The 72,089-nt window shown below is 39.4% G+C and overlaps 1 non-coding gene and 1 pseudogene across 1 annotated transcript; one reads left to right on the top strand and one right to left on the bottom strand.

Moving 5' to 3' along the window:
* Positions 1-3,565: 3,565 nt before the first annotated feature.
* Positions 3,566-3,672, bottom strand: LOC121161213. Its single transcript, XR_005884663.1, has one exon. It is a non-coding gene; the product is annotated as a U6 spliceosomal RNA (small nuclear RNA).
* An 8,243-nt stretch (positions 3,673-11,915) lies between these two features.
* On the top strand, positions 11,916-52,722 carry LOC121161209 (annotated as a pseudogene).
* Positions 52,723-72,089: the final 19,367 nt, after the last annotated feature.

The raw sequence follows: 72,089 nt of genomic DNA, 5'->3' as shown, positions 1-72,089 counted from the left end.
CTGTTATTTAATTCAGTGGAACACTTCAAGCATCCACTGTGATGACAAACTACATACCACAGATTGTGCAGAACGTTGTCTCCTCACCTTGCAGGCTTTAGATCCTGAAGGGGCACTGGTTTCCTTCCTGGCTTGTCTACTCTTTTCTTCATGTAAAATGTTATGTTCATTGCACTTTTGGTTAACCCATTCCTGGATCCATGGGAAAAATCCCACTTGGTCAGGGTGGGTGATCTTTTGCATGTGCTATTGGATTAGAATTGTATTGAGGAGTTTTGCAATTTTATTGAGGTCATGGGTATTGGTCTTGTAAAGGGGTGCGGTTATTGATGGCTTGCACCCGCTTGTCAAGTTAATAGAGTGGACAGGGCATGGAAATGGAGTTTCTGCACTCCGCACTCCTACCTCTTTTCACACTTCGTTTCCACCTTTCAAGTTAATCGACAGGCACCCCATCCCTCCTGCCTTTCACTCCATTCAGAATAGATGACTGTGCAGAGATTGCTCCAGTGGCTTGCACTGGCAGGGTCTCTCCAGGTTCCTATTTTTCCAGGTTAGGTTAATTAAAGTCTGGGCTCTGATAACTCCCTTCCTGTCTAATACTTTGTTTGTACAGCATGACTCTCAATCTGATTGGGAGTTGAGAGCTTAAAAACCCCTGAAGTTTGCTGCTTGGCACAGTACCTCCTGGAGTGTAGTGGGAGCTGCTGTTGCCAAGTTTGGACAATAAAGAATTCTTCAACTCTACACTTGTGTCCTGCACTATCTCTCTCGCTCTGTACAACGGTCTGTGATTCTCTTTTTGTTGTATCTTCTCTGGCTCTCATAAGGATGTGTCTGGAAAGGATCCTCCCTTTCAATTGTTTTGAATAGTTGGAGAAACATTCATGCTTTCTTAAAAGCTTTGTAGATCTTAACAGTGTAGCCATCTGATCCTGGACTGTTCTTGAGAGGTTCTTTTTTTTCATTTTTTTTCACATTTTATTATTATTGCTATCCTTTTACGATACAGTTCCATATTCCCCTATCCCCTCCCCAATTCCCTCCCCCCCCAGTTCCTTTATATCATTATTATCGTATAGTTCTTCATACTCAGTCATATGTTCATCATTGCGGGCATGGACAATGGCAGAGAGTCCAGAATCCTATTGTCAAAATATGATATAAACAGTTTCACTGTAAGTCCATCTTTGTCTGGAAACAGAGATGCCGACCACACTGCATCCTCACATCTGATTGTTAGTCTCCATTACATAACTACTGTACATTCCCTTAAATGAAAAGTCATGATACAGAGTCAACAATAGAAAGAAAAACAGAAATTTACAATGCCATGAAGTCAAATGACATGTTACTAGATATGACAGTCTCCATTACACAACTACTTTACCTTCCCTTAAATGAAGAGCCACAAAACAAAATCAACTTCCGGAAGAAAAAAAAAAATTAACAACACCAAGAAGTTAAACAACATGCTATTAAATGTCCAACGTGTAGCTGAAGAAGTGAAAATCAAGAACCTTCTTGAAGAAAATGATGCCACTGCATGATTTATGAGTCATTGAATGATTTAATCAGAAGAAAGTGTTTTGAAGAGATGAAACCAACAGAAAACGGGAAGAACATCCCAGTAAAATGACAACAGAAGACTAAATCAATGGACAACCCATTCCTAAAATAACAGGACCAAAGTACCACCTATGTATATTTAACTCTGAATGTAAATTGCTTAAGCTCAATCAAACATCATAGATTACTAGACTGGATTAAAAAACAAAACCCATCTGTTTATTGTCGGGAGGAGACACACTCCAACAAAGATCAGCGGAAACTACATCACATGAGAGGTTCTTTATTACTGATACAACAGTATTGTGTTTATTGGCTTATTTAGGCTTCCTAAATGCCTCAATGTTAGTAAATGACATGTCTACAAGTATCCGTTTCCTGCTTAGATCCTCTTGGTTAGGATTCCTGTCTATGTGAAAGGTCACCTGCAGGTTCTGGAGCACCCTACTTGAGTGTGATCTAGATGATGTTGTGAGTGGGGAAGACAAGATTCAAGCAGCTGTGACCATGACTTTGGAAACTGTTCAAAACCTCTTGAAAACAGAAGAAAGAATATTACAGATTAAAAGTGATTGGGGTTTTCCTGTTTGCCAGCATTATCCTGTGTGGTGACATAATAAGTAACATGTCAAAGAGAACACATTCAGCACAGCAAATAAGACTTTTGGGTGGTTTGCAAACAAAACACAACAGTGGGAGGATGTATCTATTGTAGAACTAAACAGTGATTCTGTGCATACTAGCCAAAGACATGCAACAATTAAGAACACTTGAAGTAGTTCTTAATTTGGAGAAAAAATACCAATTTTTAATACTAGAAATGTACATATTCCATCTTCCTCAATGTCCTGTTCCTGCCTAAAGCAGTGAGGGAAGACATGGAGGATCGAGATATTCACTCTGTGAAACAATGCAACATCCTGGAATCTTGCCTCCACTAAGTGACTTTCCTGCCCTTCAGCTTGAGGTAAGGCCTCCCAGACACCAAGAATTCTCATGAGGAGGTGAGAATGGATTGTTTCCTCTGCAAACCCATAACATGATTATGCTGGAGTGCCTACACTTGAATTTAATGATACATCTATCAGGTTTTGCTCTGCCATGGCCAAATTGCGGTGGTTTTCCACATTTCCAGATAGCTGCCTACTGCTTTTGACATCTTACTCAGATTTTTCTTTTCTTTGCCCAGGTTTAATAAGGCTCCTACATTCTGGCACTTAGGTCCAAGTCACTGGATACTGACAGTATAGACCTTGCTGTAGCCTTTCAAGGCAGTCATGGATCTTTCCCAATGCCTTGTTTGTGACCATAGTGAGTGCATGATGCTGGCTTATTTGATTGTGAATTATAGGATTCCTACCTGTCTCCTTAAGTTTATTCTGGGATAGGAGAGGATGTGATGTGCACCTAACCACAATGAAGTTGGAGCTGTATCGAGTGACAGTTTAGGTTGTTGGCAAATCAGGCTGTGGCTGAGAAAAAGAAATCATTTATAAGGCAGAAAAAGCACCATGATCAAAACTTGAAAAGGTTTCTTAAGTCCGAAGTGTTGTGGGCTAAGGAGTTGACTATCACTCATTAAGCCAAGCACTACAGGGAGTGGGTTTGGCCCTAGAAGCACCTGTTCTCAGCTGTATCCAATATGTGCTAATGAGGGTGTGGGGTAAAGAGTAACAAGAAGTATGTGAGAGGTCAAGAGAGGAGGCAATAAAGGGAGCCCACACAGAGGCTTCAGAGAGACTTCCACCATCACTGGTCTCCTGTAGGTGCTTCATTCCTCAGACCCTTGTCGTGTCCATGTTACTGGCGCTGCTGGCCGGAACACTGAGGGTTTTTACAGTTATGGATTTGGAGTAACAGTTTAGAAAGTTTTAAAAGAAATGAAATTAAGATCCAGGTATTGACAGCTGGTGTTCATTGGGCTGATTCTGCAGCCATCAAGCACAAGCATCCCATATATGCACCTGATAGTGTTCCAGACGCTCCACTTCCAACCCAGCTCCCATGATTCCCCAATTCCCTGGGTGTCATTCTTGCATGGCAGCCATGCTAATCTTCTCTCTATTGTTTTAATTTTAGTGTATGTGCTGCTGAAGTGAGAACTGTCTATATCCTTGGGTCCCTGTACTCATGTGGATGACCCAGAGAAAACCCATGCACAGCTCAGCTAAGCTGTGACTATTTGAGGAGCAAACCCATGGATGGAAGACCTGTTTCTCCTTTTCTCTCCTTTTAAATAAAAGTAAGTAAATCTTTAAAAAAAATAAATGAAAAGAAAATCCAGGTATGTACCCACTACTTGAATGCTGGCAAAAGCTTATTGATCCTGAAGTATCCTGTTACTTATATTTTTCTTTAGTTTTTCCATCAGTGTACTTAATTCCTATACATGGAAACAACAGAACTGCCTGCAAATGTCTCTTCAGATGGCAGCAGCTATCTCCTTAAAGTGACCACATATGGGCAGAGCATGGTGGCCTAGCAGCTAAAGTCCTTGATTTGAACGTGCTAGAATGCCATATGGGTGCTGGATCTAATCCTGGCAGCCCCACTTCACATCCAGCTCCCTGCCTGTGGCCTGGGAAATCACTTGAGGACAACACAAAGCTGTGGGTTCCTGTACGTGCATGGGAGACATGGAGGAAGTTCTTAAATCCGGATTTGGATCGGCACAGCACTGGCCCTTGCAGTCACTTGGGGAGTGAATCTCCTCCCTGTATATTTGACTTGCAATAAAAATAAAATAAATCTTTAAAGGAGGGCCCAGGGAAATCAGCAGAGAGAAGAGAAAAAAAGCTCAAAAAAAAAAAAGCTTAGGATCCTGCACCCATGTGGGAGAACTGGAAGAAGCTCATGGCTCCTGGCCCAAGACAGGCTCAGCTTTGGACTTTGCAACCACAGGTGAGTGAACGAGTGGATGGAGGAGCTTCTCTCTCTATTTCTCTGCATGGAAGATGTCTGTGTTTCCACTACTTTTCTCTGCCATTCCAAGGAAACTACATAAATCTCAAAAATTTAGAAAAACTGCAATAATTGTTATGTAAATTATTTGATTTAGTTTATCAGCTATTATGGTGACATTTACCTCCATTTCACAGATGAATGAAGCTTAGAGAAATTAAGATATTTTTAAAAGAAGTAAAATCAAATACAAACAATCTGTTATTATTATTATTATTTTAAAACCTTGTTAATGATCTCACTAAGCATCTAGAACAGGATGCATGGAGGGAAACATAGAGTAGAGGTTATGGGGCAGATAAGGGAAAGGGCAATGTGCAGTCAGTTATACATGCATAAGGAGCTTCTGTTCGGAATAATGAGAAAGTCCTGGGAATGGATAGCAGTGACAGTTGCACAGGATTGTAAATGTACATGATGACACTAAAATGAATACTGAAAAACTTTAAATGATAAGATGTCTTCTGTATATAAATCTATATAAACATCTACTCTTCTTTTAATATCATACAAGGCTTCAGCATGGTTTTCCCCACTCTAGTTTAAGCATTCATTCTGTTATTCTTCTAATAAATACTTGCAGTTATTGTTCCATTAATCACACATTGATTCACAATCATATGCATGCCACCCAGGTCCAGATTTCTCCTGAAAATCTCTGCACTCATATTTTCTTTCCCTTTTAAAAAAAAGATTATTTAATTACATTAGAAAATGAGGTATACAGACAGAAGAGCAGAGAAGATTATACACCCAATGATTCACTCCCAAAATGAATGCAACTGCCAAAGCTGAGCTGATCTGAAGCCAGGAGTCAGGAAACTCTTCTAGGTGTCTCACATGGTTGCAGGGTCCTAAGGCTTTGGGCTTTCTTTCACTGCTTGCCTAGGCCACAAGCAGGGAGCTGGATGGGAATTAGGGATACCAGGATTAGATTTGGTGTCCATATAGGATCCTGGCAACTGCAAGGCGAGCACTTTACGTGCTAGGCTACCATGCTGGGCCCTGCACCAACATTCTCAATGAGAAACATGAGTCTATCCAGCACATCTCTCTAGAACTTTCTTCTTGTTGCAGGTTCACCTCTTGGCAGGTCTAGGAAATGTATGGAGGCTGCTTCCTGTACAGGGGACTTGGTGAGGGCTGCAGAAGTTGAAAGATTCCACGGGTCACCTCAGCAGGTTATAGTAATGAGTGTGGGCAAATAGTAATCCTTCCATGTATTTCTAAATTTCTTCTTTTGCCTACAATGCCAGTTTCCCATTTCCAAGCTCTTTAACCTAAAAATTCAAAAGCTTTTCCTAAAATGTTACTCTGATTATTTAAGCTATCATTATCAAGTTTTGTTTGTGGTCTTCATTTGTTGTAGTGTTTGCACAAATATAACAGCAAGTGTGCAGGTTTTTAAATTATTTCCTTCCAAGTGTACTTTACCTGTCCATGTGCACAGTACCTACATTATACTTGCACACACACACACATCCCTGCATGCCTGTTGAAACATGCACTTGTAATCACACATGTACACAGGCAGACACACACAGAGCATGCACACAGACATATGCACATGCATCCTGAGGCACACAGAGAAAAAAAAAACCTAGTACGTGCATCATTAGCTAAAAGCAATCAGGTGTTTCTTTGCTAAGGTCCTCCTACAAGCAGGCAGGTTCCTCCCAATCACTCTTCAGTGGATGTGGGTTCTATTTGTTCTTGTCAGATTTTATCTCCTATTCTTCACGGGTTTATTTTGTTTTCTTTCTTTTCCTCTTGCTTCATTTTATTTCATGTCTTCTTTCTGTGTTGTTACATAAAGCACCCTACATGAGGGGAACATAGGGAGAAGGCCTCTGGTATGATTTCATTGGTGTAATGGTCAACAGGCTTGTCTCACTTGTGACATGAAGCAGGTGTTTATCTTCAAGTGTGTGAAGAGACTCATCAGTTCCTCCTGGGCAGCTGTTCCATGTCAGCCCACACTTCCATCTGGGGGTTCCTTAGCTGAGAAATGATTTTTTTTGTCCTGCAACATTCCGAATTTGAAATGTTAGTGTTGCCTCAGCTTCCCCATTGTGACTTTCTATCTTTAAATTTTCTCCATTTTTTCACAAAGGTTACAATTCACCTGTCATCTTGCCCACAGTGTTGAGGAGAACATGAGGTCTAATTGTAAAATGCTTAATATCCAGTGTTGAGGTCATGTGTGGTATTTGGAAACACCAATGCTAAGGTGGCGATCAGTTCAGACTAGTTTAGATTTATGGCAGAGGCTGTAGCTTCATGCAGTAGTAAAATATTCTATGTACCATCCAAAATTATTCAGTGTGTAAAGAGAAAATTTGATATTAATTTGCCTGAGAGCATCCACAGACACCAATATTGAGGGGACTGAGATGACACAGATGATAGAGTTGTTGTAAAATTGCAGCTTCAGTAATTTGAGGCTAACACTCTTTTTTTCCCTCTAAGATTTATTTTGTTTTTATTGCAAAGTCAGATATACAGAGAGGAAGAGAGACAGAAAGGAAAATCTTTCATCTGATGATTCACTCCCCAAATAACCAAACAGCTGATGCTGTACTGATCCAAAGCCAGGAGCCAGGAACTTTCTCCAGGTCTCCCATGTGTGTGCAGCATACCAGGGCTTTGGGCCATCCTCAATTGATTTCCCAGGCCACAAACAGGGAACTGGATGGGAAGCAGGGATGCCAGGATTAGAACTGCTGTCCATATGAGATCCTGGCAGGTTCAAGGTGAGGCTTTAACTGCTAGGCCACCGCACTTGGCCCAGGACTAACACTCTTGTATTGAAAGAAGAGTCAGAAAGTTTTAAGAAATAGCCTAAGGCTTATAAAGAAGACTTGAAAAATGTATGGGACCCTGTGTGATGGCCTAATGGCTAAATCCTTGCTTTGCCTGTTCTGAGATCCCATAGGGGTGCCAACTCACTTCTTGGCTACTCAACGTCCCATACTGCTTCCTGCTTGTGGCTTGGGAAAGTCGTAGAAGAAGACACAATGCCTTGGAGCCCTGTATCAACATGGGAGACAGAAGAAGTTCCAGACTCCTGGCTTCAGATGAGCTCAGCATCAGTCCTTGCGGATCCTTAGGAAGTAAACCAGTGAATAGAAGATCTTTGTCTTTGCTCTCCTTCTCTCTGTAGATCTGCCTTTCCAATAACAAATGGATAACCTTAAAAAAAGGAAATTAAAAAATATATTAATGAAAATTTTGGAAAGAAAGATGTTAGATGGATGGTTTAACTAGCAGACATCAAATCAATCAGAAAAATAGTAAATTTGAATTAGAACACAAATATATAGCTGATTGAACAATGTAGAGAAAGTTTTATGGTCCTTTCCTCCTTCCTGCTTTCTTCCTACCTTCCCTCCTCTCTCTTTTTTCTTCCCTTTCCTTTTCTTCCCTTTCCTTATTTTAACTACTCCCCCTTCTTCTCTTTCAAGAAAGAGAACAAAATATCCACCACCTTCTCAGAATTATGTATCAAGAAATTACTAGCATAGTTGATTCCAAGGAGTGAGAAGGAAAACTGGGACACAGCCCACTGTTCTCAACTGAATAGCCAGTGATCAGGTCAGGTTGAGGTCTTCCTGCGCCAGGACCATTGCCAAGACCTCCCACATAGGCCATGCAGTCAGAGATCCAAGGGTGATCTCTCACAACAGACCTGTCTTCAATTGTAGTTTTGTGTTTAGTTCATTTAGTGGTGTTTTTTGAATTGACAAAAAACCGCAAAGTGGGTGTGCAGGTTCCCTCTATACAAACATGTTGTGGAATTTTAAAAACCTACTTCAACATTCATTATTTCACATGTTTTGTGTGGAGGAAGAATGACAAAAAGCAGTTCCCATTTTCTCATTTCCTTGCTAAGTTTCCTTTCCTACCTGTATGTAACTCAATGTTTCAAATACTCATATATAAATCTTCAGAAAAATAAACATGTTGTCTTGAGTGTGGAATTGTTCTTATCTGTGTCTTCTTGATTCTGTAATCATGAGAGACACACCATTAATTTATGGCAATCATCACACAGATACATAAAGGAGTATTTATTTAGTTAAAAGAGAAAAAGGCAAACAGACAAATCTCACATCTGCATTAGAAAGAGTTGATTGTACTTTATAAAATTGCCTTTTGGATTTGACTTCATTACTAAAGGTGTGTGTTCACCTTTTCACATGCACAAAGCAGAACCTTGAGAAGTCCATGGTCTTTTCAATGAGATTTCTGACATTGAGACTTTCCTTGTGCCTGCTTGCTGCACTCAGGTAAGGCAATACAGAGTACCACACACTGAGTAACCTTTGCAAGTCCTTGCTTGCCAGCAGTGAGGAAGGGCTCCTGCCCTTAAGACTCATCAACCCTGAAGTACCGAACACATGGGTTTATAAAGACAAACTCCACAAACCAGGAGGGGTTTAGGTACACTGAGCTAGTGCAGAAGTACCTGAGCTAGTGCAGGAGCACATTTTAAATGTTCACACACTATGTATTTAAGCTACTTTTAATATATCAGATGAAGCAATTTAAAGGGGTGGCCATGTTTTCATTTAAGGGAATTTATACTACTGTGTAATAGAAATTATAATATGTAGATGCGTGGATATAATGTAGAATGCATCTCTACTTTCGCATCAAACAATGAAATTGTTGGACATATCTAGTCAATAGGATGTTGCGTTTTCTGGCATTGCCCATGCCCACAATGTCAGGATACACTTAAATAGCAGAATGGTGAACTTATGACTGCTTTGGAAGAACTATAATATTGTAACAATACAGGGAAAATCAGTGTGGGGGCAGGACTTTGTGGTGAGGGGGTTAATGTAAAATTCAGTACCTTTGGAATTCTATCACAAAAAATATAAAAAACAATAGAAGAAGCAGAAATCATTTGTAACACAACTGTAAAACCTGTGGACATGCCTTTCCTCTCGCTCTTTGCATCTTTAGAATTTTACACTCATGATCGACACCATCAAAATGCAGTAGCAGAAACATTAACAAAGTAGGACATTGGGTGTTAGTTCTGCAGTCAAGTCAATCTGAGTGATGTCTCTGATACTTTTTTTTTCCAAAAATAAAAAATAAGTAGAAAATGAAAAGAAAATGAGAAGGTGACCACGTGTTATTCCCAGATATTTTCTCCAAGTTGTTTTCTGAGTCTTGGTGCTGAGTGGCATAGGTAGGATGAGATCACAGTCAAGTCCAAGGAACCTGGACCCTCTGAGATCTGCTCATCACCAAGTTGCCTTCTGCTCATTAGTGCAGCTTCAGTGTAATCAGGATCAAGACGTTTCTGGACCTGACAGTTAAGAGCACAGCAGGGAGAGGGCAGAGCTGTCCCTAGGGACCCAGAGCACCCTGAAGGAGCCAAACTCATCACATTGACATGTTGACATCAGTGACAGCATCCCTGAGTGCTGGGACTCAGGCAAGGATAAACAGGCCTGGCTGTGCTGCTCTGCCACAGCATCTGCCACAGCCCTGCAGACTGCTCAGGTGAGTGAGGCTGACTGTGTGTGTTCAGGGGGAGCTGCCTTTACTCTGGAAGGGAAGCTGTTCCAGGTAGGGCTGTTCAGTGTCAGGAAGGGAGTGGGTAGAGTCTCAGCTCCCCTGTTCCCTGTCTGCTGTTGAAGAGGAAGGTGTGAGTGCCCAGGGAGAGAGTGGCTATCACTTCCCAGTGCATGCAGCAACACCTGCCTGTGTGGCCTTTTGGGAAATTGTGTGCAGCAGAACCACTGACACCCTGAACCCAAGGTTGCTGCATTTCTCAGGTGTGAGGGAGGATGGAGGCATCAAGCAGAAGTGGGTTTGCAGTCTGGGTGGGGAGGTCCCTTTCTACAGGCTCCTGGCTTTATGCACCTTTCCCTACCTGTTTTGGGGGTTTTTATTTTCTCTCCAGTTTCTCTTAATTCTGATGTTGTTCAGTGCTTTTATGCTGGATTGTTATGGGCTTTTTTGAAAATTATGATTTTAAATTTTCTGAATTTTCCATTTGTTAGAACCACCATATGACACAGTACCTCATACAAGAGAATGGATCAAATGTGACATCTGATAGCAGAATACACAAAGACACAGACAGAAGTGCTTGGCAATCAGCATTTTCTTCTTGCTGGGGACTGACATGAGCGCTGTGTACATCTGCTCCATTCTCACAGTGAACCTGGATGATATAAATCGCAATCCTATTTACAAATGACAAAGTATGGTCTGAGGAAAGGCAGGTATGTTTCCAGCATCATACCTGCCAATATTCTCTGGGGAGACGCAGGCTAAGTACAATCACACAGGAAAACAAAGCAAATGAAACAGAAAGCCTTCCTTGTTTTCTGCAGAGGTAAAGGAGCATGAGCCTCAGCTGCCCCTCCCTCAGGCAAGGAGCTTTCCTTCCCTTGCCCTGCTCCAGACAATCAGCTTGGAAGGGGTGAGTTACAGCCTCAGCCTAATGCAATTCTCTGAGAAGCAGCCAATCATATTAAAAGCACGTATGGTTCCTAAGTGCAGTTTTTCTTTATAATTGAACATAGTAATTGTACAAATTGATAGATTTCAAAATGTCATTTTGGTACCTGAATATAATTTGTAAGGAATACAGCATGATATACCTCATGTATTATCATTTGCTTGTATTGGAAACATTCAATTGGCTCTCTATTGGCTATTCTGAGGTATGCATTATTTACTGTACATTGTGCAAATATTGCTGGAGTATTGAATGTTACCCCTCCTAGACATTTTTGCTCTTCTATTAATTTCCTCTTGCATTCCTGTGGAATTTGTTACATCCTGAGATAACAACTTGTGGGTTGTTCCCTTGTTTGTGATGGAGTTTCCATTCCCACAGATAAGTGAGGACAGGCACTGTTTGTCTTTCTGTGCCTGGATAAATTCGCAGAGCTCACTGGTACAGAGGATGTGCATGGGGCACCAGCACAGACCAGATGGCTAAGGTGCTGAGTGTCAGCAGTGAAAAGGAAGGGCCTCAATATCATGGCTGAGAACTGTTGACTGAGTGTTATCACTTGATGTTTTCTGGGAAAAGTTCTTCAAGTACCTTTGCACCTGATCAATACTTATATGATTCATGTGGAAAGGCACAACACAGATGTCATGTTTCAGTTGTCTCACTGTTACCATCCCTGTTTTAACAGAATCAACCCCAAAAAAGGAGATCAAGTAGGAGGTGACAGAGATTTTTAAAAATGACCAGTGAGGTATTAACGTGTATGTGCATCTCAACCTGTATGTGCATCATCACTGCTCTTGAATAAGCAGTGAGGATCCACACCTGAAATTTGCCATGCTACTTTCTTTGTTTCCTCAAACGGTTTCTCTAGTCCTGTTCCTGAAGTCAGAGGATGACCTGGAGTGTCTTCATCCAGAGAACAGTCGTCCTTTCTCTCTCTGGACCTGGAATGGTGGGAACTTCCTCATAGTTGTGAGACATGCACACATTTTGGTCATGAGTCCTGTGAAAAAATCCATAGACCTTATTCTCATCCATTTGGCTTTTTCAAATATTGTCATCATCTGTACCACAGGAATGAGAGACATAATTACAGTGATTTATATCAGTAACTTCCTGCTGGGTGAGATTATTTGTGAAAGTGTGATTTAACTGAACAGGGTGGCTCGAAGTGTCTCCGTCTGCATCACATGCCTCATCTGCGTAGTCCAGTGTTTCCAGATGAATCTTTGTATCATTTTTTCCAGTTCTATGAAGACTGTTTTGGGTAATTTTATTGAGATTGTGTTGAATGTATATGTTGCTTTTGGTAGCATGGACATTTTGATGATACTGATTTTATATATCCAGGAACATGGTATGCTTCTCCATCTTTTGAAGTCTTCTTCAATTTTTTTATGGTTTTTTGTAGTTTTCTTCAAAGAGGTCTTCTACACTTTTAGTTAAATTTATTCCTAGACACTTCATTTTCTTCTCTGTTACTTTGAACGGTACCTTGCTGGTTAGATCTTTTTCCATCTTGGGGCTGTTTGCATACACTATGGCTGTTGGTTTTTGTGCATTTATTTTGTACCCTGCCATTCTACCAAATTGTCATATGAGTTCTAGCAGTCTCTTGATTCTTCTATGTATAGAATCAGGTCATCTGTGAATAGTCAAAGCTTGACTTCTTCATTTCCCATTTGAGTTCCTTTGATTTCTTTTTCTTGTCTTATGTTTTTCTAAGCGCTACTAGTACTATGTTGAATAGCAGTGGAGATAGCGGACACCCTTGTCTTGTTCCAGATCTGTGGAAAGGGTTCCAATGTTTCTCCATTCAGTATGGTGCTGGTGTTGGGTTTTCATATGTTGCTTTGATTATGTTTTGGATTGTTCCTTCTATGCCTACCTTGGTTTGAGTTTTTAACATGAGATGGGTTTGAATTCTGTTGAAAGCTTTTTCTGCGTCTATTGACACTTTTAAAAGATTCTTGTTCTTCAATTTTAGGATGTGGTGTATTAGATTTATGGATTTGTTAATGTTGAACCATCCCTGCATTCCCAGGGATGAATCCTACTTGATCCAGATGAATGATCTTTCTGTTTTTGTTTTTTTGTTTTTGCTTTTTTTTTTTTTTTGATTCTGTTGACTAGGATTTTCTTGAGGATCAATGTTCATCAGGGATATTGTTCTGTAGTTTTCCTTCTCTGTTACTTCTCTATCTGGTTTTTGAATTAAGGTGATGTTGGTTTCATAGAATGAGTTTGGAAGGGTTGCTTGCTTTTCTGTTGTTTCAAAGAGTTTGTAGAGGATTGGGGTTAACTCTGCTAGGAATATTTTTGTAGAATTCTACAGCGAAACCATCTGGGGCTGGGCTTTTCTTTGTTGGAAGGCCTTTAATCCTCGAATCAATCTGTCACCCCGGTATAGGCTTGTTCAGGTCTCCTGTTGCCTCTGGGCTAAGTTTTGGTATGTGGAGGGAGTCCAAAACCTTTCCATTTTCTGGTGGTCTTCTGATTTGTTGCAGTACAGTTTTTTGTAGTAATTTCTAATTATTTTCTTAATGCTTGCAGTGTTTGTTGTTAGGCTGCCTTTTGCATCTTTGATGCTATTAATTATCATTTTCTCTTTTTTTTCCTAGTCACTCGAGAGAGTGGGGTGACTATTTTGTTTCTCTTCTCAAAAAAACATTTTGATATGTTTTGCGCATATTTTGTTTGTTTTGATTCCTATGTGATTTATCTTTCCCCTTGTTTTGATGATTTTCTGGTTCCTATTGCATTTCGGCCATTTTGCTGCTGTTTTTCCAATTTCTGTAAGTGTGTGTTTTTAATTCCTGTATTTTGTATCTTTCTTGGGACTTGACATAAAACTAATTGCTATGATCAGGAGGAAGATGGCCGACGTGGGAGGAAGGCTGTGAGTGAGCGTCTAGTGAGAGAGGGATAGAACGCTACAGAAGCAGCAAAGAGGAACAGCAGGGAACCGCAGGGAGAGGTCCGTGAAGCTCCCTGGGACAGTGTGGAGCCAAAAAGATCCACACAACTCGGAAGAACAACGAGAACGGAGCAGGGCAAAGGCAGAGAAACCGACATCCCACGCCAGACCTGCTGAGTCACTTTTGAAAACGGCCTGACGGGAGACGCGGCCAGCTCGGAGGCGGGGAGATCAGGGGGATCGTCCCCGGCGGGAGGCCCTCAACAGCGGCGGAGGCAGACTGCAGCGGCCGGACATTTGGTGAGCGGGGGGGGGGGGGGTGACGTGGCAGCCTTAGCATTCCTCGACCCCTGCTGAGGTTACAGCCTCTGAGATCGCGGGGCAGGCAGCCTGAAACTGTCGGGTCTTGGCCTTGGGAACTACGCTCAGTGGTGTTGGTGGCTGAAGGGGCCCTGGGAAGGCGCCTCGGTTGTTCTTGCGCTGAGGGGGCCAGTGCGGCTCGGTGCGCAGAGACAGCTGGCAAGGGTCTGGAGTCCCCCACACCCCGCCTGGTGGAGGACCGGGAGGACTCTGAACGCTGCACCCAGCGGACTGGGCGGCCCGCCTGCAGCAGCCGCCTCCGCAGCGCAGGTGTCAGGTGTCAGGAGACCTCTGAGATTTGGGAAGTGTAGCGCTGTGTGTCCCTGACACGCAGGTACCACTCCCATAGAGTGAACTGCTCACTCCTCGCCTACCATCCCGCAGTTCTGAGTGTGGGCGACCCACCAGGAGAGCTCTGAAAACTCCAGCACCATACTCACACGGTGCGAACCTGCCGTGAAGTCATTATAACAGGGCGCCTGGGCCACTCCTCCGCTAAGGGCCTGTGTGGGGGAGCCACACGGGAGCAGGGGCTCTGAACACCCACACACCACGAGTGGTGGATTCACTGCACAAGAGCCACGCCTGGAAAGTGCCTCACCCACAGTCCCGTGTGTGGAAGACGCACCAGGTGGGCTCTGAAAGACCCTGCAGTCCCTGACACGGAGAACGCAGGGAGAAAGCACATAAAACCTTCTAAGCCCTGTGGATTCCCGTGCAGGGCGCACACCCAGAGAGCGCCTCCATCCCTCCACGCCCTGGGGTGTCACACCTGTAGAAGAGGTGCCCAGAGTGTGCCTGGAATCCACTGGGCCCCCAAGGTGGTGCTCTACAGCCCCGGGCCCTGAGAACGCACCAACGGTGCCTTGAAAACTACCACGCCTGGCAACACCACGCCTGCAGGCTCCAATCTCTACAGGAAAGCACCTGACGGCCCCTCAACACACGGGTCCATTTGCCCCACCAGAATACACCAACGCAATGGGAAAAACCACCAGAATGAGTTGTGCTCCAGATGAAAGAGCCAGCACCCCACCAAACAAGGGCCAAAAGCCATTATCAATATCGACGATACGAGATGAAGACATGGACGTGTTACCAGCAAAGGAATTGATGAAAATAATGCTAAAATTTCTCAGAGACGTGGACACAAAGCTGGAAGACTTCCAGAACCGCATAATCACCGAAATACAACAAATCAAAACCAAACTGGATGCCCAAGATAATAAGATTGAAAGCCTCATCAACAGAATAAATGCGGCAGAGGAAAGGATCTCTGACACAGAAGACACACAAAATGAAGGTGCCCAGCGAATTAAACAGCTGGAGACAAACCTCAGCAAAACTAATAAAATGATGCAAGAGATGAAGGATTACCTTAGAAAATTGAATATTCGGATCATCGGCCTCCCCGAGGGAGTAGAAAGAGAATCTGGGATGCAAGCAGTGCTTGATGAAATTATACAGGAAAACTTCCAAAACACTTGGAACACGAATCCACCCCGCATACAGGATGGACAGAGAACTCCCAACAGACATGATCCAAAGAGATCTTCACCCAGACACACGGTGCTCAAGTTCTACTCCAATGAAGACAAAGAAGGAATCCTGAGACAAGTACGAAGTAGAGGAAAGATCACATACAGGGGAAAACCCATCAGAATCACTGCTGACTTCTCCGAAGAGACCCTACAAGCAAGGAGAGAATGGACAAAGATCTTCCAAGTCCTGAAACAAAACAACTGTCAACCAAAAATAATCTACCCAGCAAAGATCTCATTTGTATATGAGAACGAAATCAGATACTTCAATAGCAAAGAAAAACTAGAAGAATATGTCTACACAAAACCAGCTCTGCAAAGTCTCCTTAGAAATGCGCTAGTCCCGGACAAAAAGGAGGCAAATCACAAACAAAGTTGGCAAATAAGAAGGTCTCCAAACTAAAGGCCACACGAACAAGACAATTACATAGGCAACAACACACACAAAACACAATCACATGGCAGGACAAAATTGCAACCTCTCAATTTTAACTCTCAACACAAATGGTCTAAATTCACCAATCAAAAGACAGAGATTAATAGAATGGATCATCAAACAAGACCCAACCATCTGTTGCCTACAAGAAACGCATCTAACCAGAAAGGATGCAAAGAAACTGAAAGTGAAGGGATGGAAAAAGATATTTCACGCCAATAGACGAGAAAAAAAAGCTGGGGTAGCTATCCTAATTTCAGACGAGATAGATTTCATTCTAACTAACATCAAAAGAGACAGGGAAGGCCATTTTATACTGGTGAAAGGAAAGATCCATCAAGAAGCAATCACCATCATTAATGTTTATGCACCGAATCTTAATGCACCTACTTACGTAAAGCAATTACTTACAGACTTAAGGGAAGACATAGACACCCGCACAATTCTTGTAGGCGATCTCAACACACCTCTAACAACAATGGACCGGTCTACGAAACAAAAACTCAACAAAGAAACAACAGAGCTCACACAAACAATAGAACAACTGGACTTAGTAGACATATATAGAACTTGTTATCCTAAGGCCACAGACTATACCTTCTTCTCAGCGGTGCATGGCACCTTCTCCAGAATCGACCACATGATAGGACATAAAGCGAATCTAAACAACTTCCAAAACATTAGTATCATACCATGTACCCTCTCAGACCACCATGGGATGAAACTGGAAATCAACAACTCAAAACTCCCCAGGAAGTATAGGCACTCTTGGAAATTGAACAATATGCTATTAAACGAACAATGGGTCAGAGAAGAAATTAAAGATGAGATCAAAAAATTTATGGAAACCAATGAAAACTCTGATACAACATTCCAAAACTTGTGGGACACTGCCAAAGCAGTGCTACGAGGTAGATTCATCGCAATTGGAGCGCATGTCAAGGCCCAAGAAAGACGCCAAATACAGGAACTAACCTCACACCTCCAGGATCTGGAAAAACAGCAGCAGAAGAGTCCCACGCACAATAGGAAACAAGAAATCATCAAAACAAGGGAGGAGATAAACCAAATAGAAATCAAAAAAACTATACATAAAATCAACAAATCAAAAAGTTGGTTTTTTGAGAAAATAAACAAAATAGACACTCCACTGGCCCGATTGACCAAAAAAAAAAACAAGAGAAAGTGAGAATCAATAGCATTAAAGATGAAAAAGGCAACATAACAACAGACACTGCAATCATTAAGAAAATAATTAGAAATTACTACAAAGAACTGTACTCCCACAAATTTGAGGACCACCAAGAAATAGAAAAGTTCTTGGACTCCCACCACCTACCAAAACTCAGTCCGGAGGCAACTGCAGAATTAAATAAACCCATAACCGAGGTAGAGATTGAAACAGTCATCAAGGATCTCCCAACGAAAAAAAGCCCAGGCCCAGACGGCTTCACTACAGAATTCTACAAAACATTCCGAACAGAACTAACCCCAATCCTCTACAAGCTCTTCAAAACAATAGAGGAGGAAGCAACCCTCCCAAACTCATTCTATGAAGCCAACATCACCTTAATCCCAAAACCGGACAGAGAACCATCAGAGAAGGAAAACTACAGACCTATTTCTCTGATGAACATTGATGCTAAAATTCTCAACAAAATCCTAGCCAATAGAATTCAAAAAATCATCAGACAGATCATTCATCCAGATCAAGTAGGATTCATCCCTGGAATGCAGGGATGGTTCAATATTCGGAAATCCATAAATGTTATAAACCATATCCAAAAACTGCAAAACAAGAACCACATAATAGTTTCAATAGATGCAGAAAAAGCCTTCGACAAAATCCAACACCTCTTCATGCTAAAAACTCTAGCCAAAGTAGGCATAGACGGGAAAATCCACAACATAATCAAAGCAATTTATGAAAAACCCAACGCCAGTATCATACTGAATGGAGAAAAGCTAGAACCCTTCCCACTGCGATCTGGAACAAGACAAGGGTGCCCGCTATCACCACTGCTATTCAACATAGTCCTAGAGGTACTTGCAGAGGCCATAAGACAAGAAAAAGAAATCAAAGGCATACGTATAGGAAATGAAGAAGTCAAGCTTTCACTATATGCAGATGACATAATCCTATACATAGAAAAACCAGGAGACTCAATACAGAAACTGCTAGAACTTATACGAGAGTTTGGCAGAGTGGCGGGGTACAAAATTAACGAACGAAAATCAACAGCCATAGTGTACGCAAATAACACCAAGATGGAAGAAAATCTAACCAACAGGATACCATTCAAAATAGCTGAGAGAAGTATGAAGTATTTGGGAATAAATCTAACCAAAAGCGTAGGAGACCTATTCGAAGAAAACTACAAACTATTTAAAAAGGAAATTGAACAAAACCTCAAAAGATGGAACAACATCCCGTGCTCCTGGATAGGCAAAATCAATATCATTAAAATGTCTATACTGCCACAAGCAATATACATTTTCAATGCAATTCCAATCAAATTGCCCAAAACATTCTTCACGGAACTGGATACAATGATTCAAGAGTTCATCTGGAAACACAAAAAACCACGAATAGCTAGAACCATCCTGAAAAATAAGAAGTTAGCAGGGGGAATCACAATCCCGGACCTCTGGACATACTATAGAGCAGTGGTTATCAAAACAGCCTGGTACTGGCACAAAGACAGAAAGGAAGATCAATGGAATAGAATAGAAGCTCCAAAAGGGAACCCACACAAATACAACCAATTAATCTTTGACAAAAAGACCAATGACAACTCAAGCAAGTGGGAAGGCCTCTTTAGTAAATGTTGTTGGGACAACTGGCTGATAGCCTGTAGAAACAAAAAGATAGACCCACATCTATCACCATACACCAAGATCCAATCTACATGGATAAAAGACCTAAACCTACATCCAGAAACCTTCAAACTCTTGCAAGAAAATGTAGGAAATACCCTGCAAGACCTAGGAGTAGGTCCCAACTTTCTAAGAAGGACACCAAAAGCAATAGCAGTTGAGAACAGAATAAACAAATGGGACCTCATCAAACTAAGAAGCTTCTGTACAGCAAGGGAAACAATCAACAAAGTAAAAAAGCAACCCACAGAGTGGGAGAAGATCTTTGCACACGATATAGGCGATAGGGGGCTAATTTCCAGGATGTACAAAGAACTTCAAAACAACCAAAAAACCAAAACGAACAAGCCACTCAAGAAATGGGCACGGGAAATGGGCAAACATTTCACAAAGGAACAAATCCAAATGGCAAACAAACATATGAAAAAATGTTCCAACTCCCTAGCAATAAGGGAAATCCAAATTAAAACATCGATGAGGTACCACCTAACACCAGCAAGATTGGCCCACATAAACAAGAACACCAACGACGCCTGCTGGCGAGGATGCGGGGAAAAGGGAACCCTACTCCACTGCTGGTGGAGCTGCAAATTGGTACAGCCTCCATGGAAATCAGTCTGGAGAACACTCAAACAACTCAAAATCTGCATACCATATGACCCAGCAATAGCACTCCTAGGAATATATCCAAAACACCTGTTTTACGACAAACCAACATGCATCCCTATGTTCATTGCAGCACAATCAGTAATTGCAAAAACATGGAAGCAACCAAAATGCCCATCAGCAGAAGATTGGATAAGAAAGCTTTGGTTCATCTACTCCATGGAATACTACTCAGCTATTAAAAAAAAAACAAAATGCAGTTCTTTGTGGCTAAATGGGCACAACTGGAAACTATAATGCTAAGGGAAATGAGTGAATCCCAAAAGATTAGATACCACATGTTTGCCTTGATTTAACGTGTAATTTTTGTTTGGTTGTTTGTTATTTTTTGAACCTGTCATTGATACTGTCTCAACCCAGATGTCTCGAAGAATGGAACTTGCATTATTTTTAACATATTGTTTACCCAATACTATGTCAATTAATTCCATAATGTTGTATAATGATACTGAGGCCTTGTTGGGGCTTTTAACTGACCGGATCTTTACTCTGTTAGACCTATCTTCAGACCATAGAAGGTCTCCCCAAGAGGCCACTGAACTTATCTGGACAATAAGACGCTGAACTTTATGCTAGGCATGTGTTTGCAAGCAATGAATCTCAACTGAACTTGATCTATGGTTATGCAACAAGGTGGAGGAATCCACCATGGGGGGAGGGGTGTGGGAGGGGTGGGGGGGATCCCCAGCGCCTATAAAACTGTACTACATAATACAATGTAAGCAACAATAATAATAAAAAAAAAAAAGAAAAAAAAAAACTAATTGCTATGAACTTACTGTTTAGCACTGCTTTGGCAGTGTCCCACAGTTTTGCAATGTTGTATTTGAGTTTTCATAAAATTTTTTTTATCTTATTCTTAATTTCTTCTCTGGCCCATTGTTTATTAAATAACATATTGTTCAATCTGCAAGTGTTTGCATACTTCCTGAGACATTTTGATTTGTTGATTTCTAGTTTCACTCCTTGGAGGTCTAAGAAAGTGCATGATATAATTCCAATTGTTTTGAAGTTAGTGAGACTTGCTTTATGTCCTATCATGTGGTCGATTCTAGAGAAGGTGCCATGCAGTCCTGAAAAAAATGTATATTCTGTGTTCATAGGAAGGAAGGTTCTGTAAATGTCTACTCAGTCTATTTGTTCTATTGTTTGTGTGAGTTCTGTAAGTTCTCTGTGGCGTTTCTGTCTTGTTTATTTGTCTTTTGGTGTTAATGGTATGTTGAGGTAACCTGGAATGATTGTATTTGTCTCCCCTTAAGTCTGTCAGTAATTGCTTCATGTAGCTGGGTGCACTTGTGTTCTGTGTGTAGATGTTTGTAATGGTAATCACTTCCTGATAATGGCTCCCTTGAATAATATAAAATGTCCTTCTCTGTCACCTTTGATATTTGTCACGTTGAAGTCTATATTATCTGAAATTAGAACAGGTACACCAATGTATTTTTCTCGTACATTGGCGTGAAATATCTCTTTCCATCCCTTCACTTTCAGTTTGTTAGCATCTTTTTTGGTTAGACGTGTCTCTTGCAGCAACAGATAATTTTGTACTGCTTGCTAATCCATTCTGTTAGTCTTTTGATTGATGATTTTAGGCCATATGTGTTTGAGTTAAATTTCAGAAGTTGAAATTTTGACTTGCCGCGTGTGTGTGTGTGTGTGTGTGTGTGTTTGCGAGTGTTGGTATCTCTGTTTGTCTTTTCTTGTGTGGCCTTTAGTGGGGATGTCTTCCAATGTGCCATCTTTGATTATGGATTGTACTCTCTGTTTTCTTTCTTTCTTGCTTGCTTTCTTTCCTCCTTTCCTTTTTTCCCTTTTTTTCTTTCTGGGTTTATCACATTTCTAAGGAGGTTTTTTTTTTTTTTTAGAACTGATTTCATGCTGGCATATTCTTTTAGTTTCTCTCTGCTATGGAAATATTTTATTTCATTCTCAAATACAAACAAGTTCTTTGCTGGGCACATTATTCTTGCTTGGCAGGTCTTTTCAGGATTTGAATGATTTTACTCCATTCTCTCCTTGCTCAGAGGGTTTCTTCTGACAAGCCAGCATTGATTGTGGTTTTCCTCTAAATGTAATCTTGTCTTTTCTTTGTACTTGTTTCATAATTCTTTCCTTGTATTCGTTGGAGGGGAACTTCAGCACAGCATGTCTGGGCGAGATCTCTTTTTGTCAAATTTGTTTGTGGTTCTCTGTCCTTCCTGAATTCAGGCTGGATTCATGTTCGCAGTATTTTGGAAGTTCTCCTTTATAATTCCATTGAGCACCTATTCCACACCTGTCTCTCCACTCCTTCAAGAAGGCTTATCATTCTGATATTTGACTTTTTCATGCTGTCTTCCATTTCCTTTATGGTTTTCTTGGGTTGTTCAAGTTTATCTCCAGGTGTTTGATGTTCTGTGTTTTCATTCTGGCTGTCTTCCATTTCAGAGATTCTGTCTTCTGCTGTATTCATTCTATTAGTTAAGGTTTCAATTTTATGCTGCAAGTTAAGGAACTCATTTTGGAATAGTTTTGTTTCTGTGATGATGTGATTTTTGGATTCCTTGAGCTCCTTTCATCATTCTTCATTGTCTCTGAAGAGTTTTATTATTATTTTTCTGACTTCATTATCTGTTCATCAGTTTCTTCATCTGTCATCTCTGCAATTGACCAGGCCATTTGGTGACTTTTCAGGGTGGCACAGGTTTCTTCTTCTTACTCATTTCTTTTCCTGTGACCTTGCCCCTTGCCTTTGTGTTGTCTTGCTGCCTTGTGGTATTTGTCTCTGCTGTGTTGCTGGGGTACTTGAGAAAGGAAACAAACAAAAAAAAAAAAAATCAAAGTCAGCAATAACTCAGTGTACCCACAAGGTGGCAGCAGAGGCCTAGGATTGGAAGAAAGCTCTTCCAGAGTGCCACCTTGTGGGTGATTCGAGTTACTGTCGACCCTGAATTTTTTTTTTTTTTTTTTTTTCCTGGTGCCTGCTGTTTGCTGGCAGAGCTTGGTTCCCAAGGCCTTCTTCACTCCAGCAACTCTGTGACCCTGTGTTCATCTCAGTAGTGAGTGATATTAGAAGTAGGTGTTAGGTCTCCCTTTTGTGAAGTTTTCTTGGACTCCGGATTGGTGCAGGCCAGTGTGGCAGGATTCTAATTCCCATGTTCACCTGGTTGCTTTGATTCTTTCTGCAGGATGGCTTTCTCTCCTCCAGCCAGACTGCCTAACTCCACATCTGCCGCATAGCCCTCATTTCAGACTCCCTTTGCCTTGTTTTTTCCCCAGGGTTCATCCCCCCTCTTTGCCTGCTACTGGCAGCCACTTCCCTGTCTTAGCGACTCACTGAAATTCATTCCCTGAATTTCTCTCAGTGAATTTTGTTTGAGTCTCCGTAGCCCAAGGAGCCGTCCTTCACTCTCTCAGGTTGCAGCTCACACTGGTTCACGTCTGTTTCTCTGCTGGGTGCCGTCTTTCTCAGTCCTGGTGACCCTGGAGCATTTCCCCCGTGTTCCTCGGGATTCTCTTCCTCTTGCCCTCACTTCTGTCAACTCCCGTCCTCCACTTCCCTAACTCTTGATCACATCAGTCTACCATCGTCGGCCGTCTTAACGTCTCAGCACATTTTCCTAACTACAATTGTGGTTTATGAACTCAAAAGTAATAATCTCACAATTCACAATGGATTGTATGATTCCATATTTGAGTATGACATCTCAATGGCAGTCTTATAACTAATTGATGATGACATCAAAATATTCTTATGAAATTAATGGTTTATGTATTCAAAGCTGAACATGACAGCATAGTGGTTGGTTTCTGACATTCCATTGATAATGATTATACAAGGGAAGGTTAATGAAATCAGAAAAGGGTTTCTGTGATCATTGCAGAATGTTTATTACATAATAGTGGCTAATAATATAACATGACTATAACAGCACTATGGTTTTATGAAAATAAAATGAATTGTGGATCAGGAAAACTATTTTGTTGAAATTTCAGCTGATTTGTGACTTAACCAGGACAAATTTATAGCAGATTATGCTTTTTCTCATACTACAATTTATTATGACATGACAATGATAGTTCATGATATGGCAGTTCACAAAAAAATTTTGATTAAATATCAATTGCTGTTTCATATTATCTTGATTAGATCAACATTGGATTAAATTTATTATATCAGAATGTTAGTTTGTCTTGAAACATTGGCTACATTGCTATGATGCTTTTTGTGACAATAATGTTACATTCAGGATACCAGAACTGTGTATTGTCTCACAATTGACTGTGACTTTTCAATGTTTCTTTTTCTGAAAATAAATGACTATTTTAGACATCAAAATTGATTAGGCAGACACAATATTGTTTTTTGACATCACAGTTTGTTATTCTTGCAGAATGTTAGCTTTCTGAAGTCGTAATGATTGTACGACTTCACATTTTTTATGATAGAACAATGATAGCTTTGTGACAGAACGAATGATTATGACAATTTTGTTGTTATTTTATATCATAATGGTGGCTAATCACAAACCCATTTTATTATGACATCACAATGTTTTATGACAATAAAATGGCTGCTTCTGACAGCAAAAGTGTTATCGATCACATAGTGTTTGCTTCATTGGCTCACAATCGAGTTTGATGAGACTCTAGTAGCATTGCTGTGACATGACAGCAGTATTTATGATATCAGAGTGGTGGTTGATCACATGCCAACTGTTTATGACATCATGATGTTTTATGACAAAGCACTTGTAGCTTATTACATAAAAAACTGATTATACCAATCGATGGTTTGTTGGTAGTATCACAATTGATTAATACCTCTTTTTAAAAATTATTAATTCTCCTGTCAGCCAGAGTTAGACTGAGAGGGAAAAACAGAGATCTTCCATCTTTTGATTCACTTACCAAATGGATATATTGGCCAGAGCTGGACCAGACCAACCCCACGAGCCAGGAGCTTATTCAGCCGATGGCTTTACCTGCTACAACACAATACCAGTCCTGATAATTTGCTCTTAAAGGTAGGTTCATGGCATCACAGTAGTTGGTTATAACATCAAAATGGATCAATACAGAAAGTCTTGGTGTTTATTTTGATGGCTCAATTTTGTAACACCGTGGTTAATAATAGCATAGTTCATTTATATCACAATGTTGACTTATGACATCACAACTCAACATTATGTGGTGCTTGCCTAATATCAGAATTGTTTATGACAGCACAATGGGTGATTTATGATATCACAATTGAGTATTATCTCCTAATGGTAGTTTTATGTTATCCCAATTGTTGATTTATGACTTTATAATTGATTAAGATGGTACATTTGGTTTGTTGCTTCACCATAAACTATAATATCACAATGGGTGTTTTATGATGTCACAATGAATTTTTGTACTACCCAACTGATTTTCACTAAAATTTTAAAACATTAAAATTGTTATTTATTGCATAGAAATGATTATAATCGCACCGTGCTAATTTTATGCTATTTCATCAAATTCTGATATCATGAATGGACATTTTTGAAGAAACAAGGGATTCTATGCATATAAATTGTAACTTCATTATGTAAGTTTATGATATAGGAATGGTGGTTTAATAATTCAATTGTGTTCATGATATTACAGTCTACTTTGAATGATATTTTGTTTGTGATATTTCCATTAATTTTTATAATTCACAAGTGACTGTGACATCAGTGATTTGTCACAAACTGATGGATTATGAAATCAAAATTTTTCATAATAAAATAATTTATGACATCATATTGATGATGTGACAATGATAGGTGATGCTACAATTGATTTAGGAATTTGCAATTCATTGATATCAAAATAGTGCATTTTTATACCAATTGTCATTTATTACTTACCGATTGGGTATGACTTCACAATGATTATTATAGCATGCATGGATATATCATATGTCATATATAGTTAGTAAAGACTTTTTTTTTTGCTTCTTGTCAAGGAGCTACTGGTATATTAAGAACATTTCCAGTGAGCCAGAATAACAATTTTAAGTCATTACCTATAAGTACCAAATGATGGGAACAATAAATTAGGCTAACCATGACAAATATGTCATGGCCAAATGAGAGAGGATCTTTTTCCCTGGGTGTATAAACAAGTGTCACCTGAGAGAAACTTGTTACCTAATGCATCAACTAAACATGAATTGGCACACAAACATCTCTTTCATTATTTTTTAACTTCATTAGATAGAGACACAGACATGATGCTATATTGTACCTGCAGGCATTTTCAGCAAGATAGGCACCAAATTTCTGAGGGCAGAGCTAAGACTGGGAAAGGTTATCCAGCTTCACTACCATTTAAAATAGGGAATTTCACGTTATATTGGCATACAAAGTGAGCTAATGAGGAACACATGAATAGGAGAATGACGGTTACAGTTGTAAGTCATGACACAAGTAGGAGAACACCAGCCATTCTATAATAGAAGTCATGAGGATGGAGTTGTGGTGTAGTGAGTTAAGCTGTCACTTGCATTGTTGGCTTCCACAGGGACACTGGCTTGGATCATTCCTGATTGAAAACTTTGCTAATGCAGCTGAGAAAGCAGCAGAACACAATGCAAGTGCTTGGGTCTCTGCACCAATGCTGGAGACTGAGATGATGTTCCTGAACCTGGCTTCATCTTGGGCCTTTCCAATCCATTATAGACTTTTGGGGAGTATGTCAGAGGATGGAATATACTCTAAGTACGCCTTTCAAATAAATAAAACTAATATTTTAAAAAGGGCTAGAAAGGCTGTCATGGAAACCTAGTGGCTAAATCCTTGCCTTGCACAGGCTGGGAGACCATAAGTATTCTGGTTCATGACCCAGCTGATCCACTTTTCCTCCAGATTGCTACCTGGAAAAGCAGCAGAGAATGGCCCAAAGCCTTGGGAAACCTCACACATCTGGGGAGACCTGTAAGAAGCTTCTAGCTCTGAACTTTGGATCAGCTCAATGCCAGCTGTTTCAGCCACTAAGAGAGTGAATCATTAGAATGGGAGATCTTTCTGTCTCTCCAGCTATCCATAAAATCTGACTTGTTCGATACAAATAAATAAAACTGTTTCTCGCAAGAACGGGGGGTGGGCAATAGAAGCCATTGGTACCACAACAATCCTCTCACTGGTATCAAAAGCATATGTAAGAGGGATATGTATCTGTGATAAAGAAGGTGCCAGAATCCATCAACTGGTTTGGTGGTATCCTGGATCTCAGAGTTGTGTCAAAAATGAGTTGTACTTTTCAGGACCTGAAACTGTGGTTCAAGGTTTTGTTATTCAATGATTGATCATAGGTTATGAATTATAATCTTATAAGTCATATTATGACATAATCATACATATATATGTGTGTGTGTGTGTGTGTGTGTGTGTGATGAAATTGATGAGATTAATGAGACCTTAATGGTAGGCTTATGACATCAGCATCATACCACATATGAATTGAACATGATATAAAATGTTTCATTACAATACACTGGTTTCTGGCATCAAAATTTATTGTCATGGCACAACGGTTGGCTTATGATATCACAATTTTTTAGGGTAACAATGGCTGGTTTATGACATCAGAATTGATTTTGTTGTCACAAGGAATAATCAGGACATTTATCATCACAATTAATCATGATACCATTAAGATAAGTTCATAATATAAGCATGTTTTCTGATGGCAGAATGATTGATCTAGAACTTCAAAACTAACTACGACAGCTCAGCTTTACATTCTAATAATTGTGATTTCTCCTGAATCAATGGACTATGATCTTACAAAACTTGTATCAAAAATTTTACAACACAGTCATTGCTTTATTACATCTCATGCTGTCCTTAAATTACCCTAGAAAGTTTATGTCAGAACTGTTGTTTAACCCAAATAAGTTGAGTAAGACATCAAAAAGATTATATGAGATTCAGTGTTGGTTTATGAAATCAAAAATTGATTTTGAAGGCACAGTTGTATATTTATGTTACCACACTGACTATGTTGGCAAAAACAGCAAGTTTCTAATATCTGAAATGTGGCTTATCATGTACCATTGTTTTACAGCATAATGAGTTTTTTGGGGGGTAGAATAATGATCTGTGAACTGAACATTCTTTATGACAGTAAAATGGTGGTTTTTGACATCAAATTATTTTTGATAACATAATGACAAATTTATGAATCTAGATACATCACTTATGGCATTATGATTCTTCATATGTCTATTATTCAATTATAATTTGACTTATGGCACCAAATTAATTATGATGGCAAAATGGTGAGTTTCAGACTTGAAAATTAATCATGAAAGTATGATACCAGTTTTGTAACATCACAGTTACTGATGATACCACAATCTTCACTTGTGATATCAGACTTGTTTCTATCACATGCTAATTCATAAGGACAATGTTTTTTTGACATTACAAAATTTAGTCATGTCATTAAAACTGATTTACAATCATAATGGTAAGATTTAATTGTTATGCTTTTATGATACAGTTCCATAGGTGCTCCATCCTCCACCCCAAGATTCCTCTCTCCCATTGATTTCCCCTTTATTATTATCATGTAGAGTTCTTCATGAGTAGTCATAAGTACATCATTTTACTATTTATATGTATCCTGTCATTTTTAGGTCAGAGTCATGTTTCTTTCATCTTCAGGCTGCTATCCAATTGTCCCAATGACATTTGTTGAAGAGAGCACTAAGCTTGCAGCAAACTTACTTATGGCTCTTTGAAATGTTCATGTCCCATAGAAAAGCAATATGGATGTGATATCTTATAGATAGAACTGAAAATATGTTGGAGTGATCCTCAGATCTAAAGCACAGCAGGTTACACCAAGATCAGCACCATGAACAGCCAAGTTATTTAAAACACATGGAGACTCCCTAGTCCTGGGGACTGCTCAAACCAGAAGGGGCAGAAAGGCTGTACAAGCAATGGTGAAGCCACAGAAAGAGATCACAATAGGCTGGGAGTGGTGGGCCAAAAGCTGGTAAGGTGAAGATTGTGGTAGAAACCTAGCACAAGAGTTCAGGCCTGAAATGCACTGGATGGAGTGGCACAAGTGACTACAAATGAAGAAATGGGTACCAAACTCAATCAGTGGGTGGCATAGCTTAGAAACCTGCCCTAAGTAGAAGCATAAGCTAACCAGAAGTGCAATGACTAACAGCAAAAGAAGAGACAGCAGCACAATCAATATTACTAGTCTTTTGCCCAAAAAGGAGAAAAAGCCTTTATCAAAATCAGCATTAACTGATGAATACATTGAGGAATGGGGGAATTTTTTGAGAAGCACATAAAAGAAATATAGGAATATATCTCACAAGAAACAGTAACACTGGAATGGCATCTAGCAGAATTGTGAGAAATGAAGGTAACAACAAAGCAACTTAAAAATTCAGTTAGCAATCTCAATAATAGAATGAGGCAGAAGAAAGTATCTCAGATTTTGAAGATATTTCTTGCCACACTGGATAAACAATAAAAATTGGAAGTATGACCCAGTACGATGGCCTAGCAGCTAAAGCCCTTGCCTTGAACCTGCCGGGATCCCATATGGGCACTGGTTCTAATCCTGGCAGTTCCACTTCCTTTCCAGCTCCCTGCTTGAGGCCTGGGAGAGCAGTTGAGGACTGCCCAATGCCTTGGGATCGTGCACCCAAATGAAAGACCTGGGGGGATTTCCTGGATCCTGACTTCAGGTGAGCTTAGCACTAAACATTGTAATCACTTGAGGAGTAAATCATTGGATGGAAGATCTTCCTCTCTGTCCCTCTATGTATATCTGACTTTGCAATAAAACGAAATAAATCCTAAGAAAACATTGGAAGTGGAGTTTGGTGAAGCTAAAATAAATGTTGAAAAATTTTGTGAAACTACTGAAAGAGCAAATATAAGAGTGATGGGAGTTCCAGAAGGTTCAGAAGAAGAATCTGGGTTTAAAAAATATATCCAACAAAATAATAGATGAAAATGTCCCTAATCAGGAGAAGGAATTGGAAACAGAATACATGAGGGTGGAAAAGTAATCCCAACAGAGTTAACCAAAAGTAATCTTCATTTTCATGCTATTGACAGTTGAACATAAGCAACAGATACTTCAATGTGCACATGAAAAAAAAAATCAAATCACATATAGAGGAACGACAATCAGTCTCACAGCTGACTGCTCACAGGAATTCTTAAGGCCCGAAGAGAATGGAGTGAGATACTCCATTCCAAAAGGAATAACTTGTCAGCCAGGAATAACATACCCAGCAAAATTTCTTCTGTGTTTGAAAATGAAATAAAATTCTTTATGAGAAGTAAAAGCTCAAAGAATCCACCTCGTCCAGAGTTGCCCTGAAAATAATACTTAAAGATATTTTCTTGACAGAGAAAGGGAATAATCCCAAGAAAGCCAACAGCATATATGGAGCACATCCCAATAAAATAACAACAGAAAACTAAATCAAACAATGAACAACCCAACACTAAAATGAAAGGACCGGATTACAACCTGTCTATATTAATCCTGAATGTAAATGCCTTAAACTCATCAATCACATAGCATAATTTATACAAATGGATTTTTTAAAAAAACCCATCTATCTCTTGCCTATATGAGACACATCTCACCAACAAAGATTGGCAAAAACTGGGACTGGTGCAGTAGCCTAACGGCGGATGTCCTCTCCTGGCACACGTCAGGGTTCCATAGGGGAGATGGTTCCAATCCCGGCAGCTGCACTTCGCATGCAGCTACCTGCTTATGGCCTGAGAAATCAATAGAGGATGGCCAACATCCATTGGGATCTTGCACCCAGGTGACAAACCCAAAATGAGCTCCTGGCTCTTGGCTTCAGATCAGAGCAGCTCTACCTGTTGTAGCTGTTAGGGGAGTATATCAACAGACACAAACCTTCCTCTCTGTTTAGCCTCCTTTCTGTTTATCTGAATTTCCCCTAAAATGAAATAATTTTTAAAAACATGATTTGTGGAATCTTAAAGGGAAAAGATGTAAAATGTTATTCAATCATGATGGAACTGAGAAAGAGGTAGTTTATCCACTCCTATATCAAATAATATAGACATTGATCCTTAAGAAATTAAATGAGACAAATAACTACATAATGATCAAAGGCTCTATTCAGCAAGAAGTGATCATCATAATAAATGTATATGCACCAAATGCCATGGCACCTAAAGAAACACATATCAATGAATTTTAAGGGAGAAATAGACTCCATTACAGTAATAATAGGGCAACTAGATGTCCAAATTACAGCAGTTGATAGATTAATGAGACTGAAACTCAGCAAGAAAAAACAGAACTCACTCAACACTAGAGCTAATGGGCTTAATATCTACAAAACCTTTCATATTACAGACAGAATACACTTTGTTTTCCCTCAGAACATGGAACTTTTTTCAGGATTGATCTTCTTAAATGCCACAGAACAAGCTTCAGCATGTTTAAAAAACAAAAACAAACGAACAAACAACAACAACAAAAAAACCTGAAATTATACCATGCACCTTCTCAAATCATCATGCTGTAAATCTTAAATCCAAAAAGTCAAAATACCACAGAAGACATGTGAACATCTAGAGACTGAATAATATGCTATTATATTAAAAATAAATAGAGCATATCAGAGGGGAAATTTAAAAATGCTTGAAACAACTGATCGCAACAACACAATATATGAAAATGTATGGAACGTGATCAATGCAATGCTCACTGAAAAGTTCATCTCAACCAATGCTTATGCTGATAAATTAGAAAAGCACCAAGAAAATGAGCTAACCATACATTTGAAGGAGCTAGAAAAACAACAGCAAAGCAGTCCCAAGATTATCAGGAAAATGGAAATAACCAAAAAAAAAAAAAAAAAAAAAAAAACAAAAACCAGGAAATAATACAAAATAGAGATTAAAAAACAATGAAAACAATGTGTAAGATCAATGTATCAAAGAGCTGGTTCTTTGAAAAGTCAACATATTAGATACCCAGCTAGCCCAAATAATAAAAAAAGAGGAGGGAGATGATACAAATCAATAGAATCACACACACACAAAAAAAGGAAATGTAAAAACAGATTCGTTGGACATGTATGGAATTATTAACAAGTATTACAAACAACTATAAGCCAATAAATCAGAAGACTTTCAAGAGATGGATAGATATTTGTGCACATGTGATCTACCAAAGTGAATCATGAGGGAATAACCTAAATTTACACAATAAGGATGAGATTGAATAAATATTTAAAGCCCTCCCAACCAAGAAAACCTTAGAGTATATATCTTTACCACAGAATGCCCCAAAATGTTTCAAGAAGAACTTACCCAAATTCTCCACAAGCTATTTCAAACAATGAAAATTTAGGCAAGCTTTCCAAATGCTTTCTCTGAAGCCAATATCACTTTAATATCAAAGCCAGCTAGAGACACAACAGAAAAAGAGAACTACAGACAAATATTCCTGATGAATACAGCTGCAAAGATTATCAACAATGTTCTAGCAAACAGGCAGTAGTATAGACTTACATTTAGTCTGGAGGATGGCACAGATTGGGGCAAACAAGGACCCGAGGAACAACATCTGAAGGTCTTCCATGCATAACCCGCCCCTGTACTTGAAGGGTTGGATCATAAAACCCACCAGTGAGAATCAGAACAGGGAATGGGTAATGTGAGGCTTGTCCATGACACTAACCAGCACATGAGTTAATTAGGTCTGGGGCCAAATCTGTTGGGGAGTTAATTGTCCGACTCATGGGGAAGAGCGATCACCACTGGCGCATTAAGATCTGTTGTTGGCAACAAGTCTGTTAGTAGAGCTAAGGAAATGAACCACCTGGGTTAAGATTCTTGCTGGTGAATGGGGAGATCCAGAATGGGGGTAGCAAGCTGGGCTGGACATGGCTGCAATCTCCCCCAGCAAGGGTGGGGACTTGGTCTGGGGAGCACCAGACGTGGCTACACTCCAGTATAACACTGGTGCCCATGAAAACCAGGGTGGATGAACAGCCTTGGCTAGGTCTCATCTCCCTCTGAACCATGTGAAGGTTATATTTGGGGGTGTTGACCAGTTGCTGCTGGGCTGCAACACCCAACAGTAGAATTGATTGGGTATGGGTTGGTTGGGCAAGTATACTGTTCCTGTCAGAACAAGAGGAGGAAAAAAGTCAACCTGGCCCAAGGATCCGCCAGTGTGCCATGGAGAGGTGACCTGATAGAGGAGGATGGGTAATGCCTTTGTCAGGACACATTCCCTGCATAAGAGTGTAAGAACCAAGGCAAAGAGCAGCCCAAACCAGTCAGCATACATGCAAGTCATGTGTAGGGGTTGGGCCAGGCTGGGATAGTTCATAATACTTCCTGGCAGACGAAGACGGGGTGCAGGAGTAGCCAGGTCAGGCCACAGTTAGCCAGTTCACCCCAGGGCTGAACCAGGGGGCTGACTGTGTGGGAAAGGCTGTAGCACAAACTAGTGGGAGCTGGAATTGACAGGTAACCATGTCAGTCTGGGGATGGTGAGTGTCAGGACTGTGAGCCCTGGCGATGGGAGGTCCAGCAGGGTCCAGTTGCCTGGCCTAGTTCTTGGGCCTGCCTACATGGTGCATGTCAGGTTCATGAGCCATGAGGGAAGGTGGTCCAGTTGAATCTGGGTCATTTGGTCAAGGTCCTTGAGCATGCCTGTGAGAACTGGTCCTCCTCAGTGGAAAAGACTGAGTAGTGGACCCCTGGCCCAAATCCACATAGAGGGTATGGCCGTGCATTGGAGCTTTCAGCAGACTTCTGTTACATAGCAGAGGAAGGAGAATAGAGCAGATTGGATAACTACCCCAGCCCAACAATGACAGCAAATATTTGGATGAATGGACTTTGTGGTGGACTATGTCAGCCCAATGGACATTGAAAGTGTTCCATCATCCTGGCATGGATGATGGTTCAACAACATTTCAGAACTATCAAAATGACTCATGAAGAATCCTTGGAGATATGCCACATCAAGCACTGGGTCAATATTGGGTGGTTGTTCCCCATTCCTTGCTAGTGGGGCAGTTGACAGCCCTGCTGTGGCTTCTCTCATTGTTTTCCCCAGTCTTTCCAGATACTAGGAAAAAAAAAAAATGGAACACTTGGAAACACTGATCACACCTTTTCCCCTGACTCTCAGTCCTTCTCACCCTGACCAAATATGTAAACATCATTTAAAATAAAAAAAAAGAATAATTAAATAAAAATTATTTAACACTCAAAAAGGCCACCGAAAACACAGGCAGCAAAGCCAAACTAAATAAATAGGACCACGTCAAACTAAAAGCTTCTGTACAGCAAAGAAAATGATCAACAAAGTGAAGAAGCAACCAACAGAGTGGGAGACAAATTTTGAACACTACACAACCAACAAGGTACTAATATTCAGGATTCGCATTGAGTTTCAGAAACTCAGTGCCAGCAAAATAAGCAACTCTGTAAAGAAATAGTCAAGTGAAAAGAACAGACATGTTTCAAAAGAACAAATTCAAGTGGCTAATAGACATGAAAAAATACTCAGGTTCCTTAGCTGTCAGGGAAATATAAATGAAAACCTCATTGAGGATCCACCTAACTCTAGTGAGATTGGTCTACATTCAAAACTCTAGTATAACACCCTATTGGCTTGCATGTGGGCAAAACGTACCTATGTTCACTGTTCGTGGGAATGTAGGCTAGTACAACCACCATAGAAGTCAGTATGGAGAGTGCCAAGAGACCTGAAAATTGACCTGCTATATGACCTGGCTATCCCACACCTGAGAATATATTCAGAGAAATGAAACCTGCATATGAGAAGGTGATCCATAATTCTATATATTTATAGTAGCACAATCTACAATAGCAAAGACATGGAAACAAGTCAAATGCCCACCAAACCAAGAATGGATAAAGAAAAAATGCTATATCTATGCCATTGAATACTACTCAGTGAATAAAGAAAGAATATAATTTTGACATCTGTAAATAAATGGTCTCAACTAGAGACTATTTTGCTCAGTGAAATAAATCAATCCCCAAAGAACAAATATCATATGTTCTCTCCAATATAAGACAACCTCCTTGCAAAATACAAGCTCAATTGACCTGTTATACCTTCCCTAAATCTGATGGATTTCAATATTTTTGCTTTAATAAAACAGATTTTCCCTTATTATATTCCTCACTGAATCAGAGTCATGCAGCACACCATTTTCTTCAAGAAGTTTTGTGATTTTCCTTTTCATTTCTTCAGCATTGCATAAGTTATTCTGTACCATGTTATTTAACTTAATGTTGCCATAAATTTTCTGTTTTTTTTTTTAGTTGTTGGTTTTGTTTTATGGCTTTTCATTTAAAGGGATGTATAGTAACTGCATAAAAGCAACTATCATATACAGATGTGAAGATAAAATATAGTATCCATCTGTACTTCCAAATCAAAGATATACTCCTTTTTTATTGCATTTAATTTTATAACAACATTTCATAGGCTCTGATATTCTAAGGGGAGGGGAAGGGGGAACATCAGAGATGTACTCCTAATGAAACTGTTGAATATATCTTGACAGCAGAATGCTGAACTCTGTGCAATTGTCCATACGTAAAATGTAAGGATATACTTAAATAGCAGAATGATTGTTTAAAAAGAACTATAGTGTTGGAGCAATATAGGGGAAATCAGTGGGAGGTGCAGATTTGTGGTGAAGAGGAAAACCCAGAGCCTATGAAACTATCATAAAATAAAAAAGAAATAGAAAAAGTGGAGCAGTTGGGCCTTGAACCAACAATATATGAGACACTGATGGTGTAGCAATTCAAGCCAAGTGTCAGTGTGAGGAGTTCTTGCCCCAGGGTGCTGAGGGGCAACAGCACAACCCCAGGCATCACCTTTGCAATTTATGTAAGATGTTCTCTACATCCTGCAACTCCAAGACTGCAGGTGGTACTATGACTCCTGGAGTACCTTGCGCTGCTGGCTCAGCTGGAGTGCTCTGCCTACATCCCTCTGCTATAGACAGCTTTGCCTTGCGTTCTCCAGGTCCGTGCTGCCTTTCAGCCATTGCACAGGAGGAAACAGACATAAAGTGCAAGCAGTTGTCCCTGTCCTTCCTTCTGCTTGTTGGGGCAAGCATGGAGAATGTGGATGTTCATTCCCTATCTCCTGGCTGCTGAGCAAGTGCTCTACCAGTTCAAGTAATTCTCTGTATTATGTGCATGACTTACTGCTCTTGTGGGGGCAGTAGGCAAGTTGCATCTGCACATTCTTGTCTGCTGTTGGGGATCTGAGGACACAGGAAAGATCAAGGCCATTTATCAACAATCTGGGTTGAACAAGAGCAGGGCAAGATCAAGGACTATTCCACCTCATGAGAGGAAGAGGAAACGTTGATGCTGGAAAACCATGTTGCCTGCAGATTTCAAGATTCAGAGAGCAGAAGCAGGGTGGGAGCACCCTCTTAGAACCACCTAGCTTAACATTTCTATTTCTATTTCTATTTCTATTTCTATTTCTATTTCTGTTTCTATTTCTATTTCTATTTCTATTTCTGTTTCTATTTCTATTTCTATTTGAGTGGGGCTGTCTTTCTCTGAGAGAAGGGGTGTAATCATTTGATTCTTCCTGTTTTGAAACAAGTAACTCTTGTGTATTAGGTAAATGACTGGAACACCATAGAGCAAAAATGTTTGATCATGTATCAGGTGTTAAATATTTTAATAAAATGCTACATTGAATTATAAATTGTGTGTGTTTTCTGTCCATAATATTCATATATATGTGTGTGTATGCATATATTGTGGTATGGCTGAAAATGCTGGGTCACAAAATAGTCTTATATTGCTAGGATTGACAAAATCTAATTTCCCAGCAATTTTGATAAATACATTATCAACTGCATTCACTATACTTTACATTATATCTCAACTTACCCATCCTTACTTGAAATGTACTCTTGAACCACCATCTCTTCTGATCTTTCCCTCTGCTCTCATCCTGATCTACTCCAAGGCACTAGTCACAAGCATTCTCTTCTCTGCTTCTGTGAGTGGCACTTTTTCAACTCCCTGAAAGAAATCAGACAGCATTGGTCTTTCTTTGTCTCCTTGATCTCATATAACTTTCTACCCTCCAGCTTCATACCTGCTTCTTCAGTGACAGAATGCCCTGATCTTTAGTGCTAAATTGTATGTAACTGTGTATCTGCAACACATTTTCTTTATTCATTTGTTTGCTCATGGAAGCTGAGGTCAATTCCATGGCTTGACTTTTTGGGAAAACACTTGCATTGACTGTGGGAGTGCAGACAGGTCTACATGCTGGCACTTGCCGGCAGAGAATCATCCAGTTCAGTCACCATGCTGGTCCCAGGAGTTCTCATTTTACTCTCATGAGGCGGCATTATCTTGTGTGCTATAAAAACTGTTCTAATTTGCATTTCCACCAAACATGCCCAAGAATTCACATTCATTCAGAGTAATAGAACTTGCTAACATTTCTCTTTGGATAATAGTGAATTTTATATGACATATTAGTATAAAAACAAAATAAGGGTGATATTATGGCATGGCTTGTTAAGATGACAATAGGGATGACTATCTCATGTACAAGGTCATGTTTTTGATCACTGGGCACTTTGATTTGCTTTCTTGTTAATGTTTCTCAGAAGAAGCGTATAATGCCTCAAGTACTTGTTTCTCTCCTAGGCATATGACTGAGTCAGATGGAATTTTGGGCTACTAGCACTGGTCTTTCCCACTTTACCTGATATGGGCATTCAGTGAGTCAAATGGCATACTGAGGATAACACTCTTTCTCCCTGTCCTTTAGCCTTTCATATATATAATGCACAAATAAATACATAATAGGTATACAGACATAAACATATAAAATTTAAATAAGCAGAAACATATACAAAAGTTAAGGATACATGGTGTTTTGGTACTTTAAAGTATTTCTACCCTCCCCTGTCAAAGAGGTGTGAGAACGTCAGAAAAGTGTTGATTATAACAGCAAGCACATGGGAGTACATTACCTAATTATATCGATTTTTACATATTTGAAAATTTTCAGCCAAAGTTTATAAATTTGACATCTCAGTCATTCAACGGTGTAAAAGCAAATTTCTTCGTCTTTAAAAAATAAAACTTTTCAGTTTTTTTTCATGTAAGTGATAGGCAGAGCTTTGAGCCAGGCTGAAACTAGCAGGCAGGAACTCCTTTAGGATCTCCCACCTGGGTGTCAGGGGCCCCAGCACTTGGGCCATCATCTCCTGTCTCCCAGAATCCATTAGTAGAAAACTGTCCTGCAAGCAGAGGAGCCAAGACCTGAATCCACGTGCTGATGGAAACTGCAGGCACACCGAGTGGTGGCTTCATGCACCATTTTAGAAAAAATAACTGCCCAAAATTTTCATTTGAGAATATTTTGTTCATTTGGGTGAAATTGGTGTCTGCTTTCTATCACAGGCTGATGTGCTCACTGGTAAGCTTCTTGGATCATATGAGTCTTCTGAGTCTCTCATATGTAAACTCTATGAGAGCTCTGTACTTTCTTTAACTCACTCTCGCAATTCTATTAATCACACAAATGACTAAAGAACATTGTCCATGTCTACTTTTATAGCTGAAGCACACTTTTCACACAGACAGCATTTTGAGCAGATAGTTCTTACAACATTCAATCATACTTATGATGTCACCATTCAGACCAGAGCCTCTGGCCACAGCAGCACCACAAGAGGCCTGTGGGCTGGTGCCGTTCTGCTGACTCTCTTTGTTGTTCTGATTCTTGGGGTTCAGGGTCTCACTTCCTTAGCTTTCCTTAATCCTAGTGATGGGGCACATATAATATCAGGCTGTGCCACATATAATATCTTTGGGTGTTGAGCAATTGAGAGCACACAACCAGTGATGACAGTGATTTGCCAACAGGCTCCATGTCACAAAGCAGGGCAGCATCCAGAAAGATTTCAAACATTTGGCCTCTGTGTCATCAAGAGATTTTGGACTTGTCACCGCAGACCCCAGATGAGGGTAGGAAAACATCAGACCCTGTGTCTGAATCCTGCAACCAGGGGTTTCACACTTTAAATCCAATCAACCATGTTGTCACATACATGTCTCTTGCATCAAGGAGAACCTCAGCAAGGGCCACAATATTTCTTGCAGCCAGTGTTGGACTCTGGCACGTTTCTGCTCTGAGGACCAGGCAAGACTCCAGACTTACTATCTGTAAGGAAGAGACAAGTTAAAGGTCAGCAAGACACCTGGAAACCTGAGGATGGATTAGTGTGGGATAGGAGATAGTCGGGGCCAGCAAAGGAAAAGCCTGCTGGTAGTGAAGGAGCCACCTTGGTGTTACAGGTGGTGATTGAGGGGACCCCTGATTTCGAGTTGTAGGAGGATGAGGACTGGCATTTTTGGCTATTAAAAAGAAAAACACCAATCATCCCCACAAAGCATCAAACCAATTACATCCCTCCTGTTAGGCAAGTAGAATAACAACCACACTGGAGAAGCCACACATATGAGCGCTTCTCCTCTCAGTCCTCTTCTTGTTAAGGGCATCTTGTGCACCAACTACACAGTTACATCGTATTAAAGGACAGCCCAAACTTAACAGCCCTGCAGAAAAGAACTGTAAAGACTGAGGGAGCAGATCAGACTGGTCGAAACCATTGGAAAATACACACTCATGCACATGGGTGTGTTTTTGTTTGAAGGCACTGATGTTGTGCACATGTGCCTGTGAAATGTACCTGTTGATGCTAATGGTGGAAAAATAGATTTGCTTTTGGGAAAAACTAATAATCTTTGAAGAAACTTGACATGGATGACTTGAATAACCAGCGTAACATTTTAGAAAAAAGATTTTCATTTGACTGTCTAGGACCTTGGGACTGGATATTTGGAATCAGAAGGACAGGAAAGATGGAGACATGGCCAAATGTCCTCTGTCAGCCCCTTAGGTGGCCTGTGAGTCTTTCTGGGCAGCTCCAGCTTCACCAGCATGGTACAGAATGCAACCTCCGTATACCACTTTGACACATAGGGTGGTGACCAAGGACAAGGAAAAAGCTTGTGCTGGCAGGACATGTGGTTTATGGAGACTGTGAATGTGCAGATTCCAGGAAGCGTGAACCTGAGTGGTGTGGATGAGATCCTGATGAACTGAAGACTATGTCTAGACATGTACACACATTTGTTAGATGAATCCAAGAATGAGTACATAGCCAGTCTGAGGACAAAACCATGGCAAGACTTTGTACTATATTCAAACAAAAGCAAATGTTTATGTGAGTTTTGCTGTGTTAAACTGTACTGTAGCACAAATTCCACCATTTAAAATTTTAAGTATTCAAACATATTGTGCACATTTAGAATGTGCAACTGTCACCCTTGAGTATTTGCAGAACATTCTCATTAGCCCAAATAGAAACGCTGTATTCATTAAACATTGCCTGCAAATCTTACTCTTATTTGAGTATCCTGTAATCTCTCCCCTACTGCTTCCTCCATGAATTTTCCCATTTTAGGCACCTTATGTAAATGAATTCGTGAAAACATTGTAATTTACAAAGCAAAAATTTTCAACCCTGGGTTTTGTTTCTTACACTCACCTGAACTTCAGAATATAGCTTAAGTGCTCTACGTCGGTTTCATCTGTGAAATAAATAGGGATACTGAGAAGCTAAATCATAAAATTACAGAAACATTAGTAAAATTTTGGTGCACCTTGCGCACATGGTACTGAAAGATTATTGGTGTGTGCTTATCAGTGCGATGATTTTTTTTTCACTATAGAAACTGCTCTTGATGGCAAGTATATTGGTTCAGTGGGTGAGTTCTCTCCTTGCATGCATCAGGATCCAGGGTGGGGACTACTTGGGAGTCATATACATCTGTGTATACCTTCCTTAACAAAAGTAGCCACATTAAATACACTGGAGAGGAGAAGACCTAGATGTTGGGCTATTCAACAAATATTATCAAGCAGTTCTGAAGGTGCTGAAGATGTGAGCACACACTCTCATAAAATGTCTAGAAAGCTTGGAAGTCTCAGTAAAATGGGAAGATAAGAAGACTAAGCAGGGGTCCAGCACAACAGCATAGTGACTAAAGTCCTTGCCTTCCATGTGCTGAGATGGCATATGGGCCCTAGGTTATATCCTGGCTGTTCCACATCCCTCCCAGATCCCTGGTTGTAGCCTGGGTAAGAAGTCAAGGATGGCCCAAAGGCCTTGGAATCCTACACCCATATGGGAGATGCAGAAGTAGCTCCTGGCTGCTGGTTCAAATCAGCTCAGCTCTGTGGCCACTTGGGCAGTGAACCAGCAGACAAAAGGCTTTTCTCTGTATTTCCTCTTCTCTCTCTAAATCTGACTTTACAGTAAAAATTAAGTCTTTAAAAACTTACTTTAAAAGATTGAGCAATGAAATTGAATCACTGTATAAAGCAGATATCAAAACAAACAAACAAACAGGCAAAACAAAGCAAAACCTCATGTGGACAGAGCCAGTGCACTTGAATAGAAAATAGTGACCAGTTACAAATAAATGAAAAACAAATATGGGGTTTTACAATTGAACAGAACCTCAGAAATCAACGGAAAAATATAACAAAACATCGAAACTTCACATCTTTGGAAAAGCAGCAAAAGCGAGGCAAGAGAGGTGAAAAATATTTCCAAGGATTCATGACAAAAGTATTTCTATGTTTACTAAGAACATATCATCCTGTGTACTCAAAACATGAAACCAACTTCAAGCAGTTAAACTCATAGAAACTATACATATCACAACCACAGGACTAAAGAAAAGCACTTGAATAGATCTTGAAAACAACCAGAAAACAATCAGAACTTTTCCAGCATCTACACGTTTCCAGCATCTGCTTTTTGGTGCTCTCAACTTGCCCTTGCCTTTTCCTCTCAATGAATATACCCTCACTCAAGGGAATACAGTCAGTTTTGAAAAGATTTGTTTTGGTTTCCACAGAGCTCTAGGCAGCCCTAAAACTGGATAACATGATCCAGATGAATAAGAAAGAATGGATAGCACATAGCATCTGGTGAAGAATCTCAAGTGGTAAAGCACTTTGTTATCACATGGGAGGTGGAGGGTGTCGATGCCCACATTCACCACAGTGCTTTCCTTTTTTTTTAATAATAAGCTCACCAGCTTGAATAAATTGAGGAAGCACCCATATGAACATTTATGATTTAGAAGACCAAAGAGAGAATAACAAAGACTTGGAGATGACCTCGCACAAGCACATGATACAGGGCACATTTTATGCTTCGTTACTTTCTTAGTTCAGAATATCCAGAAGTATAGGACACACTAGGTTGTTCTTTTGTTTCCTGGCTCTTTGAGTAGCTAGGTTAACTTCACCCAGTCCTGTAGACCTAGCTTTCTGCTCATGGAGCAGAAAAGCAAAGCACTAAGCAGCAAGTGGTCCCACGGAAACTGACAAGAGTGCAGCCAGAAGGACATGCATGTCAATTCCTGGGGCTGATCCTGCCCTGTCAACATGTGTTTCTGATCCTGCACAACACACTTCAGACTCTGAGAGCTCAGCCAAGTGATAATTCACTTGGGATCGTGGTTTGCATGTGTTCCAGGTATAACCTAACATCAGTGCAAAGGTTTTGAAAATGGAGTTGATGCATCATTCCAAAAAGCTTGTTGGTACTTCTAGGCTGGGGTATCTGAGACACTGTAGGAGGAGGTGGAGGCTGGGGAAGGAGTCATTGTAGTAATTTTGTAGCAAATTTTTCAAGACCTCAAAGTAACCTGCAATACATTTAGAGCATTTATTCCATACTAGATGTGCTAGGGAATCCTAGTCCTGTGAGAAGTGGCACTCCATAGACACTAATGATGAAAAGACTCAGATGCTTGGATATTTTGCAAGTATAATCATGTGGTTGGGAAGATGTTGAAAAAATAGAGGCCTGCTGTCCTGAAATGGCTAGAAAATGAGGCTGCCTCAGCAGAGGAATGAAAGGCAGAAAGAAGACCAATCAGTACTTTTGAATTAAAACAAAATAACCGGATCAAACAAACCCAAACAATCAAAAGCACTTGTTGGTCTCAGTGCTCAACTTGAAAGGTGATAGAGGAACTCAGTGAACAGTGAACTTAAATAGAAAACAATCACAAATACAGAACGAAATTGCAAACTGGTTCTTCAAACTGAGCAGAAGTTCTGGGTTAATAGGAAAGAAAGACTAAAATTCACATCTTTTTTGAATCAGATGGAGAGAAAAATGGTATTGGGTTAAATTATTTGAAGAATCAATGGTTAAAACTTTGTAGCTTTGAGGAAAGAATATCTTATGATTTGAGAATTTAAGTTTCCTTAGTAATACAATGAAAGAAATTTAACTTGAGGCACATTAACAATTCAGCTTCTAGAGTAAAATGAGGAGGATAATTTTAATGATGATGTTTTTGTGTCAGAAAGCACTGAGATACCAAAAGAAATGTAATGACATTCTTAAATGTTGCAAGAAAAGAACTGCCCAGCCAGAATTGTACTTACAGGATAATACACACATTTTCCCTTGTTAAAGTTTTTTTTTTAAATGTTGTACACATGTCCATAGGCAAAGAGGGAACTGTGCTTTCTGAGGTTTCTGTGAAATAGAGCTCATCCCACTCGCCTAGTAATCAAGGAGTCTCTACTTTGTAACTCAGTGGGAATAGCCACCTATTTTTGTTCCCTCCTTTGGACCCTGCCCCATCAATGCTTAAATTCAGAAGGCTCTCTGCTGGCCACTCACCACATTCTCCCACACTCGGATCAGTGAAATTCCAGTGCTCCTGCAATTTTTTGGTGTTTTCTTCTATCCTTCAGAGACTGAATCATTCTTACACTTTTGAAGGCCCCTTTAGGACACTGGCACTCACAGTATCCTGTTCTTTATAACATAAAAGGGAATATCTGTGTTATGGGGTCTCTGAGAGTGGACAATCATGTGCCTGGCTATTGGCCACTCACCAGTAAGAAAATGCAAGGACTTAACTTTGTTCTTTAATCCCCTTTTCTTGGAGAATAAAGCACACCCCAGGTGTGACGACAGGTAGCACAGCAAACAGCTGAGATTTTATGCTTACTAGTCTAGGTCAGGTTTGGAAGACGCAAATTGTCTTAAATTTTCTTTACTGTAGAAGAATTTTACTTCATTTTCAAAGACAAAAAATAGCTTTACTGGATATGTTATCCTAGGGTGACAAGTTTTTTTTCCTTTAGAATTTGGAATATGTCATTCCATTCTCTTCTTGCCTGTAGAGTTTCCTGTGAGAGATCTCCTGTGAGTTTAATTGGCATTCGTTTATATGTCAATTAATTTTTTTCATGTGCACATTTAAGGATCTGTTCCTTATGTTCAATAGAAGAGAGCTTGATGATCATGTGTCTTGGTGAAGATCATTTTGATCAGACCTGTTGGGAGTTCTGTGACCCTCCTGGATCTTCCTTCCTAATTCTTTCTCTAGATTAGGGAAATTTTCCTTTATTATGCCATTAAATATATGGGTAAAACCAGTTTCTCTTTCTACACCTTCTGGGACTCCCATAACTCTTATGTTTGGTCTCTCAATAGTGTCTTTCATTTCTTGAATACTTTTTTTGGCCTGATCCAGCTCTGCCTCCAACTTTATGTTTACTTCTCCCTGAGGACAGAAAATATCTTCCAATTCTGAGATTCTTTCTTCTGCTTGCTTCATTCTATTTTGGAGATTCTCCACTGTACTTTTAATTTGCTCTACTGTGTTCTTAATTTCTAATATATCAGCCCTGTCTTGCTTTCTTGCTGCTATTGCTTGCTAAAAGATTCCTTAAATTCTTTCAACTCTTGTATGTGCTTCTCATTGTTGGTCAAAAACTTTAAAATGAGTTTTCTGAATTCTGTGTCCCCCATTTTCTCGATGTCTTCCTCAGTGAACTCTGAGGTTGACAATGACTTCTGCTTCTTTATAGGGGAGTTTTTTAACAATAACCATTGTGCCTTTTCTCTTCTTTTGATCTTGGTCATTGTACTTCTGGTTAGCAGATTCTTCTCCTTGGGGCAGAGTTCTAAGCTGTATCACCCACAGGTCTACAGTTTGATTTTACTTATTGGAGTTGGTATACAAGTTTTTGCTTGCAGCCACTTGTGACATTCCGTCCAGCAAGGTCCAGGTCTGGGTACTTATGTTAGATTTTCACGAAGAACTCAATAGCCCCAGCTCCTGGCTCACCTATCTCCACCTCCTGTGATACTGTGCTGAGACTGCACCATTGTCTCTGCTACCTTTCTCCCACTTTTAGTTAAAGCAGATCCCAGGATTATGGAGACATCAGGTGTTCTTTATACCTACGTTGTTGGTGGTGCTGATCTTGCCAGAAACCTGTTGGACGTTAGAACTGGGTGCCACACGGACCTATTTTGACCTGTATGTCGCCATGGTTGGTATTGTTTTCCTGTGGTACCAGTGCAATCCAGGGAACTTGGTGAGTTCTCGTGAGCTCAGCACATGCACAGTTACTGCTGTCCCTTGCAGTCCTAAAGCTTTTGTCACAGTGTATAAAATTGTGTCTGATGTACCACTGCTAGAGTTCTTGATCTGCTGGCCATCAGTTCTGAGGGCTACCCAGACCTATCTCGGATGGAACCCATAGAATGCCATGTCGATGCAGTTCACTGAGTCAGAAATGAGTTCGCTCCCAGCTCAGTTTATGCTCAGTCCATACCCTTGCCTTTGCCTCCTTAGGCAAAATGATGTCCAATTTGGCTCTTGGGGCTGACTGGGCTCTGAAATTCACCCTGTTCTCTCAATGCCCATCCGGGATCTACTGCTCTGTCTCTGCTCCTGGCCAAGTTAAGCAGACCAGCAGGATGGATAGTTCCTTTTCTTGGTTTACCTCCAAAGCTCCAAGTGAAAGTCCCTTCCCACCTGGCTGCTGATGGAGTTCCAGCTGCTGGTGGAGTTCAAATTGTGGTTAACTGAATGCCACTGGAGTATCAGTCGCTGCAATACCACACCATTGTGTGAACTGCTTTCCTGTGTCTGTCTGTCTCCAGGTACCACTCTGCCGTTGTTCTGTCCTCTCCTATATCTGGGAATGTGTCCTCTCTGCTTCATCCTTATTAAAAGTTTCTCCATCCATTTAAACGTGTCCTTGCCCTATCCCACCATCTTGATTCTCCTTGAGCAGGACTTTTACTCAAATTTCTCACAATTATTTCCTAAGCTTTGATTCATCTTTTTATGTCAATTTGACTACAGTCAGGTTTATCCAATGAGAAGCAATTTCCAATTCACTTTGCAATGAGTGAATTTTTCTGCATTTCCAGGTTGTTTGTTTATTTAAATTCTTTTCAATTAACCTAAATGGCAGAGTCAAAAAAGGAGAGAGCTAGACAAAGAATTCATATCTTTTGGTTATTCCACAGTACCCTGAAAGAGTCAGCTCTGCCTAAAACCAAACCCAGGTATGGAAATTCAAACGATTTTCTCATAGTAATGGCAGGTGTACAACCTATCCACTAGCTATGTCCAAGGGTTTGCTTAATCAGGAGCTCACCGCACTATTAAAGTCAGAACTGAATTCTAGGTGCTATGATATTCAGACTTCTCAAATAGTTTCTTCATTGTTGCCACAAACACTTGAGTTTCAAGTTACTACTTGCACTATAATGATTGAAGGGTTCCTCTTTTTCTTTCACTAATGAGTTATTAATTCAGATTCTTGTTCAGTGCATCCAAGCATAAACTTCAGCATCCATTGTGTACAAGTAGAATTTTGAATGCCTCAGATCCCTATAGCACAATATTCTACAATCTTCTCACCTGTCACAGGTCCACCTCTTTACATATCTAGCTTGTATAATGAGGTTCCATTTTGTACCAAATACCTGGTAAGCCTGGCATTGCAAGGAAGTATCTCAGGGGCTGAGAAAAATTTGTGTGGGTAAATCTCCTTCCTTCTGCATCTCTGTAACTTCCTGCTATTCTCACATCTAAGTTCCTTGCATTCAAAACTAAAACCTGTTTCCTAAACTGTTAGCTTGATTGTTTAAACCAGCAGTACTGATATTTGTCTTATTTTCCTCAGTTGCTTCAGTACTGAGTAAAATAGTACTGAATAAAAATGAATACAGCATAAAGTTCAATTCCTTACTAATACCTGGATTCAGCTTCCCACTCACATGACACAGAAACTTGAGAAACCCAGTGTTTTGTTAGGAAATTCCTGATGCCTACCTCTCTGTGTCTGGACAAAGCTGGCAAACAGAGGCTGTGCAGCCATGGCAGTCACAGACTAGAGTTGAAGGGGATCTGATAACTGATGAAGGGGCTCTGAACAGTGGACAAGTGTAAGGAAAGTGGAAGAATTGGGCCCCAGTCCAGCTCAGACAAGTTTGTGTGAGACTCAGTAGACAATGAAACTCTCTGGCATCAGCAGAGGGCACAGCAGTGTGAGCTCAATGATGTGTAAGCAAAGGCTGGCCCTGCAAGAGGCTCTGCTGAGTCTCCTCCTACCTTTGCTTACCTGGCCAAAGTGATAGAAACACAGCCCATCTTGTGGTTAGAACAGTACCATTTAACCACGAAGTCACAGCTATGTCTCCATGGGAAAGCACATTCTGTTGCAGCAGGGTCTGGGCTGGCCACTGAGCAAAGAGAACATGGGTGGGTAAGAGAGCAGGTTCTCTCAAGCTAGTCCTCAGAGCAGCGTACCCAGTGTGAACTTTCCTCCTGCCTTCTCCATGCTGCCTATTGCACAGATGAGAGATAGGCCATTTCTAAAATGGCTTTTTTTAGGCACCAGAAATAATGTGTAATCCTGATAATGAGGCCACACATTCCTCACAGAGAGGTCTGGACTGTAACTGCAGAATTGGATAATCAAGAACCAGAAACATTATAACTGGAGCAATGGACAATTTAAAGAAATACACACAGAGAGAAACACAAACATCATAAAGGAATGTCTCAATGGGCTGTAAGTCCAGATTATTGTGCTGTAACCATCATTTGGTCAGGAAACAGCACCAGTAGGCAGGACCACCCCTCTTCTGGACATGAATTCCAAGGCCAAGTCTTATTCTAGCACTCTGTGGATTTAATGGTCAATATGGAGGACTTCTAAGATGTTCAGGAAGGATATTTGGAGATGCTTTAATTGTAACATGTTAGACAAGCTATGTTAAGGGGCCAGCACATGCATTCACGGCAATTGGAGAGCATATGAACCTCTATTCCCTCTCATTTAACAAGCTGGCTCAGATGACAGACAAGATGTTCCACAAGATACCTGAGCAGTGCAGTACCACTTGAACCTTGCCCTCCTCGATTGCAGGTAGGCAAATACAAGTATTTGAGTGAAAGTTACAAGTAATAATAAGGCATTGGAAAATGTCTATTTCCTACTGCACACGCTATTGATTTACTACCTTTTGGAAAACACTTATGAAGAAAAAACAATTGAGACAGCTCAATAACACACAAAAACTTCACTGTGTGAGAACAGAAGAAATACAACTATTGTTCTATGTGTTTTTAGCATTTTCATTTTTTATGATTTATTTATTATTATTGAAAGTCAAGTTTGATGGAAAAAAGTCAAATAGGAAGAAAATGTCTTCAACATGTTGGTTCACTCTCCCAAGGTCTACAGTAGCAAGAGTTCAGAAGCCAGGAGTCAGTTGCTTCTTTTGAGTGCAGGTGCCAAGTCTTTGGGCCATTCTCTACTCATTTGACAGGCCATAGAGATGGAACTGAAATGATAGTGGAGCAGCAGCAACATGAACCAGTGCCCATATGGGATCACTGAGCATATAAGTTGAGGAATTTACGCATTATGTACCCATCCGGAACCTTTAGCATTTTCTCTGTATCTTTTTCTATGTATGATTGACATGGATAACGTTAAGGTATATCAGTAAAGGGCATGATGTGATGGCTCGATAGATAAAACCTTGCCTCACAAACACAAGGATCCCATGGTAACAGTGGTACATGTCCCAGTTGTTGTACATTCCATCAAAATCCCTGCTTATGGCAAGCAGGGGAGGATGACACAAAGACGTGAGCCATGACACCCACATAGGAGACCAAGAAGAAACTCTTGGCTTCTGGCTTCACAAAGGCTCGACTACAATCATTGCAGCCACTGAGGGAGTGAATCAGTATACAGAAGATTTTCCTTTTGTCGCTCCTCCTCTCTGTAAATCTGATCCTTTCATAATAAATGTGAATTATATGTCATGTTTAATAATATTTTAAATATAATTTATATATTTCCATATATTCATTTCAGAATAAAATGTGTTATATATCTATATGAATACATAATATATCAGCAAATAAATCAAGAGATTGTGAAATTTAAAGTAAGTTGCTACCAATCAACCTCAAAACTGTTTCTAATGTGCTTTTTCAGACACTAAAAACACTGTAAACCAAAAAGCTAACTTCAGCAAGTGACCACTTCTGACTCTCACATACTTCTTCCAAGTTGACTTGAGTCTCGGTGGTGAGTGGCAGAGGTAGAATGAGATCATAGCCGACTCCAAGGAACCTGGACCCTCTGAGACCTGCTCATCATCATGCTGCCTTCTGCTCATTAGTGCAGGTTCAGTGTAATTAGGATCAGGATGTTTCTGGACTTGACAGTAAAGTGTTCACCAAGGGAGAGGACAGAGCTGGTCCCAGGGATCCAGAGCATGCAAAAGCAGCAAACTCATCACACTGACATGCTGACAGCACTGAGAGTGTCCCTGAATGCTGAGACTCAAGCAAGGATAAACAGGCCTGGCTGTGCTGCTCTGCCACAGCTTCTGCCACAGCCCTGCAGACTGCTCAGGTGAGTGAGGCTGAGTGTTTGAGTGCAGGGCTAGCTGCCTTTGCTCTAGAATTGGAAGCTATTCCAATAAGGGATGTTCAAGGTCGGGATGAAATTGTGAAGCGTCTCAGTTTCCCTGTGGAAGAGGAAGTCGTGGGTGCCCAGGGAGAGGGTGGCTATCACTTTCCAGTGCAACCAGTGGCACCTGTTTGTTTGGCCCTGGAAGGAGACTCTGTGCAGTAAAACCAGTGATGCTCTGAGCCTGAGGTTGCTCCATTTCATAGGTGTGAGCGAGACTGTGGGCATCAGGCAGCAGTGGCCTCTCAGCCTGCATGGGAAGCTCTTGCTCTCACAGGCTCCTTTTTTCTTTCATTTTAGTGTCTCTTTTTTTCTAGTGTCCTTCAGTTGTTTGTGGATTTTATAATTAATTTTTAAAATTATTTTTGACACACAATATGGCATAGTACCTAAGTATAGAAAATTGATGAAATGTGAGGATTACTTTAAGGACACATAACAACACAGGTGTGTTTAGAAATCAGTCGTTTTTCTTGTTGGGTACTGATATGAGCATTGCATGCATCTACCCATTTAATTCTCACAGTAAACCTTGGTGATAGAAAGCACCATCCTGTTACAGATAAGTCAGTGTCGGAGGGAGCCAGGTTGTAGTTCTAGGGTCATACATGGTAATGTTTCCTAAGAATATGGAGAGTAAGGACAAGGTACACAGGAAAACAAAACAGAGAAAACAAAGCCCTGACAAAACCTTTCCTCTGATCTCCCTCAGAGGAAGAGCAGAGCAGAAGCCTCAGCTCTGCCTCTCCCACCTTGGGCAAGGGACCTTTTTGTCACTCTCTGTTAACTTCTGGGCAATGAGATTGAAAAGGTCAAGTGTAGTTCTTCTGAGATGCTACCTCTCATATTAAAGGTACATATGATTCTTCAGTTTAGATTTTATTGTCAATGTACATATATTAATTGCATAAATTCACAGGGTACAGCATAACATTTCAGTCCCAAATGCAATGTGAAAAAAGCAGAACATGACTACTGCTGTGTTTAATTACCTCTCAGTTTATTATTTCCCTGTGTTGGGAGCTTTTAAAATCCTCTCTAAGGGCTACTCTGAAACATGCATTAATTGTTGTTCATCATGCTTATTTTGCTGAGCTATAGAGTCAAAGTTACTCCTCCTGTTAAACCTCATCCTTCTGTCCAGTATATTTCCTTTCCTTCCTATGCAGCTACTTGTGTGTGATTCACATTTTTACTAAGAAATTTTCACTTGCATAGGTAAGTGAGAACATGCAGTGTTTCTCCTTTTGTGCCTGGGTGATTTGCCAAAATTCACTGGATTAGTGGTAGCAGGATGTCCATTCAGCACAGACCAGATGGGTAAGTTGCTGAATGTGAGCTGTGAAAAGCAAGGAGCTCAGGAATGTGGTTTAGAACTGATGAAATGCTGTTGTCACTGAATCCTCACCTTTCTTCCCAGAAACTTCTAGTAAATTTGGAAATAAATCATACATTGAAGGCTTTTGTGAAAAATCAGGATAATGCACTAACACAAAATTTATTTTTAAATTGCATCTCTCACCATCTTTGTTTTAGCAGAAAGAGGATAAATGAAAGATACCAAGTATAGATGAGAGACTTGAGCAAGCATGGTGGTTCAACAGGCTCATCCAAAACCTGCAGCACCATTATTCCACTTGGAAGTTAGTTCTAGCTTTGGTTGCTTCACTTCTGATTCTTCTTATTTATGGACTGGGAAATGAGCAGAGGATGACTCAAGACCTCGAGTGCCTGCAGCCATTGGGAATACCAGGAATAAGCTCCTGGTTACTGGCTTCAGATTGGCTCAAGTCTGGCCATTGCATTCATTTGGAACGTAAATGAACTGGCAGATTGAGGACTTGTCTTTCTGTTTCTCCTTCTCTCTTCAAATCTGCCTTTCAAAATAAAGATAAATAGCTCTAAGAAAAAGGTTGATGAGTTTTATGCCATAAAGGAGGAATGAACTATGCACATGTTCTTGCACAGATACTGTTCTTTTCCCTAAGCCCAGAGCACATCCACTGATCTGAAACTCTCATGCTCACTACTTAGTGTTCTTCAAGTTTTCTCTAGGTCATTTCATTAAGTCATAAAATGACACAGAGACACCTAATCCAGAAAATGAGCTTCCTCTCTCTCACAGGACCTGGAATTGTAGGAAATATTTTCATGCTATTCAAACATGTACATGCTTTAGTGATGAGTCGTGAGAAAACTTCCATAGATCTTATCCTCATTCAAATGGCTATTTCAAATATTGTTATTATTTATAGCTTATGGATCAGAAACATAAGCACGGTGTTTTATTTTAGTAACTTCCCACTAGGTGATACTATTTTACTTGAGTAGGGTGGCTTGAAGTCTCTCCATCTGCACCACATGCCTCCTCAGTGTAGTCCAGGCCATCACCATCAGTCCCAGGAACACCTTGTGGAGAAAGTTCAAACCACACACTGCATGGCAGGTTCTTCCCCACCTCCTCCTCTTCTGGGTCTTTAGCTTTCTCATAAGCTCTAACTTGCTCCACTATATCACAATAAACAACAATGTGAACAGATCAGCTGTTAGAATGTACTTTGGATATTGCTACATGCTGCCAGCTCCACAAATCATCAGGTGGCTCTTCCTCTGTCTCATGGCTCTCCGGGACCTCACCTTTCAGAGTCTCATGAGCTGGAGCAGTGGGTACATGGCTCTCTGTCTGTACAAACATCACAAGCGTGTCCTCTACCTCCAGAGCTCCAGGTGTGCCAAATATCCCAGCCCAGAGATCAGAGCCACTCAGAGGACACTCATTCTCATGACCTGTTTCCTTTTCTCTTATTGGGCAGATTTAATTTTCTCCCTCTACACAGGAATCACATTGTCAGAGGAATCAGCAATAATACATACCAAAACGTTCCTTGAACTGTGTTTTTCCTGTCTCAGCCCCTTTGTTCTGATCAGCAGGGATATTCGTATCACTGCATGCTGGAGTGCTAACTGAGAAGATAAGGGAACTGCTTCCAAACATATTCTTTCAGGTAATACAATGTGTATTGAGGGATTGCCTTTTCCTGCATTCATCACAATATTAAATTCATCAAGTCTTATGCAATTGAACTTCAGTTTATGAAAATTTGACACCAAACAATCTATTTCTTTTCTGGGCTTCCAGGAATTGGAAAATACAGATCCTCCCAGTTTTCCATTCTGATATCTCTGTCATGTGGTTTTATTCTTCTTGCTTATACAGTTGGGACTGTAGGTTAGTGAGCATTCTGAGTGTCAATAAAAGTGCAATAACAGAAAAAAAAAAACAGATTCCATATGTTTGCAACACACACTCCAAAAAACCCACATATCCACACATAAATAGACACACGCACACACACACAACCCGAGAGAGAGACAAAGAGAAAGAGAAAGAGAGAGAGAGAGAGAGAGAGAAACCCACCTATCCACACATAAACACACACACACACACACACACACACAGAGACAACCTGCTAGAGAGAGAAAGAGAAGGAGAAAGAGAGAGAGAAAGAGAGAGAGAGAGAGAGAGAGAGAGAGAGAGAGAGGGGAATTTTGCAGGGCTAAAGGAAAAAACCACTTTTCAACAAATTCCTGGGATTCACTGGATATTTGCTATGGTGTCCTTTAAACATACGATTAGCAGAGGAAGGCTGTCTTTACAGGCACACATAATTTACAGGCACACATCCTTTTCACAAGATATCCTGGTTCAGGCTACTTGTTCTCTGCATGGAAAAGTATCTGACTGCTGATACTATCCTCAGGAGAACATTCACACTTTTTTATGTTTGCAAAAAACTTTTATTTTATAATTTATCATATTTCTCTAAAGCAAGGCTCATATTGTATAAAGATCATGCATAAGTTCTTGCTTTTTCTCAGATTAACTAGTTATTCCATGTTAACTAAGGAAAAATGCAATATGCACATTGTCTAAGTTGAAACTGTGACATAATTTTATCAAGTTTCAATAAGGGTTGTTAATAACTTTTTACTTTTTACTTTTGATTATTGCCTGTTATTCATGGTTCTAGTACATAATGTGTTGCAAAAATATTTTTCTTTCATTTTTCTTTTTTGGCTAACATAGGAAACATTAGTTCCTAAGAAAATTCTGACTCAAGGGTTTCTAGTTGATATTTCTGCTGGTTAAGAGTCTATTCATTGTGGATAGTTTTCCTCTTCAACATTTAGATCATTTCAGTGTTTGCTGTCATTTGACCAATGACATAAAAATTATTTTTAGAAAAAAAAATAATTGCTTGGTTAATGAAATAGTGATTTTAGCATTTTGCAAATAAATTGATATGATAAATTCTTTCAAACACCTTTTACAAAGTAATAGAGAAGCAAGTCAGACACAGTTTTGCACCAAAATGAATGTGAAAAAGAAAATTGAAAAAATACCATCATTAGCATTAGTATTATGGGGAGCCTTGGCCAAAAATATTAATTCTTTGTTGTTATTCTAGACTGCATGTTTTGATACCACAATATAAGCAATCCACAGAGGTTAATTTTAGGTGATGAGTACTTCAACATATATTAAATACCTAAAACTGCTCCTTATAATACGGAGCCTTGGCTGCAGAGAAAGTGAAATCATGTGGAATGAAGTGCTTTCAACAACCTCAGGAACAAGATTCTTTCAGCAAAATGGTAATAATTATTTCTGACAATTGAAGATACTTGGAATCACTTTATACTTACATGAAATATCCTATTATGGGTACCCAACATTAGAGCCAGGAATTAAGCAATAGTTCTGAGAACAATAAGTTTCTAGGAAGGAAAAAGAAAGAGGTGAAGGTGATGACTGTTTTCTTTGAATTGTTAGAATTCATTGATTTGACTTCAGAAGTCTTCTGTTGATTTGAAATATGTATTTAAGAAATGTAAACTGCAATCACAGTGATTGATCCACATGACAATGTGTTAGGTATTAATCACTGTGCATCCCTACTGGTTTGTTAATTGTTTGTTCTTAAAATGTGATGTATACATTCTAAATCACATGTAACCCGGGCAGAGCTCTGCACAAAGAGTTCACAAGGACATCATCCTTCTGGGTTTGCTCCGTCGATTTAACCTTCCTGATGGTCACTTAGTGCACTTTGTGCTTAGCTTTCACATCCCTTGACCAGAAGGGGCCATCATTTCCATAGTATGGTGGCTTTGCCTTGTGTTCTCCTGGTCTGTGCTGCATTTTCAGCCATTGCACAGGAGGAAACAGGCATAAAGTGGACATGCAAGCAGTTGTCCCTGTCCTTCCTTCTGCCTGTTGGGGCAAGCATGGAGAATGTGGATGTTCATTCCCTATCTCCTGGCTGCTGAGCAAGTGCTCTACCAGCTCAAGTAATTCTCTGTATTGTGTGGCATGACTTACTGCTCTTGTGGGGGCAGTAGGCAAGTTGCATCTGCACATTCTTGTCTGCTGGGGATCCGAGGACACAGGAAAGGTCAAGGCCATTTATCAACAATCTGAGTTGACCAAGAGCAGGGCAAGATCAAGGACTATTCCACCTCATGAGAGGAAGAGGAAAGTGTTGATGCTGGAAAACCATGTTGCCTCCAGATTTCAAGATTCAGAGAGCAGAAGCAGTGTGGGAGCACCCTCTTAGAATCACCCAGCTTAACTTTTCTATTTGTTGGAGTGGGGCTGTCTTTCTCTGAGAGAAGTGGTGTAATCATTTGATTCTTCCTGTTTTGAAACAAGTAACACTTGTGTATTAGGTAAATGATTAGAACACCATGGAGCAAAAACGTTTCATCATGTGTCAGGTGTTTAACATTTTAATAAAAATGCTATATTGAATTACCACTGTGTGTATTTTTGTTCATTTTTAAACTCATAAGGCGGCTTTATCCTCTGTGCCATAATGGCTGTTTTAATTTACATTCCCACCAAACATACTCAAGAATTCCCTTTCACTCACAAAATGGAAGAACTTGCTATCCATTCTTTTGATAATAATCATTGTCACATGGCATGTTAGCATAAAAACAAAAAATAAGGATGGACATTGTGACACAGTTTGTTAAGAAGCCATTAGGGATGAGTGTATCTCATATGGGAGTTCTTGTTCTTGGCCACTGGACACTTTGATTTGACTTCTTGTTAGTGTGTGTCAGAAGTAGCTTATAATGCCCAACTTGTCAGGTCAGGGTAGGAAAACAGCAGACCCTGTGTCTGAATTGTGGAACCCCGATGCACCCAGGGTTTGGCACTTTACCACAAGCCATCCATGCAGTTGCAAACATGTCTCTTGCCCCTGCAGGTGACCTCAACTAGGGCCTCGAGATTTGTTGGATCTGTTGTTGTGCCCTACTAGGTTTTTGCCCTGTGGAATGGTCAAGGCTCTGGATATGCTTTCATACTCTCGGTGTAAAGTAAAGACAAGCTGAAGGTCAGAAAGGTGCCCAGAAACCTGAGGATGGGATATTGTGGGATAGGTGATATCCTGGCAGAGCGTCGGGCCAACTCGGTGTTACAGATGGGGCTTCCTGGTGTCAGCGGCATGAGGACTGGCATTTTGCGTTATTAAAGACAAAAACACCAATAGTCCGTCCCATCACCAGGTCTCAAACCAAGTGAGTTCCTCCTGTTAGGCAAGCCAGATAGCTAATATACTATAGAAGCCACACTTATTAGTGCTTAGGTTCTCAGTCCGCATCTTGATAAGACTACCTCATGCATCAATTACATAGTCACATTGTTTCAAAGGACAGCCCAAATTAAACAAGCCTGCAGATAAGAACCACAAAACCTGAGAGAGCAGATCAAACGGGACAAAGTCATCAGAAGGTACACACACATTCACATGGGTGTGTCCTCATTTGCATGCAATGATGTTGTTTATATGTGCTTTGCAAAACATACCTGGGGAAAGTAAACATGGAAAAAATAGTACATTTGCTTGTAGAAAAACTGAATACCTTTGAGCAAACCTCATGAATATGTCTTCAATAACCAGTGTAGCATTTTAGAAAATGTTTTTTGTTTTGAATATGTAGGACCTTGAGACTGGATATCTGGTATCAAAAGGACAGGAAAGATGGAGATGTGGCCAAATGCCCTCTATCAGCTTCTTAGGTGACCTGTGAGTCTATGTGGGCAGTTGCAGCCCCAGTGGGATGGTACAGGATGCAACCTCCATATAGCACCAGGACACATATAGAAGTGGACAAGGACAAGGCAGAAGCTTGTGCTGGCAGGACATGTGGTTTTTGTGGAGATCATGAATGTCCGGATTTCAGGAAGTATGAACATGAGCGGTGTGGATGAGATCCTGATGAACTGAAGATTATGTCTAGACATGTATGCACATTTGTTAGATGAATCCAAGAATGAGTACATAGCCAGTCTGAGGACAAAACCATGGCAAGACTTTGTACTATATTCCAACAAAATCAAATGTTCATGTGAGTTTTTCTGTGTTAAAGTATACTCCAGCACAAATTCCACCATTTAAAATTTTAACTATTGTGTACATTTACAATGTGTAACTGTCACCCTTGTGTATTTGCGCAACATTCTCATTAGCCCAAACAGAAATGCTGTACTCATTGAATATTGCCTGCGCACTTGCCTCCCCCTTCGGTGCTCCATAACCTCTCTGTTATTGTTTCCTTCATGAATTTTCCTGTTTGGGGCACCTTATGTAAATGAGATCACAGTATATTGTAATGTTCAAAGCAGAAATTTTCTACTTTGAGTTTTGTTTCTACACTTACTTGAACTGCAGAAGTTGGTTTAAATGCTCTAAACTGGATTCATCTGTGCAACAGAGATATTCAAAAGCTAAATCACAAAAGCTACAGAAACATTAATATAAGTAAGGTACACTCTTGGTACATGGTAATGAAAGAGTACTGTTATAAGTGTATCACTGTGATTTTTTTCCTTTATATAAATTGCACTTGAGGGCATGGTATATTATCTCAGTGGCTGAATCCTCACCTTGCATGATCAGGATCCAGGCTGGTGTGCTCTTGGGAAGCATACACATCTAAGCATTACTGGCCTAAATAGTAGAAGCCTCATTAATCTAAAGATGTGAAGCAGATTTTCTATCATAACAGTAATAGTGAGCGAAATACATCCATAAGATCCAGCAAAGAGAGAAGCAGAAAATTTTGTTTCTGGAAGAAATGGTATTTCATAGACACTGGAGAGGAGAAACCCTAGATGTTGGACTATTCAACACATTTAATCAAGTGATTGTAAAGGTGCATAAGATGTGAGTGCACACTCTCATAAAAATCTTGGAAGTCTCAGTAAAATGGGAAGATAAGAAGATTAAGCAGGGGTCCAGTACAACAGCATAGTGACTAAAGTCCTTGCCTTCCATGTGCTGGGATGGCATAGGGGCACTAGGTTATATCCCGGCTGTTCTACTTCCCTCCCAGATCCCTGCTTGTATCCCGGGAAAGAAGTCAAGGATGGCCCAAAGGCCTTGGAATCCTACACCCATATGGGAGATGCAGAAGTAGCTCCTGGCTGCTGGTTCAAATCAGCTCAGCTCTGTGGCCACTTGGGCAGTGAACCAGCAGACAGAAGGCTTTTCTCTGTATTTCTTCTTCTCTCTAAATCTGCTTTACAGTAAAAATTAAGTCTTTACAAACATATTTTAAAAGATTGAGCAATGAAATTGAATCACTGTATAAAGCAGTTACCAAAGCAAACAAACAAACAGGCAAAACAAAACAAAACCTCATGTGGACAGAGCCAGTGCACTTGAATAGAAAACAGTGACCAGTTACAAATAAATGAAAAACAAATATGGGGTTTTACAATTGAACAGAACCTCAGAAATCCAAGAAAAATTATAACAAAACATTGAAACTTCACATCTTTGGAAATGCAGCAAAAGTGAGGCAAGAGAGGTGAAAAATATTTCCAAGGATTCATGACTAAAAGTGTTTCTATGTTTACCAAGAACATATCATCCTGTGTACTCAAAACATGAAACCAACGTCAAGCAGTTAAACTCATAGAAATTATACATATCACAACCAAAGGACTAAGGAAAAGCACTTGAATAGACTTGAAAACAGCCAGAAAACAATCAGAACAATTTTAATGGTAAATATTTCCTATCACAAACTATAAGGGACAGAGGAAATGGAATCACATTTCTTTCTTAATGATAAAAGAACTATCAAGTGAGACTTACATGTGCAACAAGAATATAAAATCAGCATTGCTGCTTTTAAAATATATCATAATTTTGAGCTCAAAACTCAATAGATGATAAAGAAGTTGCTTCACACATCCGGATGTTATTGCTGTGTAGTGGTTGTGATGCTCGCCTGATAGTGTGAGGGGTTGCTGGTCCTGGACCAGTGGAATAACTTCCTCTCAGGTCTCATCAGCACTCTAGTGTATCCTGACTCTGCTCCTTCGCAAACTCTGGATCTTGACAGGCGACCATCAACTGCATTTTTCTAACATCTGCCTTTTGGTACTCTCAACTTGCCCTTGCCTTTTCCTCTCAATGAATATACCCTCACTCAAGGGAAAACAGTCAGTTTTTAAAAGATTTGTTTTGGTTTCCACAGAGCTCTAAGCAGCCCTAAAACTGGATAACATGATCCAGATGAATAAGAAAGAATGGATAGCACACAGCAGCTGGTGAAGAATCTCAAGTGGTAAAGCACTTTGCTATCACATGGGAGGTGGAGGGTGTCGATACCCACATTAACCACAGTGCTTTCCTTTCCTTTTTTTTTTTTTCTCATCTTACCAACTTGCAGAAGTTGAGGAATCATCCATATGAACACTTCCCTTTTTAGAAAACTGAAGACTGGACAACAAACGTGGGGATGACCTCACACAAGCACATGACACAGGGCACATTTTATGCTTCTTTTTTCTTTTCCTTCTTGTTTCAGAGGAACCAGAAGAAGTGTAGGTCAGACTAGGATGTTGATTTGTTTCCTGCCTCTTTGAGAAGCTATGTCAACTTCACCCAGTCCTGTAGACCTAGCTTTCTGGTCATGGAGCAGAAAAGCAAAGCACTAAGCAGCAAGTGGTCCCACGGAAACTGACAGAGTGCAGCCAGAAGAAGAACCTCCATGTGAATCCTGGGGCTGATCCTGCCCTGTCAACATGTGTTTCTGATCCTGCACAACACACTTCAGACTCTGAGAGCTCAGCCAAGTGATAATTCACTTAGGATCGTGGTTTGCATGTGTTCCAGGTATAACCTAACGTCATTGCAAAGGTTTTAAAAATGGAGTTGATGCATCATTCCAAAAAGCTTGTTGGTACTTTCCAGTCTGGCGTATCTGAGACACTGTCAGAGGAGGTGGAGGCAGGGAAAGGAGTAGCAAATTTTTCAAGACCTCAAAGTAACCTGCAATACATTTGGAGCATTTATTCCATACTAGATGTGCTAGGGAATCCTAGTCCTGTGAGAAGTGGCACTCCATAGACACTAATGATGAAAAGACTCAGATGCTTGGATATTTTGCAAGTACAATCAAGTGGCTGGGATGATGGTGAAAAACTAGGGGACTGCTTTCCTGCATTGGCTAGAAAATGGAGATGCCTCAGCAGAGGAATGGAAGGCAGAAAGAGGACCAAGCAGTACTTTTGAATTAAAACAAAATAACCAGAACAAATAAACCCAAACAATCAAAAGCACTTGTTGGTCTCAGTGCTCAACTTGAAAGGTGATAGAGGAACTCAGTGAACAGTGAACTTAAATAAAAAACAATCACAAATACAGAACGAAATAGCAAACTGGTTCTTCAAACTGAGCAGAAGTTCTGGGTTAATAGGAAAGAAAGACTAAAATTCACATCTTTTTTGAATCAGATGGAGAGAAAAAATGGTATTGGGTTAAATTATTTGAAGAATCAATGGCTAAAACTTTGTAGCTCTGAGGAAAGAATATCTTATGATTTGAGAATTTAAGTTTCCTTAGTAATAAAATGAAAGAAATTTAACGTGAGACGCAATAACAATCCCGCTTCTGGAGTAAAAGGAGGAGGATAAGTTTAATGATGGTGTTTTTGTGTCAGAAAGCACTGAGATACCAAAAGAAATGTAATGACATTCTTAAATGTTGCAAGAAAAGAACTGTCCAGCCAGAGTTTACTTGCAGGATAGTTTTATGACATTACAATCGTTGATTTAGTTTGTCATAATTGTAAGGTGGCACATTTACTTCATTGCTTCACAATAAATTGTAATATCGCAATGTGTGTTTTATGTGTCACTATGAATTTTCATATTACCCAATTGACTATGGCACTAGATTTTTCAGTTTATATCAGAATGATCATCAATATCAAACAAGTGATTTTGACCTCATATGATTTCGTGAAAATCTAATCCTGGTATCAGAAAAAAAAATACTGTACTAACTTTGAAATTCCACAGCATAATAATTAACTTCACAATTCCATATTCCACCCAGAGGAAGATTTGTAAAATCAGAAGGATCAGAAGGGTGGTTTGTCAAAAATCAATTGATTTTTAAATCAAATTGTTTTATCCAAAATCCATTGTTATTTATAACTTCATAATTGAATATGATATCATAATATTATGTTTACATGGTCACCATGGAATATATGATTACACAATTATCATATCATAGTATTATGTTTATACTATTAATATGGTGAGTGAAAACAATGAAGTCATTATAAGATAATGTTTTATGGCAACACAACAGTAGCATATGAAATCAAATCTCGTTATTATGGCACAATAGTCTATCATACTACAGTTGATTATGAAGGCACAGTGATAGGTTTACAACATCACAATTGATCAAGGCATCACTGAAGTATGTTGATGATATCAGAATGATTTTTTCACAAAGCATTTATGACATCACTAAATGTCTAAATACATTAAAATTGTTATTTATGGTATGAAATTGACTATAATTGATTATAATGGAACCATGCTAATTTTATGCTATTTCAACAAATTATGACATGAAATTATCATATCATGATGGGACATTTTGGAAGAAATGTTTTTGAAGAAATTGTAACATCACTATAAGTTTATTATACCGGAATGGTGATTTAATATTTTAATTGTGTTTATGATATCACAGTTTACTGTGAATAATGTTTGGTTTTTAATATTTCCATTAATCTTTATAACATCACAAGTGACTGTGACATCACAGTGTTTGCCAAAAACTGATGGATTATGAAATAAAAATTCTCATATTAATAGTCATTTATGATTTAATTGTTGATGTCACAGTGATAGATGATATTACAATTGATTTATGAATTTGCAATTTATTATGATATCAAAATAGCACATTTTTATACCAAATTGTGATTTATCACTTGCCAATTGGTTATGATTTCACAATGATTATTGCAGCATACATGGATATATCATATATAGATATAAAGATATTTTTTCCCTTCTTGCTAAAGAGTTACTGATATATGAAGGACTGATTCCAATAAGGCAGAATAACAATTTCAAGTTAGTAGCTCATAGTACCAAATGACAGGAAGAACAGACAGGTCTTTCCATGAGAAATATTTCTTGGCCAGATGGGAGAGGCTCTTCTCCCTGGGAGTATAACCAAGTGTCATCTCACAGAAACATATTACTTAATTTATCATCTAATGACATGAATTGGTGCACAAACCAATCACTCTCTTTTTTTTTACTTCATTAGATGAAGACATAAGCATGATGCTAAACTGTACCTACAGACATTTTCAGCAAGATAGGCACCAAATTTATGAGGGCAGAGCCAAGACTGGAAAAGATTATACATCTAGGTTACCATTTAAAAGTAGGAAACCTTAGATTAAATTGGCATACAATGTGAGTTTATGAGGAAAGATGAAGAGAGTTATAGTTACAGTCATAAGTCAGGACATGAGCAGGAAAAAGAACACCAGCCATTCTGTGAAACAAGTCATGAGGATGGAGTTGTGGTGTAGTGAATGAAGCTATCACTTTCATTTTGGGCTTCCACATGGGCACTAGTTTGGATTGCTTCAGTGCCACTTTTGATTGAGCATTTTGCTAATGCAGCTGAGAAAGCAGTAGAAGACAGCACAAGTGCTTGGGTCTCTGCATCAATGCTGGAGACTGAGATAATGCTCCTGGACCTGGCTTCAGCCTGGCCATTTCCAATCCATTATAGACTTTTGGGTAGTGTGTCAGAGGATGGAAGATACTCTCAGTATGCCTTTCTATATTTATATATATAAATCTCTCTCTCTCTCTTGCTCTGTCTTTATATAGATATGCTCGTATATATATATATATGTATATATACATAGATATATAAATACAGATATAGAAATATTCATTTTAATTTCTTTTTCAATTATTATCATCATTCTATGATAGTTACATAGGCCCCATGATATTCCCTGCCCCCCCCCAGAATTTGCTTATATTGTTACTTTAGCATAGCTCCTAAATATGCCTTTCAAATAAATAAAATAAATATTTTTTAAAAAGGGATAGTAGGCCTGGTGTGGAAGCCTAGTGGCTAATCCTTGCCTTGCATGAGCCGAGATCCCATATGGGCCCTGTTTCATGCCCCAGCTGCTCTACTTCCTTTCTAGCTTGCTGCTTGTGGCCTGGGAAAGCAGCAGAAGATGGCCTGGAGCCTTGGGAACCCTCATGCATGTGGGAGACACAGAAGAAGCTTCTGGCTCCCGTCTTTGAATCAGCTCAGCTCTAGCTGTTTCAGACACTAAGGGAGTGAAACATTAGAATGAAAGATCTTGAACATTTGGGGAGTAAAACAATGGATGCTATATTTTCTGCCTCTTTGTTATTAAATCTGTGTTTTCAACTAAAACTATTACTGGATCTCTTTATTATGTATTTAGCTTGACAAAAAAATGATATATTGTTTACCCTGTCTGTACCTGCGATGTCAGGATACACTTAAATAGCAGAATGATGAACTTTTGCCTGCTTAAGAAGGACCATACTATTGTATTTATTTAAGGGGAAAATAGTGGAAATTGAAGAGAGGGAAAGGGAAATCGCAGAAGTTATGGAGTTACATTGCAAAATTAAAATATAGATAAAAATTGTATATATAGATAGATAATATATAGTTGAAATTAATGAGATTTCAATGGTAGGCTTATGACATCAGAATCACACCACATTGTTGTGGGCTAAGGAGTTGATAAGCACTCTTTGGCCTGGGCAGGAAGAGGTACTGGGTTTGTGGCTAAAAACACCTAGGCTAATTGGATTCATCTCTATCCAATTTCTTGGCTAAATTAGGACTTGAGGAATGAGTATATAAGGAGAAATGAAGGAGCAATACAGAAAGACTTTGCAGAGACTTCTACCATCACTGGTCTCCTGGCAGTGTTTCATTGCCAGACCCTCTCCCTGTTCATGTTACTGGCTCTGCTGCTTAGAGCACCACACATGAATTGCACATGATATAAAAAATGTGTCATTAGAATACAATGCTGATTCTTGGCATCAAAATTTATAGTGATAGCACAATGGTTGTCTCATATGATATCACAATTTTGTTTAGCATAACAATGGCTGGTTTATGACATCACAAACTGATTTTTATGGCACAGTAATATATTTATGTCACCACACTGATAATGATGGCAAAAATAGTATGATTCTGATATCAGCAATGTGGTTAATCATGTACCATTTTATTATGATACCACAATGAGGCTTTTTTGGATTAAAATAATGGTCTGTAAACTCAACATTGCTTATGACATTGAAATGGTGGTTTTGACATTAAATTAACTTTGATAGCATGATGACAAATTTATGAAACTAGAATGATGGTAAATGATATATCAATTGCTTATGACATTAAAATTCTTCATGTCTATTATTCGATTATAATTTGTGTTATGACATCAAAATTAATTTTGATGGCAAAATGGTGAGATTCTGAGTTGAAAACCAATCATGAAATTACAATATCAGTTTTATAACAAAACAGTTATTGATGATATCACAATGCTTGATTTGTGATATCAGACTTGTGGTTTATCACATGCTAATTAGTAATGGTGTCATATTTTGACATTAAAAAATGCAGTCATGACATTAAAACTGATTTACAATCATAATGATTAGATATAATTAGTATTGCTTTATGATACAGTTCCATAGGCTCTTGAATTTCCTCTCCTCCCCAAGATTCCTATTTCCCATTGATATCCACTGTATTATGACTATGTAGTGTCCTTCATGAGTAGTCATAAGTCCAACATTTTTCTATTTAAGTGTATCCTGACATTTTAGGTATGGACAATGGCAGACAGAACAGCCTCCTGTTTTTAAGATACATATAATAGTTTCATGGGGAGTCCACCATTGATTTGGAAATAGAGATGTATACTACATTGCATCTCCACATGTGGATATGATAGTATCTATTACACACTTACTATACATTCTCTTAAATAAAGAGTCAAAGAACAAAATCAACAGCTCTTAAAAAAATAGGGTATTTATGGCAACATTAAGTTAAACAACATGATACGGAATGATATATCTGTCTCTGAAGAAATAAAAAAAATAAAAAACCTTCTTGAAGAAAATGATGCTACTTTATGAACTATGTGACACTAAAGAAATTAATAAGATAAAAAAAATGTTTTTGAAGAAATGAGAAGAAAAACAAAAATGTTAAAAGCTATAAAATGTAACAAAACCATGTTAAAAGGGACATTCATAACATCAGGTGCTTAAAAGCAATCAAAATATCTTAAATAAATGATCTAATGCATATCAAGGACTTAATAAAAATAGAAATAATGAACAGGAAACAAGAAGTGATAAAATCCGGGCCCGGCGGAATGGCCTCGCTGCTAAAGTCCTAGCCTTGAATGAGCCTGGATTCCCATAGGGGTGCCGGTTCTATCCCGGAAGCCCCACTTCCCATCTAGCTCCCTACATGTAGCCTGGGAAAGCAGTTGAGGACTGCCCAAAGCCTTGGGACCTACACCCACATGGGAGACTTGGAGGAAGTTCTTGGCTCCTAGATTGGCGCAGTATCAGCCATTGCAGTCACTTGGGGATTGAATCATCGGATGGAAGATCTTCCTCTGTCTCTCCTCCTCTCTGTATGTCTGACTTTGTAATAAAAATAAATAAATAAATCTTAACAAAGTGATAAAATCCAATAAAAATAAATTGAATTGAAATTACAAACTATAAATTGAATTCAATTTAAAAAAATAGTTAAGTGAAACAGTCTTTTATTCATATTAGCAATGAAAAATAAAATAATCAATTACAATTAGAGATGAAAAATAAATGACTCAAATTTCTGCTCTTCACATGAATCAAGACACTATTGGTATAAGCAATGGGAGAAACTGTAATACTTTGTTGTCTAGGTATGTTTTTTTTTGGGTGAACTTTTATTCTGTAGTATAAAAGCATTCTGTTGATTTTCTTGGATTCCTGGTACTCTGGGCTGCATTACGTCCTTCAATTCTGAGATTATACATGTTTGCTTATACACTTTATTTTTTAAAATATTTTCTGTGGATGTCATCTTTTATTAGTTCACATATATGATATTTGTCTTTCTGAGATTGGTTCATTTTATTTAGCATAATGGTCTCCAGTTGTGACCATTTGATTCCAAATGGTAAAATTTGATTCTATTTAATAGCTGAGTGGTATTCCAGAGAATAGATGTACCATAGTTTCTTTATCTAGTCTTCCTTTACTGGGCATCTATGCTATGTCCATGTTTTTACAATTGTTGATTTGCTGCAATGACTATAGCAGTGCCTGTTGCTTTCTTGTGTGTGTGTATACCAGTTCTTTTGGATATATTCCCAGGAGTGGGAGTGTTAGCTCATATGGTAAGTGAATATTCAGCTGCCAGAACTGATTTCCATGATGGCTGCATGACTCTACAGTGCACCAGCAGTGAAGTATGGCACCTTTTAAGCACAACCTCACCAGTAGATGTTGGTAGGTTTTTCTATGTCTGCCATTCTCACTGGAGTTGAACGGAACTTCAGGGTGGTTTTTAGTTTTATTGACCTCATTGTTAGGGAGCTTGAGCATTTTGTTCATATATCTGTTAGCCATTTGGATTTGTTTCTTTGAAAAGTGTCCACTCATTCCTAAACCCATTTTAGAACTGTTTTTTTTTTTTTTTTGTCACTGTTTCTACAGTTCTTGTTATATCCTGGACATTAGCCCCCTATCTGTTGTGTAGAGTGCAACGATTTTATCCCACACTGTTGGTTGCCTTTTTACTTTGTTGATTGCTTCCTTTGCTGTGCATAAAGATTTTAGTTTGATGTAATCCCACTTGTTTATGTTGGACTTATCTACCTGTGGTTTTGATGATTTTTCTAGGAAGTCTTTGCCTACGCCTACATCTTGTACAATATTTCCTCCATTTTCTTTTAATGCTTTGATTGTGTCTGGGTGTAGGCTTACATTCTTTATCCATTTAGATTTGATCTTCTTGTACAGTGAAATGTCAGGGTCTCTTTTCTTTCATCTTAGGGCTGCTATCTTATTGTCCCAACAACATTTGTTGAAGAGAGCATAATGTTTCTTCTAAAGTTTTCTTTTCAAAAATTAAGTGACTACACATGTGTGCGTTCTCTTCTTGTTCTATCCTATTACATTGATCTTCTGCTCTGTTTCTAAACCACTGCCAGGCCTTTTTTGAGTGCCACCACCCTATAATATGTCCTAAGGTCTGAGATTTTGATCCTCCCAGCTAGATTCCTATTCTTCTAGATAGCTTAGGTTATTTGTAGTCTTTTACATTTCCATATGGAAGTTTGTATCATTTTTTCTAACTCTATGAACAATGTTCTTGCTATGTTCTTTGGAATTGGTTTATTTTTGGAAATATGGACACTTTTTGATGTTAATTCTGTATCCTGGAACATGGTATGTTTCCTCATGTTTTAAGTTCTTATATTTCTTTTTCACTGTTTTTTAATTTTATTCAGAAAATTTCCATGTATTCACGTTGGCTTATACCAAAGTATTTACATGTATTTTCTGTTACTTTGAGAATGATCATATGGGTAGTTCTTTTTCACCCTGGGGTTCATTGTGAACGTTATGGCCATTGATTTGCATTCATCTATTCCCACCTTATCATACTCTCCTGTAAGTTTTAGCACTATCTCTATTGGGTCTCTTGGTTCAGGGTTTGTTTTGTCTTTTCTGATTTGAATTTCTTTTACTTGCCTAACAGCTGTATTGAGAACTTCCAATACCATGATAAACAATGCTGTGATAAACAGCAACGGCGAAAGTGGACATACTTTTATCATTCTAGGTCTTATTGGGAAAGCTTCAAATTTTTCGCATTCAGTATGATGCTGATTGGGATCTAAATAGGTTGGGGCTTATGGAACTGTCATTGCTCCATCAGCAACCAGGTTGGAAGGGGAGTTCACCCACAGATCAGGTGAACTCAGGCAAAGAACTGCCCATTCTGCTAATTCATTTGGCCCAACATTGGAGCAGAGATGGAGCAGAGAAGGAGCAGCAAGAAAATGATAAAGTAGCAGGGTGGATTTGACAGGCTAGACGCCTACTAGTGCCACATCAGATGCCATTTTGTGTAGTGAGGCAAATGCTATGAGAATGGAAGGACAACAGCAATGGGAGTAATCTATTTCCAGGTAGGCATATTACAGTGAGCCTACAGGAAAAAGAGTACCAACTTGCATTTTACAGGTTCCATGCAAAATAGGCCCAGGTGGTTCCGGGACATAATGGCCAGCAAATCTGTAACTACATCTATTCCACATTAGGTACCAATTTATATAGTACAGCAAAGGCTGTGGGAGTGGAGGGATAGAAGTGAGCTGCACATGAGCTAAGTTTGCAGCAAACTCACTTATGGCTCTAAGCAGTTTACAGGTCCCACAAGGAAAGCAGTGCAGATGTGATATCTTATGTGCTGAACCCAAAATATTTCTGAGTGGCCCTCAGACCTAATGGACAGCAGGTTACAGCAAGCTCAGCACCATCAACAACCCAGGTATTTAAAGACACCTGGAGACTCCCTCATCCTGGGAACTGCTTGGACAGGAAATGGGAGAAAGGCTGTACAGGCACAGTGTAGCCACAGCATGGGATCTCATGAGGCAGAAGGTGGTAGGCTAGAAGCTGGGGATATGGAGACTGTGGTGGAAAACTAGAACAAGAGCCAGGTCTGAAACTGAATGGAGGGAGCGGCACAACTGACTATAAATGATCGGGTACCCATTGTAAGCAGTGAGAGACACAGAATAGAAACCTACCCCAAGGGGAAGAATCTGCTAACCAGAAGTACAATGACTAAGATCAAAAGAGGAGATAGCTGCACAATCAATATTACTAATGCCTTCGCTCAAAAAAAAAAAAAATTGTCAGACTCAGCCTTAACTGATGGATACATTGAGGAAAGGGGGGGATAAAAATTTTTTTAAATGTGTTATAAAGCTTCTTAGCAATAACAGAAGCTCACACAAAAATATAGAAATATATCTCACAAAAAATAGTAGCACTGAAACAAAATCAAGCAGAATCATAGTCATGCAGTACATAATTTTCTTCAAGATGTTTTGTGATTTTCCTCTTCATTTCTTCAGAGATACATAGGTCATTCTGTACCGTGTTATTTAACTTAATGTTGTCATAAATTTTTTATTGCTCTTCTGGTTGTTGTTTGTTTTATGGCTTTTCATTTAAAGGAATGAATAGTAACTGTGTAAAAGAGACAATCTTATCCAGATTTGAAGGTAAAATACAGTATACATCTCTACTTCCAAATCAAAGAAGTACCCCTAATGAAACTGTTGAATGTATCTTGACAACAGCATGCTGAACTCTGTGCCATTGTCCATACGTAAAATGTCAGGATATACTTAAATAACAGAATGATAGACTTATATGACAATTTATGAGTAACTATACAGTTGTAGCAATATAGGGGAAATCAGTGTGTGTGGTGGGGGCGGAGATTTGTGGTATGAAAGAGGAAATCCCAGAGTCTATGAAACCAATATAAAATTTCAAAAAGGGAGAAAAAAAGTGGGGCAGTTGGGCTTTGAACCAACAATATGTGCAATGCTGACGCTGTAGCACTGCAAGCTAAGTGTCAGTGTGAGGAGTTCTTGCCCCAAAGTGCAGGGGGGGGGGGGCATAGCACATCTCCAGGCATCATTTTGGCATTTTGTGTAAGAACTTCTCTCATCCTGCATCTCCATCTCCAGGACTACTGTAAGAGGCCCTATGACCCTGGAGTAGCTTGCTCTCTCCTGTATCAGCTAGAGGGCTCTGCCTATATCACTCTGCTACAGAATGGTTACTCTCAGTTCACAATGTCTGGAAGAACTGGCCTTCCCCCTGAAAAATCTAGGTATAAAGAGCACACTGCATCCTGAAGCGCTCTGACAATTGGTACTATCAGCACTACATTCCTCAGAGTCATTGGCACAGAATCTACAGGACTAAGGGGAGAATGTGCTGTTTCAACCAATCACTGCTAGTGCACAACCCTCAGCATGTCCCTTATTCACTCTGTGACAATTAGGTAAAGTCTCCTTAATATCTCCACAGGTTGGGGTTTGGCCTTCTGGTGCGAAAAGTCCCGTTGTTACTCAGGCCCACACTGCCAAAACTTGCAGAAGTGCTATGCACATCATAGCCTGAAGGCCACAGCTGTCAGTGCAAGAGGGCCAGTATTGCACTTGTTTATCTGTCAGGACAAGAGGAACGGGGCCTGTGTCCCATAGCATCAGTAGGTGTATGTATTTGTAGCTATGTATGTGACTTCAAATATATATATTCATATAGTATATAAATATTTACACAATACAGATACACATTGTGAAGGTTAATTATATATATGTATCATACACTACAATATATCAACACATGTAAAATATATTAAAACATAATAGATATCTAAATATGTAATTCATTAATATATAAAATATAGTATCTTATATACATTACAATATATTATTTATGAGTATAATGTCTATATTCAGTATATACAGTATATATACTCTATAGTATGTATCCATATATAAACAAATTAATATATCAATATATTAATATGTTTAGTATCTTTTATATGAATATACTTTATATATTACATTATTTATAAATAATGTAGATGTGAATATGTAATATGTAAGAAATGTTTATATACAACATATAAATATTGTATAAATATCATATCATATATACAATATATAAACATATAATAATAAATACATACATATATAATACATACTATTTAATTATTATATATTTAATATGTATGATCCATAATTATATATATGCTATATTATATTATATATATTTAAATACATTGATATATAGTAAATATTTATGTTCATAGACATTTTAAATATTTTATATGCATGTGTATATATTCATATATATTGATATGTATTTACTGTCAATTACTTTAGAACTGTCTAAATAATTTATATGTAATATATATTAAAGTTCTACAGTAATTGACACCCAATACCCTAGAGATTAAGAAATATACTTGTGGGATGGACTGCCCACTCCCGTAATTTCACTGCCTGCATATACTGCTGCAGACCAGGTGAGCGTGGTTCTTACAGACAGTGTAGACATTGACCAGGTGGGAAGAAATCTGTCAGGATTTACATTGGGAGGGTCAAGTCTAACCAACACTCATTCAACAATCCAAGTCTCACCCCTCATGCACACATCTTTTCCAGTGAAACTCTATTAAAAATAATTCTTGCAGAGGTACTGTTGTCAGTGCAAGGATATGAGAAATATGAGAAAACAAAATCGTATGACATGTCTAAGAGCTAATTGTTCTCCAGATATAGACACTAATCTGTAAGAAATCTAGGAAAGTCCTGAAAAAGTATTTAGAATAATGATCATTATCGGAGAAGCAATGGAAGAAGTGATGAACTGGAACCACAGTAGCCAGACCCAAGCCGTCACTGTGATGGGGAATGGGAGCATCCCGAGCTGCAGCTCAACCCGCCGCACCGCACTGCCTGCCCATGGAATTCTAATCTTAACACATCTTTCTAGGCAATTCCCAAGTCCTGTCCTTCCTTCTTGTAATGAACCTTGTTCATAAAACTGCAATTCTGATGATCCTGTTACTGTTATTCTTCTTAAAATTTGGTCTTTAACTTTTAAATCCATTCTTATCTTCTTCTGTAGGAGACAACTGGTAATTCTTTTTATATCTATCCACTAGGTACACTAGACCTAATTCCTGCTTTTATTATGAAATACATCTAAATTATGACAAATAATACAGAGATCCGGGATTACAATCAAGAAACGTGAGTTTGTCCCTCATTTCTGCCAACTACATAAGTCTCTAT

Source organism: Ochotona curzoniae, unplaced genomic scaffold (genome assembly GCF_017591425.1).
Source record: "Ochotona curzoniae isolate NIBS_2020 unplaced genomic scaffold, NIBS_Ocur_1.0 contig_472, whole genome shotgun sequence".
NCBI lineage: Eukaryota > Metazoa > Chordata > Mammalia > Lagomorpha > Ochotonidae > Ochotona > Ochotona curzoniae.
The sequence above is the reverse complement of the archived record's forward strand: the minus strand, read 5'-3'. Positions and strand labels throughout refer to the sequence as shown.